The sequence below is a fragment of the Mytilus californianus genome, unplaced genomic scaffold, assembly GCF_021869535.1.
Source record: "Mytilus californianus isolate M0D057914Y unplaced genomic scaffold, xbMytCali1.0.p SCAF_6, whole genome shotgun sequence".
Lineage (NCBI taxonomy): Eukaryota > Metazoa > Mollusca > Bivalvia > Mytilida > Mytilidae > Mytilus > Mytilus californianus.
This window is the reverse complement of record NW_026262712.1, coordinates 13,791,616-13,863,704: the sequence shown is the minus strand read 5'-3', so window position 1 is coordinate 13,863,704 and position 72,089 is coordinate 13,791,616. Positions and strand designations below refer to the sequence as shown.

General features: G+C 33.2%; 3 long non-coding RNA genes across 5 annotated transcripts; all 3 read right to left on the bottom strand.

Moving 5' to 3' along the window:
* Positions 1-5,373: 5,373 nt before the first annotated feature.
* Positions 5,374-12,233, bottom strand: LOC127706952 (uncharacterized). Its single transcript, XR_007984669.1, has 4 exons — positions 12,098-12,233; positions 10,061-10,205; positions 7,847-8,069; positions 5,374-5,887 (listed from the first exon to the last, which is right to left on the bottom strand). It is a non-coding gene; the product is annotated as an uncharacterized LOC127706952 (long non-coding RNA).
* Positions 12,234-36,732: 24,499 nt separating this feature from the next.
* Positions 36,733-66,524, bottom strand: LOC127704406 (uncharacterized). Of its 3 annotated transcripts, none has more exons than XR_007983263.1 (4): positions 66,504-66,524; positions 38,439-38,590; positions 37,732-37,957; positions 36,733-36,857 (listed from the first exon to the last, which is right to left on the bottom strand). It is a non-coding gene; the product is annotated as an uncharacterized LOC127704406 (long non-coding RNA). The 3 variants fall into 3 exon arrangements; XR_007983265.1 differs by lacking the exon at positions 66,504-66,524 and adding an exon at positions 54,014-54,034; XR_007983262.1 differs by lacking the exon at positions 66,504-66,524 and adding an exon at positions 41,275-41,350.
* LOC127704408 (uncharacterized) lies at positions 49,459-50,586 on the bottom strand. The gene is made up of 2 exons (XR_007983267.1): positions 50,468-50,586; positions 49,459-49,593 (listed from the first exon to the last, which is right to left on the bottom strand). It is a non-coding gene; the product is annotated as an uncharacterized LOC127704408 (long non-coding RNA).
* Positions 66,525-72,089: the final 5,565 nt, after the last annotated feature.

The window sequence follows — 72,089 nt, the reverse complement described above, 5'->3', positions numbered from 1 at the left end:
TGAGCATGCAGCAACAGAGAAATTATGTGGTAAACCAGTCAATAAAGGCCATTATACAGGATTCATAAAAATGTTGAAAATATATAAACATACATCATGGGAAGTCAAAGTTTGTACTATTTCTACATTTAAATGCATATACCATTTGACATACAATGTACATGCATTATTGTTTATTTGCTGAAGACCGCCTTCGGGTGCAGGATTCTCTCGCTCTGTTGAAGACCCATTGGTGGCTTGGGAAGTTTTCTGCTCTTTGGTCGGGTTGTTGTCTCTATGACACATTCTCCGTTTCCATTCTCAATTTTATTGTGGATCTGCATAATGTAGGATCCTTATGTCACTAATTTAGCAAAAACAAACAATATGGAACACAACATACACGTATCATTCTATTTTGATATATTAATGTTTAAAGTATATCAAACAATACAAAAAACTGGTATCTCAAATCTCCCAATTAAAGAAATAAGATACCAGTTTTTTTTTAAGTTTAATATGATATGTCGACTGAAATATCTGACAATTGTACTAAAAAATATATACCTCATTGAGTGGACCTAGATATATGCAATGTCCTCTTAAATGTAAGAAGTGTTAAAAAGTTCTTTTTTTTTACCTGTTTACTTTAAAAATCCACCATAGTCCAAAGAACGATGATGTTATACACTACAATTCGCCCTTTGATAGGCCTTTAACAGTTAGCAATGTCTATACTGGAAAGTCAGCTAAACAAGGCCTTTTCATGATACAATATGAGGCATTTGAAAACAAACAAGTGGCTTGAAATCTCATTGGAATAGCTTCACTCTGTGGAATTTAAGGATAATCCAGGTACTACATTGTTTATATTGGGAAAAAAGCATTGTAGGAAATTTAGAGATTCTGCCAGCTATATGAATAAGCAGTTACGTCTGTTACAAAGACGTATAAATGTATATATTATATATAAAGACATTTCTTTGAATCAATTTTGGCAGCAAACATTTACTAGTAAATCCCAAATTTACATCTAATATTCAAGTATACTCTTTTGGAGAATTTAACATCTGAGATATTACTGATGCACATATCTCTATGGCAAAGGTGTTTGTCTCGCCTTGACGAAGTCAAAAAGCGAGACATGGGTATGCTGTTTCAGGCGTCGGCGTCAACAATGTACTAGTTTGTGATTATGTCTAGTTTAAAGTAAACTGCTACTGATAAGTCAATGATATTTAGTATGCAGTTGTATTAGCATTGGTTCATCTTATTTCCATGGAGATTATTTGAACCTACCCCCTCAGTCATGGTCTATTGACTTTAAAACTTCCGCTTAATTTACATGTATTAGTTTGTGATTAGATCAGTCTAAGATGAACCATTAATGTTAAGTCAATGCTATTTGGTATGCAATCGTATATGTATTTGCAAGTCTTATTTCCATGGAGATTATATAGCCCCATCCCCTCATTATGGTTCATTGACTTTGAAACTTTTACATAGTTTACAAGTTAATGTTTGTGTTTAGGTTTGTTTAAAGGGATCGACGTATGATAAGTTTCAACATTTGCATTATCGAAATAACAAAAAGGCAAGACATATCTCTGTGTTAACAGTTAATTAAGACTTAAAATTGTGTTACTTTATATCTATAAATGAGAAATGTCTACCGTTCATTTCTTCCTAGAAATATGATTGGTAGAGAAAAAGTAGTAATTTTCCCTCTATATCTTAACAAAAGAAGCTAAAAAAATTTTTTTTTCTGGAGTTAATAATTATTTTTAAAAGGCACATAGCATACATGACGCATGTTTTACGCATTCTTATAAGGTACGTCAATTGCTGTGCCCGCATTCGCTTTAATAAGTGTTACTTTGGCTCAATAGAGTGCAACTATTTCCGTGAATTTTCCAACAGAAAACAGAAAACACTTCCCTAGCTATAACGTCGTAGCACCTGATCTTACCCACAACTTCAGTTGCACAAATCATAAACTAAGCTTACCAATATGCAACGTGCCCTCTTTCAAAAATTTTATAAAAAATGTAATATATGACATTTACAATTTTGTTGTTAAAACTTATTAGGATAATTTTGGAGAAGATTAGTATGATTATTCACAGATTTGAACACGTTTAAACTATTATTATAATTGTTGCCTTTATTTGGACAACAATAATTTTTAGATAAATTGAATCAATGAATAAATACCTTTGCCAGTATTTTCGTAAAATAATAACTAAACTATTTATGGAATAGAAATTATATTATTATTTGATCATTACAATAAATATGTTCTTAATGGTTTTCTGTAAATGTGTTTGTATGTCAAGTATTTACCTATAGGTATCCGTGATGCTCAGTTCCAATTCAAATCACAATCATGTTTACAATGGGAAATACCCTATTTATCAGCCAAATCACACAATAACGTTGCGTGCAAGAAAACAGGTCTCTAAAGTTCAAGGTTAATCATGTTAATCATTGTCAATACGTACATAAATATTACATAATATATAAAGCAAGCACGGTTTCAGTCGTCTTGACCCCAATTTAGCAATATAAAGCATGTAAATAGAAGTAACTAAAGAAATGTAGGATAAATAACAAGCTAGAAAACAAAGATGTTATTCGAATGCCACTTGTTAGCGGAATTTCGTAACGCAAAATCGACAACAGTCAAATTTGCCGGGAACGACGTTACGTTCACACAAAGGTATTACCGCGTTATTTAACGTTTTTATCAATGCTCTGCAACTTCGAAATTGTTTCTGCCTTTCACATATGGCTGTTTCACACTAACTGCCCTTTTCAAACCAATATCAAAGCTTTGTGGTATCAAATGTGATTTGGCCTGAATAACTTACCATAGACGTCATTAATTTTTGTTTTATTAATTGTGTTCCCTAGTCGTAAGACTGCATATAAACTCACCAGGATGACTGGTTATTTAAACCAACAGAGTTGATTGACAGCATCTATATATTTTTTAATTAACTGAATCAATTTGTGGTTTACATAAATTATAAATATCCTTTTTTTCCCTGTTTACAATAAAGAAATATATTAGGTTCAACAGTGTCACAGTTGAATGTTAAAGCATAAGTACACAAAGTCTGTCCCCTCTAACTTGAAATAAAGTATACAACATATATACTTATGTCTGCCACATTTATTGACTTACATCTAGAAATTGACAACGAGGGTTTGTTGATTGTTTCATTTCTATGAAGCAAAACTCCAAAGGCACTTGTATATAGAGTATATATCTACCAGTTGTGGCGATATTCAAGAGCTTGCATTTCCTATCATATTATATTTCTGCTCACAAGGAACATATAAAACCAAACGTTCTAAGTGTTGAAGTTGAAGTCATCTCTTCGTAATTTTAAGGACGCAATCACGAGTTGGTTGACCGTTATCAAATATCTGTTTCACAGTTGACAATGGATATGTTCCAATTGTCGTCACCCCAATCCCGTCCACTTTCTTAAGTTTTCTATATTGTGTTTTGAAGACTGTTTTATGTCTTTTGGTCGTTTTCCGCCTTTGACCATGGCATTGACAGTTCGTTTTTGACTTATGAGTTTGATTATTGCTTGGCTGTCTTCCGCCTCTCTTGAATTAAAACTCAAAATTATCATAATATCGAGTGAAATTTTTACTATTTTTTGGTGTAAAAAATTTAAAAACAAAATTACCGAACTCCAACAGTGTGTAGCATCCTCACCAAATATACCAAATCTGAAGTTAGGTAAGGTCAACTTCTTCTTATTTTCATCTATTTAGGGCTGATTATGATCAATTGGCTTTCTCTCTCTTCAATTCGTTAGAATTGAATAAGGGGTGCCTGCTCAAAGAAGCATATGACGAGTTCAAACTTGTAAAAACAGATTTATCCTTCGACTATTCATTTGACGTTTTCGTATAACAAAGTTATATCATATATAAGCTTGAACAACACTGTATTTCGAAATAAACAAAGTTATGTAAATAAAGCGGTTAAATTGTACCGCAAATAGATTTGTACTGTACGGGGAATAGAATAGATACTTTTTGCTTTATTGTTTTTTTGCTTCGGGGGTACCTATATTCGGTGGTGATGCTACACAGTGTCGAAGGTTAAATAAAAGGGGGAGTCCATATAAACTGACAAAAACATAAGACATGTAAATGACGGCACTCATGTCTGTTTTATTTATTGAAGTTTTCTTATGGATTTTGCAAATTCAAAAATACCACTTTTACATTAGATTTTACCGACAGCTCAAACATTGTAATTTGTAACGTGAAAACATGGAAGAAGAATATCAGTTACTTGGTCTATGTTGGGCAATAAAAAACCAAAATAACTTTTTGTATGCTCCGGAAAAAGATAAGAGCAGAAAGGGCGATTATTTAAAAACACAAAACAAGAAGAACCATCCACTGCCATTCACCAAAATTCGTTACTTTATTGTACCCAGAAATGAATAGAAAAGGAGAAGCTGCATTTTAACAATTTAACGCAATTCAATTTGAGATGGACCTTTAACAACAGCAGCAAACTACGTCCTTCGAGTATTACTTTAGATGGAAAATATCTACGTTTTCGATTCTTTAACTCATAACGCAATAGGTGAATTAGCATTTTACAGAAACTTTTCAAACACATCCTTTATCAATCAACTATTTTCCATGACAGATAACTTATTGATATGCAACGAACTCAACGGCTATGCAATCTTAATGGTGTCACTAAGCATCACTGATAGACAAAAGCTGTATATAATTAGTTACACAGTTTGCTAGTGACCTTATATATATATCGTATTAGGTCACTAGCACACTGTGTAACGAATTTATCTTACCGACTATCTTAACACGTGGTATTTAGGCTAGTGGCCTCTCAAAGTGATCAAGTCTTCAATGTTATGAACCTGCTTCCATTGGTCTACACCAAAACAAATGCCAACAATAAGAACTTGTTAGCTTTTAACATTGTTAATGTGTTTTCTGCATTTATTTTCGATCGTTCATTATGTCACTAGCACATTTTGTAACATTTTGTCATGTCGGGGCCTTTTATAGCTGAGTATAGAGTATGGTTTTTGGTCACTATTGAAGGCCATACGGTGACATATAGTTGGTTAAATTCGCTTCATTTTGGACTCTGTTGGATAGTTGTCTCATTTGCAATCATACCACATCTCCTTATTTTACATTAGCTGTTCTATCTTTAAAAAAAGTTCCTATTTAAGAAAAATGTTTGTTCTCTGTGGCTTTAAGTCATTAACTTCTGAAAATTTCTAGTATGCCTTTAACAAAATACAACAAAGAACAAAAAAGGGATGAACTCCGAAGCCCCATTAAACGAGGTGCACAAACAACAAAACCAAACAAACAACCAAACAAGTGTTTAATTTTATTAGTTCTTCCACAATTAGAAACTATAATTTACTTGTACTTTATTTGATAAAGACACCGTCAACAAATATCAACGTTTTGGTTAATACTCTTTAAATTTTATTAGTATAAAAATAATAAAAAAAAGACATTGTATGATTGCCAGAGAGGTAACCATCCACCATAGAGGAAATGATAATCAACTTTGAAAAAAAAGGTAAGCAGGCTTTAGATTCTGAAACGCGAAAATAAAAAGGCAAATTTCACATTTATGTGTAAAAGAATTGTTGAAAATGAATTTGAATTTAGGAAGTGTAGCTTCCGTTAAAACGGACAAATGACGTGTTAAGCATTTTTGAAAAACAAACACAAATTTTGTTCAAAGTCAGAACTGAAAATTGTCAATTTGGAATCAGACTTTTAAGTCAATGTCACTGTAATAACGGGTGGAACGTTGTCACATTTTGCTTCTAATAGTTTCTCATATCTCTCATTCCACGTTCTGCTAACGTACGGAATTCTGCAAAAGAAATACAAAACGAGTAAATATAAGCCGTAAGTATAGAGGATTTTTTACAATGTCGACTATAGAGTAGTGAAAATATTAATCAACCTATGGTTGCCTATAGTCGTAATTTAACCTTTGGCTAAGACATAGTATTGTTTTCACTTACATAACTTGTGATTTTTGACTTGTGTAATTATTGGTATGTTAAAAAAAAAAAGAAACACCAAACACAATCCAACACTGCTCTGAAGAAACGTTACAATGGTGAACCATGGTTGATAAAGATTTTAATTAACTGTAGCCTATCGTATTTTTATTTTCTATTTCCTTATTTTTATTAATACTATCAATATAATGGCTTTGGAGATGTCATTTTTTCGGAAAAGGAAACATTTGGTAAACACAAGGAGTCAGAACATGAACTAAACAAATTAATACTTCTCTTGCAGTATCTATTAAATGAACTAATTACTTGGGCTGGGGACAATTTAGACTGATATATCTTTTGGCGTTTCTTCTGTTACCGGAGAGAGTGATTCTAAATACAAAATCACTTTGTTTCCTGCGAGACTCGAACCCGGGACCTCTGTGTTACAAGGCAGCGCTATAACTGATTGAGCTAAAGAAGTACTTTCCTAGCTCAACCGCTTACGGCTGGCTAAGTATCTACTACATGTTCTAAGGAAAGCAATCCCGTCACTCTTTGACTTATGGTTTCTGATTGCATCCTGGGTATCTTCATTGTTTCAATGATTTACAAATGACAACACTGTATGTCAGACTTTAATTGACTTTTGTCTAAACAACTAACTAATTTTACCCTTTCAAAATTTAATGCATTCTAAGTAATGTTTTCAAAAACGTATACCAAAGCATCGTGATCGGTAAACAATGTCATAAACAATGGTTACCAACCAATGGCGTTATGTTATATTTATTTTGGGGTACGGACATTGAAATTAATTACCCACAATCTTTTCGATTTGAATCGATAAATTTAAGAGATGCCATCTTATTTTATATTAACACCAAATTCTCAATAGGCTTATAACTTAATTAACGGCGCTGGTAAAAAGCAAAAGTACGATCTTATTCATTATGCATGATCAATTAGCGACAGAATTCAATGACAGTTTCAAGGAAGGAGACGTAGATTGAGTACGCCCCTCCATTGTCTGGAAGATATATCATTATCTAACATAAAATCGTCCAAAACAGTATTCGCCTTGTACGTTCGGCAGTATTTCTTAAGCTTAAATCCTTGATCCGCCCCTGGACTTAAATAGATCAACATTCTGTAAATTTCATCTTCGAAAAGTTTACAGACATATTATTAAGGACATATTGAATGCTTTTGACAGAACTGCTGACGTCTTTGCATAATGCCTTACAATGCCACTGTACAAGAAACAAGTGAATTTGAAGTGTTTACTTAAAAATTTGTATAACACATATCTCAATGATCAAGAAATAGAGCAAATATTGTCATGCTTCCAATATGCTAGATTTTTAACTCGAAAAGTTGATATTACAAAAACCTCAAAGACATCATAACACAATACACGTTTTCATTTTTGCAAGATGTCAGTATGAGTAGATCTTCATATCATGAAACTTGATTTAGTGCACCCCTCGATTAAGAAATGATGTAAAAATCCTAGACGTAACATGGAAGTAATATCAATGATATATATTCATTTAACAATAATACACTACTGTCCCAACTTAGGTGAGGATTTTGCGCTTACAAACATTTAAACCCACCATACTCTTTATGTGTCTGTCTAAAATCAGGAGCCTGTTATCCAATGGCTGTCGTTGGTTGCTGCCTCCAATTATTGTTTTTCGTTTATTGCTTGATTGATAATCAGGGCTTTGGTTATCTTTTATGATTCTTTTACACATTTTGTCATGCCAGTGCTTTTAAAGTTTACTATTTTTTATTTTATATAAGGATATCATCAAACTTACCTCCAATTTCTAGCTCTTCATTTCCGTTTGTGTCAATTTGAGGTATGGCTAAGGTGAATATTTGTCTCCATCGATTCTTGCTGTAGTCCAGTCCAGGTATGTTTGCATTTGCATAAAATGTGGCAAATTCATTGCCATCAATGTGGCCATCCCTATTTGTATCAATCCATCTAAAAGCCATGGCAAAGGCATCTCTCTTTACAGTGTCTCTCTTTTGTACCATCTGTTTTGAAAATTTGTATCATTTACTATTTGATTGTGTTAACAGATAATGTTATGAATATATGAATAGGATATAAATTGCGTGAGGATGTAAGATCGGAACAAACTAATAGGTTTATTAATTGAAAAAATCATTTTAATAACAAGTATATTGACAAATTCAATGGTATTAATCGATTTTACATTAAACATGACTTTGGAGGATTTAACTTTGAACGCTATAGGATTAAGGAGAGTCGATACAGTTTAAAATTTAATTCTTCCTTTTTTCATAACACGAAACATACTGTAGGCGTGATGAGGCTACAAGACAAACAAGGCAGATTTTGTTATCATTATAATTTGTTTTGAGAAAATATTTTTTCGTCAACTTTAAATTTTTTAAGAATATTTCTTCGGTAATGATATAATCAATTTTTTTTCATTTTTATCGTTTTTTATAAATAAATGCGTATAGAAGAAATTAAATCAAATGCCAGCATCTTTGCATATACAAAATACATGCCAAAAAATTGTATATTTGTTAGCAATTCTATATGGTTCTTGTATTGACACTTTTAAGAAATTTCATACATGATTTGGCTCTCACTGTGCATTTGAAATACTAAGTAAATGCATTAACATATTAGTCACCTTGCTTATTTTTGGGAAAATTCTAAAAAGGCAACTTAAAATGGGATTCCGTAATTTTCAGAAAATTCACTTCAACGCTCGGTAAAGTTCAACTTGTCCCCCGCGGATTTCGAAGTGTAGTGCAAATGTGGGCAACGCCTCTGCTGAAAAAAAAATGGCGTTGGTTCATATGAAGCAGCAGAACATTGCTTATACTAGCTATTCGATGGATAATTTTGTTAAGTTGTCTCATTTCAAGTCCAATGATTGACTTCTGTTTTTTACGACAATATCATACACAAAACTGTTTACAAAGGGGCGTCGATTGTTTGTGTTGTCAGTTAGATCCCATGCAAATGTAAATGCTCCTCTCCAACCCAAATATTTTTTAACTCTCATCATTGATGCTCGTTCAATAGAATATCATTTATCATCAGTTTTCAAACGACAGCAATTAACCCAGACAAATGTTACTGCTACATGATCAGTAGATGTCGTTATGTTTTAAGTATATCAATTTGATCTAGATGGGCGTTGTTTAAGCAGCTTCGTAAATAAAGTATGCTCTATTTGTAAAGATCGGTAAATTGTTCAACTTATTTTTCTATTCGTTATCTCAAAATACATGTTTTAACTAGACAAATGTGAGACCTAAATCCTTGCTTACCTGGTGATATTAGTTTATTTTATGTTTGTTATATATGGGATGTAACTCTAAACGCGATAATTTACGTTTAATGCTATCTAGACATGTTGAAGGAGTAGTCACAATAGCATTGACTTAAAACTTTGATTTTCAAATTGACAATATGAGTCGACATTTGGGGAATCATATTTTCAGAGTTTAAATAAAAGAAGCATATTCCCAAGAATTTTTTGATAAACCTTTAGTTGATAAAATTACCAGTTTAAGATAATCTTAAAATTGTCAGGAAATTAATTGAAGCTACCAAAATTTTTAATTTTTAAGCCTAATTGTTTTCGAAACAAGCACTGCATTTTATTTAATCTTATGATTTTTAAAATATCTCATATTAATCTACAACATACATTATCTCAAAAACATAAAAATAACAATAAAACTGCATCGACTTCCCTTCAAGTAATCATTTCTGGTAAAACATTTCAAGTGTAAATTTAAGGGAAAAACATTAGTCTTGGAAACGTAGTATTTATCATACATTGACATTGCAGCTGTTTTTGAAAATTATTCGTTAGTCCATAATGGACTTTAATGATATGATGAAACTATTCGATTTACTTCTATCTTCGTTAAAACTATCTGTTTATGAATCCAATTTGTTTTTCAATTTCTGCTAAATTGATCGTTTCATTATTTGGCTTGCCAGCAATATTTAATCCAGTATATATACTACTTACCGATGTAGTTTTGGCAATCGCCTCATAAATGGCGGATCCTTCCTTAAATTTGAATTTAAAAGGAGAAGCAAAACTTGCAGCCACAAGGCAACATAATAATATCAGGGTTTTCATCTTCCGAAAATTGGAATTCAATTAATGGATGCTGGAAAAAGAAAAAAGAAATGTTTTTGAAACTAATAATCCTTAATACATTATTTTTCATATGTTATGAAAATTAAAATTAGAGGGTTTTTTTTAACTATTGATCCTTGTTGTACTTTATCGAAAAAATTCTAATATGATTACAGTTAGCACAAAACGTGTTTCCATCGTGTAACCTCTATCAGAAGCGCAAGAGACCAACATTTGCAATATTCCGCTTGAGCCATACTGCATGGTTAGATTAAAAGTTTTGATAAATTGCAAACTTGATAACTTCATCGAATGATTGCTATGATGAAATAAAATGTTAATTGAAAAATGACTGCTTAACGTTCAGCGGCAAATTGTATATGCATATACAGCACGATAATATGTTAATGATATATAAATACACCCTGCTTTGTACTAGGCAGACACGCTGTGTGTTGAAGCTTGGTGACGAAATAGCAAAAGCTAGTTCTGGAGACCTTAGTTTGACACAGCTCGGCAACGAATATTTGACCTCCAGCACTGAAACCCCCAAGGGTGACTGGGGAATAGAAATATGGTCACCATTGGTTTTCCTCCGAAAGGCAGTAAAACCCTTGCTAAAGGGGGCGTCCGTTTGGCTGTGCGGGATGTACAAATTTGCAGCCACGTCCAGTCAGAATGGGGACGTTAAATCCAATGCCTTGTGTAAAGAGAGTGCCACATTCTTTGCACGTTAGGCACCCTTGATACAACTCTTTTGAGGGGTCCGTAGGTGACCTGTTGCAAGGCTAAATTTCTGTCCCTATCCAATTTACCCTCATTTCCCGTGGCAGTCTACATTTCTCCGACATTAATCCCGGAAGCCCCTGTTACAGAACCTACCTGTTGTATTTATTGTTAATGTGTTCTCGTCCAGAATATGCATGATATATTTGCCACTGGACATTAAGCAACCAACAATCAATCAATCAATCCAGCACTGAATACGAGCACCCTCCAAGAATACTATTGAGGCGAATGAAAATAATATTTGAAGAATGTTACAAGACTAATTCGGTATACTTCGGTAATCATCGGCAAATTTCTGAAATCAATCTTTCGTTTATCTCGATACGGTTAACGTATGTGTCAGACTTATATCACAGTGCTGCAGACTAAATACCGCTATTATCAGATGTAATGTTTCAAACAATCAATATTTCTGGCATCATTATCGCCTTAGAATATTTCCGTTACTGCAGGGATTATATTTTTAATTTTTTTAATATTTGTTATTCCTTTTCCAACAAGGACCCGGCAAAGTAGATCATCTTCTTTCAATAAAAAATAGAAAGAAATTAAACTAATGCCTGTTTTATAATGCTATCGTATTTTGCGATTTATTACATTTAGATTAAAAAGGTTTGCAGCTTTCATCATGGCACACTATTGACGATGTTTTGTGGGTTTAATACTTGGTGTTTATTCAAATCATAATATTTTGCATTATTAAATCTACTTTCAAGGTCGAAACTGGTATGCAGAAATAAAAACAATTCGACTGTTGTATAGTAAGCAACTTGTGCAATCCTGCCATGCATCAATTCATTGAATTTTCCCCTAACCACAAAGTTCTTGTAAAATTCATGAATTATGCGTTCAGATTTATTGAAATAATATTAGCATTGAGTAAATGTAGGAAATAGTGTTCAAACTTATTTGCAAGTAAAGGTTAGTAACAAAGCACTGAAGGGTCAAACTACTTTAAATTTTTTAGTATAGTTCATTTGTAAAAAAATGAATTATGAAGATAAAATTATAAAATTATAAAATTCAGAATACATGTATATATCTAAGAAATTACAGGTAACATTCTTTTATTAGCACGTACCGTCAACATTTCCTTTTAAAATAAAGTACACACTTTTATCATAAAAACCTTACCTTTTTCTGAATAAACCGCTGATCTATTCAACTCTAATGTAGCAAATTAAACGCTCTCAATGAAGGAGTAAGTAAAATTGTCGACTAAGAACCAATCATATTACTTCGGCAATTTTCGTTAAAACGTCGGGAACAGTCGAATATGTACGATATATATTTGTACATAATCAAATTGACACTTTATTGATTTAAAACATCGAAAACGCTTTTCTGAGATAACCTACGTTAAGAATGCTAAAAAAAAATTGAAAGCGGATGATGTATAATTACTTGAGGAGCTAAATGACCAAAAGGAACCTAAAAAATAGCAAAACTATTTTAAATCAAATTTGCTTGAAGAAGTTTGCACTTTACTTTATTAATAACTTCTTAATTCATCAATGAAAATTTGAAGAAAATGTCTCTTTTAAATCAGGTCCATGGTGTAACACACTGACTATGTGGTTATTGATACCATCGACAACTAACAGTCCACCTGCAGGCGGCGGTTTTGACCAAGTTCTAGTATATAAATAAACCATTGATAGATATTAAGCTTCCAGAACGCTTTTTTTTTCTAGATTTACCGTCAGGAATATGCTAAATACCCCCCTCCCCCAAAAAAAAACCAAACAAAAAAAAAAAAACCCAAAAAAAACCCAAAAAAACCCAAAACAATGAAATTCGAATATATATGCATGTAAATACTCGAGGAGCTAAACGCATAAAAGAAAAGAACTTCAAAGAATAATGATTTTTGTAAGGCCAAATTGGAACCTTAGTTAAAAATAATTTCTAAATTCATCAACAGAATAACAATATATGTACAACCTCTTATAGTATCAACTTGAAAGGATACGTTTAAATTACAAAGAATAAGTACTTCCGTCAAAACACTTCATTAAACGTGAAACTCTGAACCGTCACTTTAAGTGTTAGATGACAAGTTCAAGTATACACAATTGAATTTGTTTCCATTTCAAAGAGACACTTCATGACCGCGATTCTAACAGTCTGGACACAGTTTCAATTGATTTGTACTTTTGGTTGAAAATTTCAATTTACAAACATTATCTCAAATAACTAGAAATGACAGTAATATTCCAAAGTGTAATAACATAGACAGACCAGGGGAGATATGACAGAAGGGACAGTTCCGTAATTTTGCGTTCCCCCTTTCATTTTGTTTTTGACTACAGAGGAAAAACATTAACATGATACAAGGATTTAATAGACGAAAAAAAGTGTTATTCCTCAATTATTGTCAAAGAACCATTTCTAACAAAAATGTTTTGATCATTACTAGTATTAAAAAAGTCTTTAAAGGAATATGAATATTTTCTTATTACTTTTTCAACAATAATCAATTGCAAACAGTTCGAAATACTGCTGTGTAAATAAGTTGTCACTAGGGCATAAATAAAGGCAACAGTAGTATACCGGTGTTCAAAAGTCATAAATCGATTGAGAGAAAACAAATCCGGGTTACAAACTAAAACCCAGGGAAACACATCAACTATAAGAGGAAAACAATGGAACAATAGGAACACTTAAGTGCAACAAAAACAAACGCCAACATACATAGAAACGAACTATTTGATAACAACTGCCATATTCCTGACTTGGAAAAGGACATTTAAAGAAAAAATGGTGGGTTGAACCTGGTTTTATGGCTAGCCAAACCTCCCGCTTTTATGACAATGTTAAAAAATATCGTTAAAATGACAAAACTACGTGACAGAAATACAGCACAAACACACGCAAGAACACTAATAACAGAGAAACGCACAAACAAATAATATCATAGTCGACACAACATGCAAACCGCAGAACAACAACGAACATCTTCCATCAACGATAGACACCACAGGACATCGAAAACAGTGACGCACTTACGTAACGAATATGCAATCTCGAACTTTATACAATTATTTTCACAATACCAGTCCAAACAATTTTAATGACAATGATGGTATTGAAAGGCAATTTTATAATAATTTGGACTACAAACGATAAGACATAACACATTATCCAACCGAAACCATAACAGAAACATCAAAAATAAATACATGAATGTTGGATGTACAAAATACCGAGACACGTCGTATAGCAATGCAAACTCACACTCGGTATAACAGTCATATTCGGGAATAGGTCGCGTTTGGTACTTAGCAGACAGACGACATAGATGTTAACCACAATCTGAGACGTGGTAAAAATGTCATTAGTTAGTTTAGACACAGACACATCGTATAGATGATGTCCATAAAATTTACGGAGTGTCATTTTTAATCTTTCCTTCTCATAACTCTGTTGGAGCAGTTTCTGCGTAAGGAGCACACTCCTGTATATGAAGTCAGTATAGTGTGAACATGCACTAGCATAACGTATCAATTGAGATATATAAACACCATACGACGGAGCAGAGGGTATGTTACTGCTGAGAAATGGGAAATTGATAATTGAGAAGTTGAAATCATCCCGTTTGTCATAGATTTTAGTGTGAAGTCGTCCATCTGTGTCAATATTGAGGAAAAGATCAAGGTATGAAGCAGTCCTTCTTGTATCAGTAGTATCCTTAATTTCAAGTTCACTGGGAAATATGAGATGCAAGTACTGACTGAAATATGGGTTATTCAGTGATAGGACATCATCAATATATCTGAAAGTCAAATTAAAGAATTTTGCAAGGTGCTTTTTTCTTTTTGTCTTTTAGAAGGTTCTGAATGAATTCTGCTTCATACGAGTACAAAAACAAATCGGCCAGAAGGGGTGCACAATTAGTACCCATTGGAATACTGACTGTCTGTTGAAATATCAATCCTCCAAACTCAACAAATATTGTCGATTAAAAAGTCCAGCATTTTGATAATATCATCTTCACTGTATGTTCTGATATTATCAGTGTGGTTCTTCACAAAATAAGAATTATTATAACCCAAAACAAGAAATTTATATCTACGATTCCTATTTTTATAGAAAAAGCTGTGTTTAATGAGATGGTGAAGTCGATCTTTCAATTGAGCATGGGGAATAGTAGTGTAAAGCGTAGAAAAATCAAAGGTTTTAATGTTGCTGCAAAATTGCAAAGATTGTGATCTAAGATTTAGCAGTAGATCTTTAGAATTTTTGAGAATCCACATCTGATTGACACCACTGGTTGAATATATCTCATCACAATATTTTTGAAGGCCATCTTTTACTGTAGAAAGAATAGTAGTCAACACTTTAGAAAGATTAAAGCTTTGAATACATTAACTTTAAAGTTAAGGTGAAAAGATAGATGATTCGATTTGTTACACTGCGTTAGAGAATTTCAATAGGAAGTTAATTATCTAAAAAAAAAATATGGCAAAAATACCGAACTCCAAGGTAAATTAAAAAAGGGGAATGTCAAAATCAAACGTTATCAACCACCGAAAGAATAAAAAAAAAAACTCAAATTCCTGACTTGAAGAAAATGATGGGTTAAACCTGGTTTTTGGATGTGTTTTAGCTTTTGATTTTGCCATTTGATAAAGGACTTTCCGTTTGAAATTTTCCTTGAAGTTCGGTATTTTTGTTATTTTACTTTTTTTATAGCTAGCTGAACCTCCCACTTGTATGACAGTTGTTTATAGATCCGTTTTATTGACAAAATTGGGTGAGAAATCCAAATAGACATTTAGATCATTCTGTTTTATATTTCACCCTTTTACCATTCGTTCATACGGAAACGTAAAAAAATTGCTATTGACAATTTTTGATTAATACATATTCTTTCAAACAATGTGGAAAAAAGCCCTATACATCATCTTTAAATTAACATTACCTTTAAAGAAAAGCACAGTCTATTAACTGAAAAAAAATATTTTAAATCATTGTGTATGCTATACCGTACAACCAAAAGGATAAAAAATGAATGCTTCAGTAAATGAATTATTCCTTTAATTGCTCGAATAAAGGGAGACAACACTGTATGACATAATCTAATATATAATAATGTTCCCCTACAACGTTTTCTACTTAATAAAAACGATCATATTGATGCCATTAGATATCTTGTAAAAATTGTGTTGCTCAATCCCATTTGTTTAGTTTAGTGTTTTGTATGGTATCTATTTGACCTGTGTTTTTTTTCATATTTTTTTGAAATCTGATTGCCTAAATGCATCTTTACTTCATAAATGAGGTTAATCAAATATTTGTAATATTTGCGTAAAATTGCATTTTATATATTTGTAGGTATTGATATTAAATACAACCAATAAAATAGCACTTCATTTATAACCATTTATTTTATATTTATGTAAGTTATGCTCAATTTTGTAATTTTGCATGTTGACCTTAAGAGCAAGGAATTACAGAAGGCAAATAATTTAGGATTTATTTCCAACTGGAATATATAATATTAATAAAATTATTACAGGCTAATTGCTTCATTCAAATGCATATATTGTGTTTGAACAGAAACTATAAATTAAAAAAAAAATATAAATAAATATAAATATATGTAAAGATAGACTGGCTGGTTTGAAAAAAAAACCAATATTCTATCAAGATCAAATTCAATTTCGTTTTGGACATTTGCGGAAATAGAGTTTAAGTTATCCTTGGCACATGTACTGTGGCGCTCTCGTTCAACAGAATTTCTTTAGACGGCAGTATAAAAAATAGGCGGAAGATACAAAGGGGACAATTCTAGCTCATAAGGGGAGGGAAACTAACAACGCCATGGCAAAAATGAAAGACGATGAAAAGACACACAAGTTCACAAAATACTTCATATAGAACTATAGAGGTTGCATCACAAACCCCACCTAAATGTGATGAAATTAGGTGCTCCGTAAGGGTGAGCCGATCCTGTTCCGCTAATAAAACCCGTCGTGTTGCTCAAGGTTAGTACAAATTTGGCGATAAGTCTGGATTCAGTACAAATTAGTGTTAAATCATATGATTAAACATCCGATTGACACGAGTTTTTCTTTGAGCTTATTATTATCGTCTTATTTAATGTTGTTTATTGGTCCGTTATGCTCCAGGAATTCTATTACTAAAGTGTGCGGAATCGACTACCAATGGTGGAATATAATATGCTAAATGTGCATATTGTACATCTGTATCGCTTTTGTATCTCGTACATTTAAATCACATAATTTTCAAACAAACAAATGTTTATATGAATACTGAAACCTTACTAGATGCCGGGTAAGCCTATATTAATTTCAGTACACCCTCCACCTAAATATTGTGTCGATGAACTTTTTTTTTTTTTGGCAGTTCAGTGTTTCTGTTGTTCCGTTGTTGTCCTCTTATAGTTGATGTGTTTCCCTCGATTTTGGTTTGTGACCCGGATTTGTTTTCGCTTAATTGATTTATGACTATTGAACAGCTGTATACTATTGTTGCCTTTATTTACACAAAGCTTTCCAGTATAGACAGGTTTTTCCGATTATCTGCCTTAGTTTGTGACGCGACTCCTAGGCGTCATCGAAGTACGATCGCCATTACAACCGTGAACAAATATAAACAAGATATAGATCTTTATGCCCTGACCGCATATAATTAAATGTAAACACAAGAATGTGAAGTCATTAAAATTATATGTGCTATAAATAATAAAGTAATTAGATAAGGATTCTAAGTGTATTGCAGGCCAGGTGTCGTGTCCTTAAAATATAACTGTATTTGATATGGTACACGCGGGACATAATAAATTTTATAAGAATACTAATCCCAGGTCACATGTCGATTATAATCATTTTGGTAATGATAATACTAATAATTATAACGCATACATAAATAAAAAAAAAAATCGTCTTGACCGGTCGAATGTGATATATACCGGTATCAGAAAAACCAGGGTGCAATTTTATCTAAAGCCTATAATGAGACAGTCCTAAAATTTAACAATCCACTATTCAGACGGTCCTACAGAGACGAGAGTTTTGTGCTTTTTGCTTGACTCACGTATAATGCTCAAAATTGAGTTACATTTTCGTATTACTTTGGTGTCCGCATGAATTGCGCTATATGCTATCGATGCGTCGGGCCATATGTAGATATAACTTTGCGATTAGAATATGGGCTTAAGAAGTTTTGAACTTTCACGGCCCATGTATTCCTATAGTTATTATGTGTTCGATTCCAATTTCTTTTGCAGAAAATTACTCGACATACAACTACTATAGTATGTATAGTATATAACATCATGATCCAGCCCGTGCTTAATATAAATGAATGCCATTAGACCACCAAAGACGGTGACTCCAACATGTAAATTCAAAGCGATGATTAGTTATGTTTTAGAAGCGTCATTTAGTGTTTTGCCAACTCCCTTCCCAACCACTCCAAAACAGAGGTCTCGTAGATTTTTATCCTTAATCCGTATTTGACTCTTCTATAAGTCTCCGATGTATATATAATACAGTGAAATACAGTATTACAATATAACATTAGGGGTGTATATCGGACCGTCAGACTACTGAACTGTCGGAATTTCGGGTTGACGGATTATAGCTACGCTTTCGTAGGTTCTAGTAAACTATTTGATTACCAAGAGTTAGACCTTTGAAAAATCCTTTCTAATGTATAAAATTTTAGAATTCATGCACAGAATAATCTACTGAGGAAAGATCAAATCAACAGAAGTAACTGTTTACGTCTTATAAAGAAAATAAAGTGAATATATACTATAAGCACACAGACCTACATATATATATATAAAAATTTTTTCAGCAAGAACTGCACCCAGGAATAAAATATTTCACAAGCCTTACTTTTCGAAATATTAAAGCGCCGTCCCAAATAACCAAATATCAAACTAAGAGTTAACCTCATCAGTACGATCGAGAAACAGCTGATCTGCAATATCTTAGTTGAAAATTAAATTGTGTAGTAATTCCACTTAAGTAAAGAAAACTTAGCTACATTAGTAAACAATAAGGCGTCACTGTCATTCATAATATTTCTTAAACGGCTGACGAGGTTCCCCCCTTTTATTTAATTTTGAACTCCTTACTCCTCTGTTAACAATATGTTTGTCTGAGTTAATATTGTCGGAATGTCTGTCCATTTTGCAGCATAAAGATACTATAGAAGTCGTCATGAGTGAAAAAAGTTCGTCTCTTCACACTGGGTTGATTTGCTTGCAATTATAACTACATGTAGCCTCGGGGCAGGTTTCATTGTTATTAGCTTCATTTATGGTTAATCCAGACATTTTACCGCTTCCACTACAAAAGTTTGGGGGCACGCGCCCACCCCCTTTTTTTCAAAATCCCGGATCCGCATCTGATGTCGCGTTGTATCTTCTATACAAAAAGAGGCAGATGCATTGTAGTCATCGGATTAAATTTAATAGATTAATTTAAGTTTTTAACAGTCGTTTTACAACGTGTAAACATTCGTCGGCCAGTGTTATTTTACTTTCATAACAAGTTTTATTTAAAAAAAAAAAAGATTGTGTGCAGTGGCGCATCATCCAAAAAAAAAATGTCCGGACCATACAAAAACCTGTTTATGCAAAGTTTTTTTTATGTTTATACGGCTTTGATCCACTCAGGTTTGTTGGCTCGTCTGAAGGCATCACATAAGACGTATATGGAATCAAACGAGGGCAGTCATTGTGCAACTCGTTGTATAATTCGCATATTGATTTTTTCCACACCTGAAGTTTTTTTACGATTATTTGTACAACTATTAACTGCACAAGAAATGCTTCCATGTTTTTTTATAACTTTCGGCAGCATCCATAGTAAAATTAATCAGAAAATGAAAGAAATACAAATGTAAACAGAAAATCGATAATGTTTTGCGTTATTTTTCACGGTTGAAATGGCGGATCGGTCACGTGAGATGTTAATGGATGAGCCCATGTTTTCTAGGTCAATTACAGATAAACCCGTCTATACGTTTGATGCCTTATTCCTTGTCTCATCTTCTGACACTAATGAGTTGTTGGTATGTTTTCTTATTGCCAATTGTTTGAAATATTTTTTTTTTCTTTTTTTATCAAGCCTGCGACATTTATGTCGCGAAATCGAGACATAGCGATCCTAGATTCCGTCGTTGGCGTCGTTGGCGTCAACATTTAGGTTCAGTCTGTGGTTAAAGTTTTTTTTTAAGACATCAATGATTTTGTAAAACCTACATGGAATTTTATGAAATTTGGACAGAAACTTGTTTATGACCAAAAGACAGTATCCAGAGCAAAGTTTTTGAAAATATTTAGTAGTCTAACTAATGAAATGTGAGTTGTAAGTTGATAGAACATGGGGGATAAAAAAATGTCATATACAGGACTAACCAGTGATAAAAAATGCAATGAATGGCTGTGCAGAGGTATTGCTGCGTAGCTGAGATGTACCCGTTAGGGGTTTAGTATCATACCATCATAAAATATATGAGAAGAACATAACCCGTGTCATGCCAACAATTGGTTTTAGAATAATAGTGTTTATTTCCGATGCGAAGACCCTATGAGTGAATCAATATTAATACCAAAATATGCAATCCTTAATGACCTGACAACAGTATCGTAACTATATCCTTTCCGAAAAAGTCTGTTTAAAGGTTTGGTTAGCTTTTGAGGTGAATGCCGACATTTTTGTGCTTTGTAAAGAATATTACCATAAAATATTGGATGTGAAATACCTGAACGTATAAGATGTCTGCATGTTGATTTATATTTACGAATGATGTCCTTGTACCGATGATACAATTTAGTAAATGTTTTGACTAGTTTGTGTAATAATTTTTCAGTAATACAGAGGTTTTTTTCGTTGAAATCAAATACGTTGTTACATACACGAGCGAATCGAACAAGTTGAGATATATAAACACCATAAGATGGTGACAAGGGAACGTCACCATCTAAAATGGATAGTTAACAGTAGGAAATGAAAAATCATCTCTTTTATCATAAATTTTGGTATTAAGCTTCCCGTTAAAGATATAGATATCAAGATCCAGGAAAGGGCAGTGTTCATTGTTAGTATTAGCTTTGTTTAAAGTCAGTTCGTCAGGATAAATCTCTTTAGTGTAGATACTGAAGTCGTCATTATTGAGAGCTAATATATCATCTAAATATCTAAAATTGTTGAATCAGATGTTGTTTTGATGGGTCTTTGCTGATTTTAGTCATAAATTGTAACTCATAACAATACAGAAACAGGTCCGCAATAAGTGGTGCACAGTTAGTCCCCATGGGAATTCCGATAACCTGACGATATACGGAATCTCCATAGCGAACAAAAATGTTATCTAGTAAAAATTCAAGGGCAGTTATAGTATCAAAGCAGGTCCAATTGACATAGTTCTTTTGTTTGTTGTTACTAAAAAATGACCTAAAAGAGTTTGAACATATATATTCGCATTCCGACTTTCTAAATGCCCATTTAATCAGGTGTGTGAATTTTTTCTTAATAAGATTATGATGAAAAGTGGTATATAGGGTAGAAAAATCAAAACTTTGAAGAGATTCGAAATCACCAATAAGCATGCATTTTATCAAGTACTTCCAACGAATTTTTGACACTCCAAAAGTAATTAATTCCACTATTTTCAAAGGCCTTATTTGAACAATTTATTACCAGGTTTTTGATTGTACCAAGTGTACTAGTAAGTAACATAGATAGTTTAGTAGTGGAACAATGGCTTGAAGACGAAATAAATCTATATTTATAAGGAGTTGTGTGCAGCTTCGGAAGCCAGTACATAGTTGGAACTTTCATTGTATTTGGTTCTGCTTGTAAAGAGACCCTACCAAGTTTAGATAACCTGTCTGTATTTAAGTGGCTGGTGGTGCGATAACAGAGACAAAATGCCTGACTGAAAACGAATTATTTCAGCAGAGAAACTGACAAATATAAAAGAAATATAAGATTTAATACCGAAAAAATGAAATAATATAGTATGCCCTTAGGAAATCATCTCAGCTACTTTTGAAACAATTTTAGCTAATTTTGAAAAAAATTCTCCGTCGAATTCCCAGAATCCTGATCTGTTGTAAAGCGTTTAGTTTTGCGCGAACTATGGATGCTTGCGAAACACTGGATGACAGGAAATTCGACTTGACTTGTCCTATCAACTGTAGTCCAACTAATGAAATGTGGTTTGTAAATTGATAGAACTTGGGGTATGAATATTGTCATTTAAAAGACAGACCGGTGATAAAAAAAAACTGCAACGAATGGCCATTGCTCAGATTATAAAAAATAATATGAGCTGAATATAACCCCAAGTTGTAAGAATTTTTAAAAGGGGATATATGGAAGCCTTCAAGTCGCATGTGAGAAAAAAAATATATATCTATATATAGATATATACAAAATATGATGCACAACTCTTCACATGGCTGAATATTCTAAGAAACAGGTTAATCCGATTCAGATAATTGTCACCATAGATTAGGCTTAAAGTTAAAATTCATTGTTTTTTCTGCTAAACGATATTGTATAGAGATATGTCCAAGTGTATCGCGAAAAAACAGCAACTATTCGAATGGCTGAATACTTCATAACAAGAAAAGTTTGTTCACATGAAAGTTCAATTATGGTCACAAATTCACAGTTAAAGTACATTTGTTGCTTGGAAAAAAGAACATACATTCAAGTTCGATTATGTCCACATATCTATAATGACTCAGAAATTACTAGACAATATCAAAGATTTTTGTGCTTTCCGAATCGTATCCTTGGAAATCTGAATATAACGGCAATAACTGTCTAATGTCCATCGACCAAGTGTTTGATAAGGTGGTCGTAAATATTAACAGATCCTGCCGAAGTACTAGCACCAATTCTAAAGGAATAACCATTGTATAAGCTAGAGTTGTACCCACACTTATCTAGTACATGTTTTACACTTCTGATGAAAAGTCTCTGTCTAAAGCGCTACCATTCCCTTTGACAAACAATGGATCTGAATAGCAAAAAGATACTTCTCTACCCTTCCTGATTGCGATATACTTTTTGATAGCGGAGAAAGGACAAATGGTATTATCAGATTTGTAAAGCTGTATACTGACACCTTTGTGAAAGGATCTGTCTTAGAGGTTTTAAGGTGTAGAATAGCATACGAATCAAGAATCTCAATATCTGTTACACTTAAATTTACAATAGAATCAAAATGTTTTGAAACTGTAAATTCGCCACATCTATAAGGAAATTCAAAAAAATGCTACTGTACAAGCCGTTTCTAGCATACAATCAAGAACACCTGTATCGTTTTAAAAGACCTAATAAATTCAAAAATATCATTTATCAACATCTTAAAAAGCACAATTATCCTATTAAATATTTAACAGTTCAAACTTTAGAAGTAAATAAGCAGCCTGGTGAATCTCATTCAAAGTTTGTACGATCACGGAAAATAATTGAATTAAATTGGATTAAAAAATTACAGACAGTCTACCCTCTCGGTCTTAATGATAATATCATGGGAATAGGTAATATATGAAGAACTGATTCTGTTTACATTTTGGATATAGTTTCTAAAACTGTTCGTAAGAACCGTTCTCATGGGCGTAGAAAAAATCGCAATCAAAGAAAATTTCGGACCAACCATACAAATATTTCGGACCTAATTTCTATTTCAAAAAACAACGGCAGACATTATCTATTAACCATGCTCTGTTCTTTACCTATAAATAAATTAAATAAAATTTTAGAGGATTGCAACACAATTTCATATTGCAATCCTAAGTATATCATCGTTCAAATTATAATATCATATTGTTATTCTAAACTGATTCCCAAAATTGATCGCCCTGAAGATCATAAAAAACATTTTATTAAAATAAAGTATGTCAATAAAGTTTTTGATTTTGTAAATATTGCCGGTATTTTTAACGACCATTCTGTTAAAGAACAAATTCCTGGATATTTTAATAATACTGAACTCCCTCTTATTTGTTATATTTACAAGAAATCTACCCGAAAATTTGTGTTTAATTATAGCCAAATCTGTAAAGATGTAAATATCAGTGAAAATACACCTACGTCATGTAATTGAAGTAATTCCGAATACACTTATGGCCCCATTTCCCATGTTATAACAGGAGACCTTAACATCGTTCGCGACCGAGAGTTAAAATCATTCCTCAGTAAAGGACTTAAATATCGCCCCCGTCAATTATTAATTGGAATGAGTGTCGTAATATCATCCACGACTCACTTCGTGCTTACTGTTTGAAATGGATAAAACGGGAAAAAGCTGACAAAAAATCTTTGGACTCTTTTTTTAATTCAGTAATGAAGATAGTTGATATACGTATACAACATTTTAAAGAACATTTTACTATTAACAACAACCGTAAAAATCCTATTTCTCGTATCAAACATAAACTAAAAGAACTAGCCAAGGAATTCGTTTTTGTCCCGGCTGATAAAGCTGCTAATGATATCATTATAGTTTGACGTAAATTTTACATTGAGGTTCTGCAAAAGGAAATCACGAATTCACCAACATTCCAACTGACTTCATTTTCAGAAAACGATATCTGTAACAAACATAAACTATTAGCTACTTCTTTACAAGCAGAACCAAATACAATGAAAGTCCCAACTATGTACTGGCTTCCGAAGCTACACAAATCACCTTACAAATATAGATTTATTTCGTCTTCAAGTCATTGTTCCACTACTAAATTGTCTATTCTACTTACTAGTACACTTGGTACAATAAAAAACCTGATAATAAATTGTTCAAATAAGGCCTTTGAAAATAGTGGAATTAACTACTTTTGGAGTGTCAAAAACTCGTTGGAAGTACTTGATATATTGCATGCATATATTGGTGATTTTGAATCTGTTCAAAGTTTTGATTTTTCTACCCTATATACCACTTTGCCTCATATTCTTATTAAGAAAAAATTTACACACCTAATTAAATGGGCATTTAAAAAGTCGGAATGCGAATACATATGTTCAAACTCTTTTAGGTCATTTTTTAGTAACAAAATATATCTGATATATCTCGGACTTCTCTTGAACTGACTTTTACTGTGCGTACTGTTGTACGTTTGTTTTTTCTACATTGGCTAGAGGTATAGGGGGAGGATTGAGATCTCAAAAAACATGTTTAACCCCGCCGCATTTTTGCGCCTGTCCCAAGTCAGGAGCCTCTGGCCTTTGTTAGTCGTGTATCATTTTTAATTTTAGTTTCTTGTGTATAATTTGGAGTTTAGTATGACGTCCATTATCACTGAACTAGTATACATATTTGTTTAGGGGCCAGCTGAAGGACGCCTCCGGGTGCGGGAGTTTCTCGCTGCATTGAAGACCCATTGGTGGCCTTCGGCTGTTGTCTGCTCTATGGTCGGGTTGTTGTGGCTTTGACATATTCCCCATTTCCATTCTCAATTTTAACCAGTAAAGGTAGAAAAAACACCTGCTCTAATAGAATTGCAAATTCCCCCAAGTACCTGACAAGTAATAGGAAGGCGCGGTTTTGGATTATGCTTTCCTTGTATACGTTTGACAGCGCGCATTATCATATTGAGTCTATGGAGTGTTGATTCATTTGTATTGTCAAACGGATGTAAGTAGTAAATTATATTTCAATCAATCAAACCAAGTTACATAAATACCTAAAAAACGCGATACGTGAACATGATTCGTGATTGACATCATGCAATTTCACTCAGACCGATGCTAGCGGTCGTTTAAACTTAGAGAAGTTTTCTCCATGTTGAAGTAGTCTCTATGACTTGAGATGAAGGACGGCAACAAAAGGATGTTGTAGTATTGTTTCATGATTTGGAATATCATATCCTTTCTAAAATTTACTCATTTGTTTGAAATCGATATCGCTATCGTAATATAATTTTTTAAGATAAGACGTTGTTAAGTTTGAATGACTGACTTGTTTGTCCTTGTTATGTTTCGTAAACAATAAAAAAAAAACACCATCTTATAAAATTGTGCCTGTACTCCGATGATTTCAATCTTACTTCTTCAGTGAGTCTCGTTGCAGTTGTAAACATTCAATATTAAGCTTGTTTATATAAACATGATAGCATAGAAAGAAGAAGAAGAAGAAGAAGAGAAAGAAAAAAGAAAAAAAACTTATACTTGTCTGAAATTGAAAATAGACTAAAAACCCGTCCATTCCTATTCTCTCAATAACATAATAGTTTTAAATAAGATGTACATACACACTAAAATCGACAAATATCCTTTAGGGACACATGAAACTTACTTAAGCATTTAGAACCAAAAACATAAGAAATTAAGGCAGAGGAGCCGATAACCGAAAAGCATCAAAAAACGTTAAGTATAGGGAGACTATAGTGATAATTTATAAGCCAAGAAACTTAGTACTACTAAGGGCCTTCTGTATGCATGGTATAGAACGTGATGCTGCTGAGTGACAATAATTAGGTGATTATCATGATCTCTAAAGTATCGTGCAAAGTTTACTAAATACAACCTGATGCAACATCGGTTTCATATCGTAAATGGTATACAGAATCTGAAATTCTACAAGCACCTGCTAAATCATGTGATCACAGTAAAAATGCAAATGATAAAATAAATTGATATAGTTAATTAGAAACAAAATACACATTCAAAACCAACCAATGCATATAAGCGAATTTCATGGAACTCAACGAACTCTTGTTAAAATAATTAATTGTTTGTTTATTCTGCCTTTGACTCCATGTTCTATAAATGTAGAAAACATAAGTATTTCCTAATAATAAAATCATGTGAATATGTGTAGACATCAATTAGGAAGCAATAAATCAAGTTCCGCAATCAGATGAATGATAATGTACAGAGTGAAAATAAATGTGAAGTAATTTTGGATTTGTTTATGAATAAACTGTAAACTTATAACATGTATAAGCTGTTCACTTGTATGGATAAGATGTGAAATCGATTATTAACCAGCGTATGCGAAATTATCTAATATTATACAACAATTTTTCAGACCAATGAGATTCATGTAGAAAACAATTTTAAATATTATATGACCTTTCTGGAAGATAAATGTAGACAAACTTCACAAGACACTTCCAAACTATTAGTATTACCAGTGCAATCATATCTGCAAACCATTATTCACTCCACAAGTACCACGAGTAGAAAAACCAAAAAAAACTGAGACCAACATGACCAGCTCAAATAACAAATCAGTGGAAATTATGATGTACTTCCTGTGCATACTATATAAATATTCTAGTTCTTAGGCTATATGAAACTAAGCATTTATTTCTACATTGTAAATGACTACATAATTGCAAAGCATCTGATATAACACATCAACTATTTGATCAGTTATCCTTTTCCTCAGTGCTAAGTTACGTACAATTCTACATGTACAGCTGTGAATAAATGTAACTATAAAATAGTAATCTATCACATCTGTACCAGTTTCAACATAATCTAAAGTAGAATAATTATAATCAAATTCCATAAAAAGATAAGACATTGATTGTGACTCTGTACATCTGCATACCTCCTTGTTGGAATTACAGATGCATAAACATGAGAAGTTGCTTAAAAAGCTGTTTACACAATGATCAATTAACTCCCCGGTCAAATTTAACTTTAAAACACGAAGTGCAGTTGCAGCTTTTGCGTATAACAACTCTTTAATAGTCAACGTCTATGAAGTCGGATATCCTTTTTTCCTGGCAAAATAATTTCTAAATCACTTCCAATAAGTAACGTAATAGCTGCCTAAACGGATTCGTAATCTTTCATTAACAAAGCAGCTAAATCAACGTCCCCGCCTTCAATGATTTGCTTTTTAAGCGCTGGTGAAATGATATCCAAGAAAGGCACAGACGATGAGAGCACTCAGTTAATTGTAGCTGTAGAGGTGTTAAGGGAGGGAGTTATCCCGCAATCGCTTTCACTAGCAGAAACACCGTACCATTTGTATGATATAAACATATGATCATCTGCTGTGTGCACTTGAGGAAACCTGTTTCTTCGTGTATCTTGTAGATTCCCAGAAAACATCACTGATAAAGGAGTATTAGAATTTTCCCTGTTAGTGCTGTAAGATTTCATAGAATTCCTTAGTGCCATCACAACTTTTATGTGGAAGTTAATTAGGCGAATGATTGGTCACATTTTGTAAATTTGACGAGCCTTCCTGGTCTTCATTCAATATTTTCTTCAGATTCGGAAACTGATTTGAGATTATCAAAATAAATTTGTTTTAACACTGTTTTACTTAATTTTGAAGTAATATTCACTCCAATATTTGTAAGGTTTTCCTTGAATGTTTTACTGACCAAGACGAATAGTCACTTTCTTGTCTGTTGCTTGCAAATGAATACAGAGAATACCGACTTGATGACTTCTTTTTTCTCCGAGAAGCCATTGTATATAGTAATCCGTAAAAAATTCAAATGTGAAATACTAAACTTTAGATATATATAAAAAGCAATTATTTTTGGTTAGACAAGACTTCTAACAAACTGAATGACACAAGCAGACTGAGCGTTATCTATCAAATAATTTTTAATAGTAATTATTTTTATGGCTATGATCTGACCTTTAAGCTATAAATTCCTGACGACGAGACACAGAAACAAAAACAAACACACGAAAGTCGTTATAGATCATTAAGAGAAGACATCTCAATCGAGCAAAAAAAATGCAGCTGTCGAAACAATTATAAACCAAATTACATGCTATATATACAAATATTTTAAAATTAATTTGCATGTTAATACATTTAATCCAATCGTATTTTATCTTTTTAAATATAGGTTTATTTGACAATGGTGATATGTTTACAACAGACTTAGTTTTGTAAATGAACTTTAAAGTGTAAGGTTATTTTAAAAAGAAATAAGTCGTCTTTGTTGTTGTTAATGGACTTTCCACTTTTATAATTTACCTTGGAATTCGGTATATTCGTTAATACTTTTTTAGAACTTCTCATAGCAGTAATATTATTATTTTCCTATTTTCATACTGGATGGCTTCCAGGCACTATAAAATTTTGCAGATGAAAACATTTTGCTGTATATTCATTTTGATAGTTATCTCTGCATAAAAAAATATTGAACTGCAAAATCATCTGAAGCTCGTTTTATAATAAAAAATCATCAAAGATATCAGGCTTTTAATTCAATATGCCAATTTTCGTCTACACAAGACTCGTTAGTGGCGCTCCATTCAAAAAGTTCGAAAGCCAAAATCTGTTGCAAAGTTAAAGAGCATTTAAAACATCTATGCCTGGTGTAGAAAAGCCTTGGTGTTTTGAAAATATTACCGGTTATTGAACAGTTAATTTATAGAACGCCAACATTGGCATCGACCAGTGACTGTAAAAACTCATTAAAGATATCAGGCTTATTATCATGTACATTAGAAGTGCGTTTCGTAAGATTTAACTCATCAGTTGCACTCGAATAAACAGTTAGAAGAAAACTTTGGAAGACCCATTGGTGGCCTTCGGCTGTTGTCTGCTCTATGGTAGGGTTGTTGTCTCTTTGACACATTCCCCATTTCCATTCTCAATTTTATTTCAGTAACACAATGGAACAAAATTTAAAATATTGCTCAACTATGGATGGGGGTACACAATAAAGGTATACTGCCCTTTCCTCGATCTTGATATCTATATCATTAACGGAAAGCTTAATACTAAAATATATGATAAAAGAGATGATTTTTCATTTCCTATCGTTAATTATCCATTTTTAGATGGTGACGTTCCCTTGTCACCATCTTACGGTGTTTATATATCTCAACTTGTACGATTCGCTCGTGTATGTAACAATGTTTTAGATTTTAACGAGAGAAATGTATGTATTACTGAAAAATTATTACACCAGGGTTTTCGATATCACAAACTAGTCAAAACATTTACTAAATTTTATCATCGGTATAAGGACATCATTCGTAAATATAGCTCAACATGCAGACTTCTTATACGTTCAGGTATTTCACATCCAATTTTTTATGGAAATATTCTTTATAAAGCACAAAAATGTCAGTATTCACCTCTGAAACTAACAAAACCTTTAAATAGACTTATTAAGAAGGGATATAGTTACGATACTGTTGTCAGGTCATTAAAGATTGCATATTTTGGCGTTGATATTGATTCACTTATAGGGTCTTTGCATCTGCACTAAACACATTTATTTAAAAACCAGTTGTTGGCATGACACGGGTTATGTTCTTCTCATATATGTTATGATGGTATGATACTAAACCCCTAACGGGAAGGATTGTGCCTGATATTCATATGATGAAGACATAATCTTTCAATCAGTTTAATTGAAGTCTGGAGCTGGCATGTCAGTTAACTGCTAGTAGTCTGTTGTTATTTATGTATTATTGTCATTTTGTTTATTTTCTTTGGTTACATCTTCTGACATCAGACTCGGACTTCTCTTGAACTGAATTTTAATGTGCGTATTGTTATGCGTTTACTTTTCTACATTGGCTAGAGGTATAGGGGGAGGGTTGAGATCTCATAAACATGTTTAACCCCGCCGCATTTTTGCGCCTGTCCCAAGTCAGGAGCCTCTAGCCTTTGTTGGTCTTGTGTTGTTTTTAATTTTAGTTTCTTGTGTACAATTTGGAGTTTAGTATGGCGTTCATTATCACTGAACTAGTATATATATTTGTTTAGGGGCCAGCTGAAGGACGCCTCCGGGTGCGGGAATTTCTCGCTGCATTGAAGACCTGTTGGTGGCCTTCTGCTGTTGTCTGTTCTGTGGTCGGGTTGTTGTCTCTTTGACACATTCCCCATTTCCATTCTCAATTTTATTTTTATAAACAGTAGTATACCGCTGTTCAAAAGTCATAAATCGATTTAAATGAAACGAATCCGGGTCACAAACCAAAACCGAGGGAAACACATCAACTATAAGAGGTAAACAACGGAACAACATAAACACTGAACTGCTACAAAAACAAACGCCAACATACATAGAAACGGACTATTTGATAACAACTGCCATATTCCTGACTTTGTACAGGACATTTTAAGAACAAATGGTGGGTTGAACCTGGTTTTATGGCTAGCCAAACCTCCCGCCTATATGGCAATGTTAACAATACCGCTAAAATGACAACATTACGTGACAGGAATACATTACAACTAAACGCAAGAACACTCAGGACAGAGACATACATAAATAAATAATATAATAGTACATTACAACATGTAAACTACAGAACAACAACGGACACCTCTCATTTATACCACGATAGAATTATGAACTGTGCGTGTTTAGAATGATTAATACATGACCAAGTATTATCAAACATTTTGACATTGCTTGATTAACTATTTTCGTGTGTTTTGTGGCTTTATTCGGGCTCTTTTTGAAATAATTCAGGAATCCACGACACACTCATTAATGTACATGTTTGAACACTTAATCAAATCATTACTTTACTCAAATTTTAATTCATTTAGTTGTGGTTTTATCTTAAGGTCAAAGAGACTACTTGTATTACTTGTCGCATCGAATAGTATTTTGTGTCTTGTAATTGGGCTTTGGGAACCTGTTGTTCAGTGGTTGTTGTTTGTTGATGTGGTTCATAAGTGTTTCTCGTTTCTCTTTTTTTATATAGATTAGACCGTTGGTTTTCCTGTTTGAATTGTTTTACACTAGTCATGTTGGGGCCGCTTTATAGCTTGCTGTTCGGTGTGAGCCAAGGCTCCGCGTTGAAGGCCGTACTTTGACCTATAATTGTTTACTTTTTACACATTGTGACTTGGATGGAGAGTTTTCTCATTGGCACTCATACCACATGTTCTTATTTCTATTTGGTTTCATTTTCTTTTTTTTTTCTTCATATGTTTGTTCGTTGTTATATTGATATCATAAAAAATAAAGAAATATCGTACGATTGCCAATGAAACAACTATTCATAAGAATTTAAATTACATGGAAGTAAGGAATTAATAATGAGAAAAACCCATACCGTATATTCAGCTATAAAAGCTAAGAAAATTTAAAAAAAAAAACAAACCAGCAAACTAACGGCCTAATTTATAACAATTCAATTTATAGAATATTGATATCACAATCAGGAAGCAACGACAACCGCACAGGCTACTGACTTGGGACAGACAGATAAAGGATGTGGCGGAGTTAAACATGTTCGTGAGCACTTAACCCTCGCCTAACATGGTACAATAGTGTAACAACACAACATAAGAAAAATGAAAAAAATCAGTTGTAAATGGCTGAACATTTTAGATCGGTACGAAGCACACAAAAAGACATCTATTCATATCAAAGGTAAGGATTTTGTTAAATTCAAAAAATATAAAATCACCAATAAGCAAGGAGATTAACCAATTGAGATACTTCAGAGAATATTCCTCTTAGTTAAGTTACGAATAGTATCAATTAACCTTACTGTATTAGGTTTCATTCAATTAAAAAAAATGTAGAAGACAGATAAATGCTTACAAATTTGATTTGCAATTTTGCAATACATTTTGTGTAATATCAAAACATTTTCCGCACTCTACACTACTAATTTCCTTGCTCAATTGATAGATCAACTGTTAATCGAACAGTCCTTTTTGCTAGGTCACGGTGAATCTTACTTTGTGAAGAGTCACACTGATTCCAACCGCAAATTATCCAAAAACAATATCATCAAAATGCAAGACGTAGCGATATTTGTTGAGTTTGGTTGAATGGCATTCAACTTACCGTCGGTTTTCCAATGGGTGCTAACTGTGCAACCCTACTGTCCAAATTGTCTCTGTACTTTCTGAAGCAAAATTCATACAAACTAATAACAAAAATAAAAATATGAAGTATATTGCAAAGTTCTACTATTTCACATTCAGATAAATTGATGATGTCCTGTCACCTCATAGTCAAATTTCAGTGAGTGTTTGAATCTGAAACTCTGAAACGTTTCCTCGATATTGACACAAATGGACTGATTCAATCTCCCATTTTAGCAATAATAGAATTAACGGTACCAATTTTACTACAGCAGATGCGCATTTCTACAATTTATGTCACTTCAGTGATGCTTGATATTTGAAAGTCCAAAATCTTTAACATTGTTAAACAAAAGTCGAAGAACTGACCAAATCAAATTTTACCAAAAGTAAAACCAAACCCAGACAAGGAATCAGAGCTATGCACGAGTAACATACCATTTCTCAATCAATACCTTGTGCTCGGGTATGTTCACTCTATACGGAATTCACCAAAATGTGTTTGTTCCTTACACCAAAACTGCGCCGACAGATTAATGACGCAAGTTTTTGCTGTGTTACATCTTCAAATATCAGAATAGTCGTGTGATTTGTAATTTTACCGACCATGTTTCCTATTCCAGATTATGACATATTGACTTATTGTGGATTCGCCTGGGGGGTGATGCATGCATAGAAGAAGACCCTCACCCTGTCAACAAATTAGATCTCATTGATTTTGGAGTTTATGCTGTTCTCTAAGTTTTTGTTTTATACCTTGATTTTCATCTGCGTAATCGATTTATGATTTTTGAACGTCGGTAAAAAAACTGTTGCCTAAATTTTTTTACAAAATATATTGACCTATTGGCTATACTATCGGACAAACGAACCTAATAATGATAACGTAACGTTGACCAATAAAACATAGAATGTTGTCAATGTGAGATTGGCCCTATCTGATGGACATGTACATCTTATAATACCAAGAATACTCAACAGACTGGATTCAACACGTATATTACCTAACAAACGATTCGATTTATGAAAATTTAACGTTGAACAATAAACAATGAAAATGAGCTTAATGTCAGATGAACCCTTCCAGACGGAAATATACACCTTACAATCGTTCAAAACACAAAATATAGCTTATTGTATCTTAGAAACGGACATAATCACGAAAACTTAACATTGACAAGTGATCATAAGAATGAACTAAAGGAAAAAGAACCCTATCAGCACACATTCATACCTAAATATTATTATATATACCGTAGAATAGTTAAGCTATGGCTTATATTATTAAATAAACGGAACTCCTCACGAAAGGGTTGATCAATAAACCACAAAAATGAGGTTAAAGTCAAATCAGATGGACATGAAGACCCTACAAATGTAGTTGACCTAATGCCTTTACTATCTGATATAAAAGTATATGCAAATAGGTCATATGAATGAAGGATTAAACCATCACAAGGTACAAGGAGTAAGCGATAAACTATTATCACCCCCAACACTGCACCCCATAACTCGAAGCTGAGTCTTTATCAGGCTAGCAAGTGTGTATTTTGTTCTTTGTCTTTGTTTTCCTTCTTATTTGTTCTCGCACTGTGTTGATATATATCATTTAGATAAATATCATATCATAATATCTCATCTTTTATATATGGTTTTTGAATATTCAATGATCGTTTTTTTTTAATTAATTTGATTTACCAAGTTTATTTCGTCTTCAAACTTTTTTGATTCTAGGTCATGAAATGTGAATATTTTGAAGATGTACTAAGTTATAAGTCTGGTACCTTTCATGATAATCTCGAGTCATTTTATCATGAGCATTATATTATATTACTCAGTCTTTAGTTTTCTATAATGTGTTTTGTGTACTATTGTTTGTCTGTTTGTCTTTTTCTTTTTTGTCCATGGCGTTGTCAGTTTATTTTCGACTTATAAGTTTGAATGTCCCTCTGGTATCTTTCGCCTCTCTTTCATAATGTCACAGTACCCAAATTGCACCCATTTAGTAAAAATAGCAGTGGAAATCTTACATGTTTTCTTAGAGACTAAACAATTTATACTTTTATAATTTGACATTATGCACGTCTTTCAACAGATGTAAATATATTCGAATATACACAAAACGTTCTCAGTATGTATCAACAGATGAAGTGTTCACTGAAAAAGTAAAATCCACGGAAACGTCGCCATGCGACGTCTACAAAAAGTAAACTTTTAAAAACGAGCAGTTAAAATATGTTACCGACATTCATTTCTTTAAAAATGAATAGCAAGCATGGACTATTGTCAAATTGTTTTAAATATTTGACAAAATAAAACAAAACATCAGTTATTCGATTGTTACGGATGTGAATCTAAGCATAGATGCCATTTGGGTACCCCTTATTACAGAATCATGGGTCGTTTGGAGGTCGGTTCAAACCCATTTTTCGATGATTTAATTTGATTCAAATTAAATTGGTGGAACTATATAGTAAATAAGGATACATGTACAAAACAAACACAGAATGGAAAATTTTGTCTGGGTCATAAATAACGTAGGTAAAAAAACTGTCAAAATATGTGCAATTTGGGTACCCTCGCGTTAACTGTGTATGATAACTGATTTATGCCTTCTTATCTGGGTGTGATCAATATGCCATTTTTCATAAAATGATCTGTACCAAGTCAGGAATATGGCAGTTGTTATCAAATAGTTCGTTTCTATGTATGTTGACGTTTGTTTTTGTTGCACTTCAGTGTTTCTGTTGTTCCGTTGTTTTCCTCTAATAGTTGATGTGTTTCCTTCGGTTTTAGTTTGTATCCCGGATTTTTTCTCTCAATCGATTTATGACTTTTGAACAGCGGTATACTACTGTTGCCTTTATTGAATAGATTATGATCGCTCGGTTGTTCATTTAAGTCAAACACATTAGATACGAAGAATATTTTTTGAAACCTGATTAGTAGTATACTAATTTATATACTTCAATGCTTAAATGACAATTTCTCTGTTTTAAAATCTGAATACGATTCTATAAATATGTAACAATCTGCATGTTTGTATACTAGATAAAAATCGTTACATTTTTTTTGCGATACACTCAGGAGTAAACGTCTAAAAACCGTTTTGTGTAAACGTTTTGTTGATGTGAGGGATTCAACGAGGAACAAAAATACTTTTATCACACCATTCGTCAAGAGATACCATTAAATTTGCAATTTACTGATGATATATGTTTTTGTTTGAGTCAAAAGTAAAATAACAAAAATACCGACCTCCATGGGAAAATCAAATGGGAAAGTCCATTATAAAATGGCAAAATCAAAAGCTCAAACTCATCTAACGAATGGAAAACAACTGTCATATTTCTGACTTGGTACAGGCATTTCCTTATGTAGAAAATGGTGGATTAAACCAAGTTTTGTAGCTAGCCAAACCTCTCACTTGTATGACAGTCGCATTGAATTCCGTTATATTGACAACAATGTGTGAGCAAAACAAACAGACATAAAATGTAAAAACGTCAAAAATTGGGGTACAACAGTCAACATTGTAATCTTAATCACTTTAAAAACAAATCACTGTTTCAACAAAGAAACCAAAAATGGTATATAGACAAAGTACATAAGCAAAAATGAAAGACAAGAATTATTGTCTCTTAATTTCACAGCAATGGTAAAAGTTCGAATTTAAATAAGGGTGTCACGAAAGTAAAACTATTTTCTTGAGCAAAATAAAATCTATATTTGATACAGTTAAATAAACAAACGAATATAGCACATAATTACTATTTTTTTCTCAGTATTCGCAATAAAAATGAGTAATAGAATAGCAGTTTCATAGTAACTAAATGTATATAAAATCCATACAGACAGAAACCTATTGATGATCGTCATGTTTGCTTTTTTATTCCGTAAGGACATATGTATTATTCGATATCTTTCATTGAAATGAAAAAAAGGTCATCTTATCATTTTTACAATTTATAAGACAAAAAGACAAAAATATACACGAGACTTTAAATGATTATTTATTTTTTCAAATCTGCAGACGGTGTACTAGTTAAAGTTGAAGGCAGTGCTCAGTTGATGAAACCTTTTCTCTATTTTCCCATTCCCCTATTTGCTAATGTACGAAATTCTGAAATAAAAATTAATCTGTTTGAAAAAAAGTTTGATTTTAATTCATTTGCCTATTAAAAAACTAAACAAAACAACTAAAAGCTGTACATATATATTTCGAATTAGTAGATTGTAAACTCCTTTGCCATGATGCCGTCCTCTTTTCCCGATTATAATATTCCCGACAAGATTTATCAAGTTTTACTTCCCATGAGCAGTATGACGAATGCAGGAACAGCTTACCCTTCAAGAATAGAAAGGTTCTTCAATAGTTTTGATTGGGTGTTCATTATTATTGTTATGTCATGAGTATTTCTTTTGGCCATGATGTTGTCTTTTTTTTACTTTGATTGCCCCCTCGGTATCATTTTCTCTCTTCTTTCAATATGCCAACGCAATATGTCGTTCAGATATATACAAAACTACTGAATGATGGTACAGTACATACTAGATATTTAGTTCACATCAATACACAAAACAATTATCGTCTTTAATAACACGGTTTTCTTTAAGCTGCATTTTTTGTCTTCATTTCTTTTTGTTAACAAAGTTTGTTAATTTTCCAAGCTATAAATGTAATATTGTAATTTGGCTACACTTTTATTGGATTTGTAGTTTTTAGGTATTTGTCAAACTTGGCTTTCAAAGATTTGGGTTTAAGCGTTCCTGTGTAAATCCAGATAAGCGCTTCGGAGTCACGAAAGTTATACAGTGTAATTCAAACGACAAATATGACCACAAAGACAAGCGAATAGACTGCAGAAAAGGCGATTACATTTTTTTTTGTATTCGTTTTTATTTTAAAAGAATAATGCTTTCTGAAGTAAAGATTTTGACTCCTGAATCAAGATACCCCCTTTTATAGCCTGAGATAAACAAGGCAATACACATACCTCCAATTTCCAATTGATTATTTCCATTTGTGTCAATGAGAGTCATTGCTTGGTTGAACATAGTTGACCACTCGGATTTGCTGTATATGAGACCAGGAATATTAGCATTAGCATAAAAAGTAGAAAATTCGTCGTTACTGATGTGACCATTGTGGTTAGCGTCAATCCACCGAAAAGCCAGTTGCACGGAATCAGTTCTTTTTTCAGTTGTTCTCTTATTCACCATCTGGAATGCAAAATTTGAATTAAGAAAAACTCCGTATATTTATATATTTTAGTCTGCATAGCATTGTGTTTTGAATACCATCATCAGTGCAAGAGTAAACGTCCGCAAAACCCAAGAAAACCAAATAAGGCATGAAAAGAAAAACGCGATCAACTATAAGGCATTTTGAAATAGTATTTGTCCTTTGATCTCCAATATAGTTTTACCGTTAAAGCTCATATTTAGAATAAATGCCGTGGGTGAATTCGACTTATCTTTCAATTTTATTAATATTAATTGATACTTTTGACTAAAACGAAAATGATATCTGCATTACAACAAGATATTTTTAAAAAGCACTTCATGACTGGTTGTTGCGTTTACTATATTAATTGTTTTTTTTTTAAATTAAGTAATTTTGACACTATTGCCATACTTTTCTTAACTGCAAGTACCTACCTACCCCTAGAAAAGAATGTCATTGTATTTGACTTGTACGTACAGAAGTAGTTTTTTTAATGGCTTCGGCAACACTTGGTGTGGATTCTCTTCTTTTGACATCTGGAAACATCCCTGGGAAGGCCAAGCTTACACTCACAACGCAGCACAGAACGATCAATGACTTCATTTTTTTTTAAATATCTTAGTTAATTTCTGTAAAAAGGTAAGACTAGTTAACCATTTCCATAAATTACAGCATGACAGACATTTAATAGTTAGAACTAATTTTATTTGAATATAACTGGCAAAAGTTAATAAAACAATGAATAAAACCATATTATCGAATGTTGGTAGTTGTTTATAGCTTGTTCAAAGTTTGGAAATAAATTACTTTCATATCATTAGAATACAGTTCAGCCTTGGGGAAACGATAAACAATAAATCACGACAAGGAGGCAATCAAAAAATCTGTTTCGAAGTTTTGACAACGACGAGATATTCCTCTGTTCGCTTCATATCTTTTCTGAAACTCGCCGGTGTTATCATGGAATCGACCCACCTGCCACGTATCATGTGTTCAAGTTACAGATCCATCGTGAGCGATTGAAATGGGATAGAAAGGTTACTTTTGAGTTCGACTTATCGACAGCTTATTTTCTAGATGTATGTATAAATAAGCTAAGCGTCAAGGTAGAAAGTCATTATACTAGGAGAACTAAAATAAGGTTAATGTTATAAATTAAAAAACATTTACTTGTGATACAGAACCGCTTCATTCTCAAGTGTCATCATCTAAAAGAGGGACGAAAGATACCAGACGGACAGTCAAACTCATAGATCGAAAACAAACTGACAACGCCATGGCCAAAAATTAAAAGACAAACAGACTAATAATAGTACAGATGACACAACATAGAAAACTAAATACGAAGCAACACAAACCCCACCAAAAACTTGGGGCGATCTCAGTAAACAATGGGGTCATGTAAAGACCGATAAGTTAAAATTCCTTCCAACAAGTTCATGAAGTAAAACGTTACTTATATTTAGGAATGTGATAGGGTAAATACATTAAATGTAAATAAGCAAACTTTGAATTAATAGGAATTACACAGTTCTAAAATTGTTCCCCGAATCTTGTGATAACGATAAGCTGTCTATTTCCTTCTCATGAAGAATAATCTAATCCCTGTTATAATCCCTGTTATAATCCCTGTTCGACTCAGGGGTAATATCATAATGTATACAGAGACAACCACACTTAGGAATATCGCAATATTCACTAGATTAGTGTGAATATATTCTTATAGTTTGACAATAAAACGATTGCTTTATGCTTATCGCTATAACCTAACGACTACAAATGAATTAGTAAAGAATTGCTAAGGTTACTCATGTTCAAATAAACGGCTTCGATTAGGTAATTGTGTTTCTTTCTCTGCATGCAGAACGCAAAAGTAAAAACATTGTAAACTTCGAAATATCACAAATATAACAGCCGTTCTTGTGAAATGTTACCTTGTAACCCATCAGACTAGTTACGAGGCTATAAGTCAGAGGTGTAGCATACATTTCCTACGATTGACGTGAATTACATAAAATGTAGTAGATTTGTTCGGGACATTTGCAAGCCACTAGACAAGACTGAATCATAAACGGATGTTGAACGCACAGTGGAAATTCAGGTTCATTACCTGTCAATGTCAAATGAATTAACCATGTTTGGTTTTTCACCCTTTAAGTCGACTGCATTGTCCATGTTGTCATACAATGTTGTTTGCCTAAGGTTATTTATGGCAATAAACAAATGTTACCGAATTATTTGAAAGAATGTCAAAAATAGTGTTTATTTCTCTTTTAAAAAAATAATAATAAAAAGTCAAGCTTGTGTTGAAGCTACAGATAGTACAATATATTGAAAACATTATGAAGTTAAAACACATGATTATCTTAACTTAATGGGAACTAAATCAATAAATTTAAAAATAAAGTCTTAGGAGAATGTAAACATTTAAAATTGAGAATGGAAATGGGGAATGTGTCAAAGAGACAACAACCCGACCATAAAGCAGACAACAGCCGAAGACCACCAATGGGTCCCCAACGCAGCGAGAAACTCCCGCACCCGGAGGCGTCCCTCAGCCGGCCCCCAACAAATATGTACACCAGCCCAGCGACAACGGACGCCACACCTAACTCCAAACTATACACAAGAAAACTAAAAATGACACAAGACCAACAAAGGCCAGAGGCCCCCGACCCGGGACAGGCGCAAAAATGCAGCGGGGCCAAACATGCCTCCTGAGACCCTAACCCCCCCCCCCCACACCCCAAGCCAATGTAGAAAAAACAAACGCACAACAGTACGCACGGCAAAACTCAGTCTAAGAGAAGTCCGAGTCCGATGCCAGAATAGGAAACAAAAGAAAATAAACAAAATGACAACAACACATAAATAACAACAGAATATCTTTTATGAGTTATCACATTAAAAACTTCAATAAAAGAAAAGAAAAGTGGGAGTACGGAACTTATTTTTCTTGAAAATAGAAATGAATTGCATTTCTGTATTGCAACTTGCGAATTGTAGTATGAATTTATACCTATTTGAGATCCTAAATTGTCCCCATGATTTATAATCCTGCAAACTACTGAAACGGCAAATGAGAAGTATGTCATGCATTTGTTCGACGAAACGAAAAAATAAACGGAAAACCATAGTCTTAGGAGGGGTAAATATTGACAACCGAAATGAATGGAATTTTGGCCTAGTTTAGGAAAAAGAGAGCACATAAAAGGGTAAAGAATCTTAATTTTTCACATGGTGACAAAAGAACATACAAACTAAGCAGCAACAAAAAGAAAGTATATAAAATAATTTGTTAAGTAATGCTTACCCTTGATTTCTGAATCCGTTATGAGTGACAGAGGTGCGACTATCTAGGTTTTATACAAAGTGACATGATTATCAAGTTCATCAAATCTTTTAGTTAAATGTTAATGACTAGAATTATGAATGTAAAAAATGGACAATAATAGTTCTTAAACTGCGGAAATAATCAAAATTACAAGATAAATTCCAATAATAAATAATAATTTATATTATGTATTCAAATTTAAACAGGTAATTTCAATCAGATAAAGATAATGACTTATAATACCATTTGTGGTTTATGACGAAATTGGTTTCTATTTGTTTACAATGTCGCATCAAAACTTTGTTTAAGGTTACTGTGATACAACCCGCGTATCAGGTTTTTCCTTAAAAAAAACCCGATTTCGTGTCATGGGATATTTCATTACATTATTTGGTAATTGTGCTTCTTCCCTCACGCACATAATTCAGGAACAAGACATATGACTTGTTGAAAAGGAGTTAGAGTAATGTATTTTGGTAGGGAGTCAAAATTTCCTATGGAGAGTTACCTGCGAAGCTGGTGTGCTTGTCACCTAGGTATTGGCATAGCGTTGATATGATTTAGCAAACAGGTTCATCTCTTGGCTCGAATAAAATATAATGTAATAAGACCCGATTGGTTATTCGGCAAATGCTTAGCCTCCATGCGCAATTATGTTCATGTTAATGACAGAAAAATATACAAATGTCATATTAACCATAATAAACCAAACCTATTGTATTTATTTAACATCAAATCAAAAACGTAAGAAATATAAAGAGGATTGATCTGGATAAAAGGCAAAAATTATATGAGTGGCGCTGGAAAAAAGAGGATTTAAAATGAAGGGTCAGAATTTTACCTTTCGAAAGACATTTACGGATCCCTAAAAAGTTGTTCCATCAACCAATGGTAACAGTTTAAAACCATTCTAAATTTGATGTGATAGAACTGATATTCTCGGTTAATGATACTACTAAAGTTTGAACAATATGCTTAAATTCCGATCAGTATTAAATAAGCATTTAAGTCAGTAAGAATGTTTGATACATGTTTATTTTTGACTTAATCTTACAGGTAGTTTGGTCTCCCCTTTTATTTTAATTTATCTGACAAGTAGCTAGATCCGTTTTGGTCATATAGCTCTTCACTTGTATGCTCTCATACATTTTGGCTTTCAAATGTTTAGGTTTGAGTATTTTTGGTGAAAGTTATTTCAGAAAATCGCTTCCGACGCACGGAATTAATCAATTTTGTTTGCATTTACTAGCACTGGGTCGTTGTCTATGCTGATGGAGTGCTAGTCCCATAGAGTACCCTTAGCTCACCAGTCAGTGCCTAGGTACTGATATGATTTATAACAAACTTTTCGCAAATTTCCATTAATAAATTAAGAAATTATTAAGAAACTAAGGTTCCAACTCATTCAGACAAAGTAGACTTTACATAAATTTGGAAATTTTTTTGTCCCTTTTAATGGTATAGTTCTTTATGTGTTTAAGTCTTATACATACTTGGCTTTCAAATGCTTGGGTTTGAGCGTTCCCGATGAAGATAAATCAATAAACGCGCTTCGGAAACACAAATCAATGAAGAGTTATTTTCATTTACACTATTTAAACCTGAAATTTATTTAATAATAAATATCTAAACACATTGTAAGCAAATTGTCTTTGTTAATCAAATGAACGGTAACAATGTTACCAAATGCGCATTCCGACAACTAATGTCTCTTCAGTGATGCTCCAAGTCTAAATATTTAAAATTCTTTTTCAGAAATCGCTGATACAACCAAAAATGACAATAAAAATATAGCCAATGTTAAACGTTCAAGGCAGTACTAAAAAGAAAGATGTTCTTTCCTCATTTCTTCGTTCCAGAAGATAAAAAAAATTACAGTATTCTGAAAGGAAACAAAAAGACAATCATATTATTGACCGTTTCATAAATTTAGCGATTAATATACTTGACATTGTATTTAGATAATGCATATTTAAAGATTTTTCTTGTCGTATAACACACCGAGGAGTGTCAAGATTGATCAAAAAATCTTTTGGAAATATTGACGCCCCGAGGTGTGTTATACGACTAGAAAAAACCTAATAATATGCATTATCTGACTTATAAACCGTCAAAAAATATCATTTTCTGCTAAGATTTTCAGGATTTGAATCCTATTTTAGCGACCCCATTAAAGTGAGATATTCTTTTCTGATACGTTCAGGTTTTAATACGCCCTACGGCTCAGGTATAAAGTAAAAATAAACAAACTCACTAATTAATCTAAATTTAAACTTTAGAAATCATTATCCAGTTACAATAAAAATATAACTGTAACTGCATGAAACAAGACACAAATGAATTATTACTGTGTATGAAAAATACAAGTTTCTGTGTAAGTAATTTATATTATCAACTTAATTTATGAGAGGAGACAAGGCCCGATTTGGTGGTGTAACATCTTACAAAGTCTATCCAAATAATTTTGCAAAGAATTCCGCTCAAGCCGGTGTTAGGCATGTTAGGGGCCGTCATAAACTTGCAGTGAGGTAAGAGAACTTTATTATTTATTTTTGCACCGTGTTGAAGGCTTTGTGACTTTGAGAGTAAGAACAGCAATAAAAGCGCTGTTCCTTCGTTGTTTGTGTGTTTTTTGCTGTACTAATGCACAGCAAATGTGTCATGGATGAATACCCATATCCTTTGTTTTTCTATAATGCTATGTTTTTTTTTCTTTTTTTCATGATATCATATTATTTTTTCAACATTTATGCATGATCAAGTATTATCAAAAATTTTGACATTGCTTGATTGAGAAAAGAGAAGCGAAAGATACCAGAGGGACATTCAAACTCATGAGTCGAAAATAAACTGATAACGCCATGGCTAAACAAGAAAAAGACCAACAGACAAATAATAGTACACAAAACACAACATAGAAAACTAAAGACTGAGCAACACGAATCCAACCAAAAACTGGGGGTGATCTCAGGTGCTCCGGAAGGGTAAGTAGATCCTGCCCCACATGTGGCACTCGTCGTGTTGCTCAGGTTAGTACAAACCCGGTAATAAGTCTAATTCGGTAGGTCACATTCGGGAAAAGGGGGACGGGATTGTAGTTACGACATTAGGAACATATCCGGTATCATCTGTGAAACGGATATTCTATTTTCGTGTGTTTTGTGGCATTATTCGGTCTCTTTTTGTAATAATTCAGGAAACCATGACAAACTCATTAATGTACATGTTTGAACACTTAATTAAATCCATACTTTACTCAAGTTTTAATTCATTTAGTAATGCCTTTATTGTGGACTTATATAAAGGTCAAAGAGACTACTTGTATTACTTGTCGCATCGAATAGTATTTTGTGTCATATCATTGGGCTTTGGTTTCATTTTTTTTTTTTTCTTCTTATGGTTGTTCGTTGTTATATTGCTATCATAAAAATAAAGAAAAAATCGTAAGATTGCCATTAAAACAACTATCCATAACAATTTAAATTACATGGAAGTAAGGAATTATAGGTCACCGTACGGCCTACAATAATGAGAAAACCCCATACCGTATAGTCAGCTATAAAAGACACCGAGAAGAAAATTTGAAAAAAATTAAACCAGAAAACTAACGGCCTAGTTTATAACAATTCAATTTATGGAATACTAATATCACAAACAGAAAGCAACGACAGCCTTACAGGCTACCGACTTTGGACAGACAGATAAAGAATGTGGCGGAGTTAAACATGTTCGTGATCACTCAACCCTCCTCTAACATGGAACAATAGTGTAACAGCACTACATAAGAAAACTGTAAAAATCAGTTGTAAATGGCTCAACTCTTTAGATCTGTACGCAGCACACACAAAAAATATCAAAGGTAAGGGTTGGATTTTCTTCAATTCAAAAAATATAAAATCACCAATAAACAAGGAGATCAACCAATTGAGGTATTTCAGAGAATATTCCTCTTAGTTAAGTTACGAATTGTATCAATTAACTTTACTGTATTATGTATCATTTAATTAAGAAATTGAGAAGACAGATAAATACTTAAAAACTTGTTTTGCAATTTTGCAATAATATCAAAACTTTTGATTTTCCGCACTCTACACTACTTATGTCCTTGCTCAATTGATAAATCAACTTATCTGTTCATCGAAAAGGTCCTTTTTGGTAGGTCATGGTGAATCGTCCTTTTTGTTAGCTCATGGTGAATCTTACTTTGTGAAGAGTCACACTGATTCCAACCGCAAATTATCCAAAAACAATGTCATCAAAATGCAAGACGTAGCGATATTTGTTGAGTTTGGTTGATTGGCATTCAACTTACCGTTTTCCAATGGGTGCTAACTGTGCAATCCTACTGTCCAAATTGTCTCTGTACTTTCTGAAGCAAAATTCATACAAACTAATAACAAAAACAAAACTTTGTAGTATGTTTCAGATAAATTGATGATGTCCTGTCACCTTAGAGTCAAATTTCAGTGAGTGTTTGAATCTGAAACTCTGAAACGTTTCCCCGATATTTACACAAATGGACTAATTCAATCTCCCATGTAAGCAGTAATAGAATTAACGGTACCAATTTTACTGCAGCAGATGCGCATTTCTACAATTTATGTCACTTCAGTGATGCTTGATATTTGAAAGTCCAAAATCTTTAACATTGTTAAACAAAAGTCGAAGAGATGACCAAACCACATTTTACCAAAAGTAAAACCAAACCCGGACAGGGATTCAGAGCTATGCATGAGTAACATACCCTCTGTTCCATCGTATGGCGTTTGTATTTCTCAAGTAATACGTTGCGCTCGTGTATGTTCACTCTATACGGAATGTTTGCTCCTTACACCAAAACTGCGCGGACAGATTAATGACGCAAGTTTTTGCTGTGTTACATCTTCAAATATCAGAATAGTCGTGTGATTTGTAATTTTACCGACCATGTTTCCTATTCCAGACTATGACATTTTGACTTATTGTGGATTCGCCTGGGGGGTGATGCATCCATAGAAGGTGACGCTCACCCTGTCAACAAATTAGGTTTCATTGATTTTGGAGTTTATGCTGTTCTCACAGTTTTTGTTTTATACCTTGATTTTCATCTGCGTAATCGATTTATAATTTTTGAACATCGGCAAAAAACTGTTGCCTCAATTCATTTACAAAATATATTGATCTATTGGCTATACTATCGGACAAACGAACCTAATAATGTTAACGTAACATTGACCAATAAAACATGGAAATGTTGTCAATGTGAGATTGGCCCTATCAGATGGACATGAAGACCCCACAAATTTAGTTGACCTAGTGCCTTTATTATCCGATATAAAAGTTAATGCAAAGAGGTCATATGAATGAAGGACTAAAACATCACAAGGTACAAGGAGTAAGCGATAAACTATTATCACCCCCAACACTGCACCCCATAACTCGAAGCTGAGTCTATATCAGGCTAGCAAGTGTGTATTCTTTTCTTTGTCCTTGTTTTCCTTCTTATTTGTTCTCCCACTGTGTTGATATATATCATTTAGATACATATGGTTTTTGAATATTCAATGATCGTTTTTTTTTAATTAACTTGATTTACCAAGTTTATTTCGTCTTCAAACTTTTTTGATTCTAGGTCATGAAATGTGAATATTTTAAAGTTATAAGTCTGGTACCTTTCATGATAATCTCTAGTCACTTTATCATAAGCATTATATTATATTGCTCAGTCTTTTGTTTTCTATAATGTTTTTTGTGTCCTATTGTTTGTCTGTTGGTCTTTTTCTTTTTTATCCATGGCGTTGTCAGTTTATTTTCGACTTATGAGTTTGACTGTCATCTGGTATCTTTCGCCTCTCTTTTATAATGTCACAGTACCCAAATTGCACTCATTTAGTAAAAATAGCAGTGGAAATCCTGCATGTTTTCTTAGAGACTAAACAATTTATACTTTCATGATTTGACATTATGCACGTCTTCCGACAGATGTAAATATATTTGAATATACACAAAACGTTCACAGTATGTATCAACAGATGAAGTGTTCACTGAAAAAAGTAAAATCCACGGAAACGTTGCCATGCGACGTCTACAAAGTAAATCTAAGCATAGATGTAATTTGGGTACTCCATATTACAGAATCATGGATCGTTTGGAGGTCGGTTCAAACCCATTTTTCGATGATTTAATATGGATTCAAATTAAATTGATGGAACTATATAGTAAATAAGGATACATGTACAAAACAAACACAGAATGGGAAATTTTGTCTGGGTCATAAATAAACGTAGGTAAGAAAACTGTCAAAATAGGTGCAATTTGGGTACCTTCGCGTTAACTGTGTATAATAACTGATGTGTGCCTTCTTATCTGGGTATGACCAATCTTGAATAGATTATGATCTCTCGGCTGTTTATTTAAGTCAAACACATTTTAAACGAAGAATATTTTTAGATTGGTAGTATATTATAAGTTATCTACTTTCATATCCGTCTATATGGATATTTTAACACCCTGAAGTATTCAAGTACACCCTGAGGCGCAGCCGAAGGGTGTACAGGGTACTGAAGGGTGTTAATTTATCCATATCTACGGATATGAACGTAGATAACGAATTAGTCTAAATCTGGCGATATTATGAGAAATTCGACCACAAAGTTTAACGTGAAAGCAACGTTTTTTTTTTCATTTTTTAAATATCTTTTATTGAAATTTGGGAATTTGACATATTTTCAACGGGGTGTAGGGTACTATCTTTGGTAGAACCCTGCAGGTAGACAAATATAAGACGTGTTTAAACTAGAGACAGAGAAACTGAAATGGGTCGAGTTTGGCGCGCAATGTTGTGCGAGTTACATCATAAACGGTGTGACGTCAACGTGGGTCATTTGCATAGCTAGGTCAGTAGTACCATTCATTGACAATGTGGCTGCATAGTGATGCATTTACTAAAATGAGTGCAAATAATCGATATAATAAGATAAAATCGTTACTGGATTAAGTATTTAATTATACAGACATCATGGAAAATCTATAGAATTCGATATTTCATAAGGAACAACCATGGAACTAAGGAAAACGCGCGTGAAATTCCCCGATGTAATGGGTAGCAACGTCCCGGGATATGGGTTAGCAACACCCAGGGGCTATGGGTTTTGTAACAACGTGCGTTAACCAATCAAACTCCTAGAAATATACTAAACCGAGGATAATAATTTATATACTTCAATGCTTAATTGACAATTTCTCTGTTTTAAAATCTGAATACGATTCTATAAATATGTAATAATCTGCATGTTTGTATACATTTTAAAGTAAACGTATAGAAAGCGTTTTGTGTAAATTTTTTGTTGATGTTAGGGATTCAGTGAGGAACAAAAATACTTTTATCACACCATTCGTCAAGAGACACCATTAAATTTGCAATTTACTGATGATATATGTTTTTGTTTGAGTCAAAAGTATAATAACATAAATACCGAACTCCAAGGGAAATGGCAAAATCAAAAGCTCAAACACATCTAACGAATGGAAAGCAACTGTCATATTCCTGACTTGGTACAGGCATTTCCTTATGTAGAAAATGGTGGATTAAATCATGTTTTGTAGCTAGCAAAACCTCTCACTTGTATGACAGTCGCATTGAATTCCATTATATTGACAACAATGTGTGAGCAAAACAAACAGACATAATATGTAAAAACGTCAAAAATTGGGGTACAACAGTCAACATTGTAATCTTAATCACTTTAAAAACAAATCACTGTTTCAACAAAGAAACCAAAAATGGTATATAGACAAAGTACATAAGCAAAAATGAAAGACAAGAATTATTGTCTCTTAATTTCACAGCAATGGTAAAAGTTCGAATTTAAATGAGGGTGTCACGAAAGTAAAACTATTTTCTTGAGCAAAATAAAATCTATATTTGATACAGTTAAATAACCAAACGAATATAGCACATAATTACTATTTTTTTCTCAGTATTCGCAATAAAAATGAGTAATAGAATAGCAGTTTCATAGTAACTAAATGTATATAAAATCAATACAGACAGAAACCTATTGATGATCGTCATGTTTGCTTTTTTATTCCGTAAGGACATATGTATTATTCGATATCTTTCATTGAAATGAAAAAAAGGTCATCTTATCATTTTTACAATTTATAAGACAAAAAGAAAAAAACATACACGAGACTTTTAATGATTATTTTTTTTTTTCAAATCTGCAGACGGTGTACTAGTTAAAGTTGAAGGCAGTGCTCAGTTGATGAAATCTTTTCTCTATTTTCCCATTCCCATATTTGCTAATGTACGAAATTCTGAAATAAAAATTAATCTGTTTGAAAAAAAGTTTGATTTTAATTCATTTGCCTATTAAAAAACTAAACAAAACAACTAAAAGCTGTACATATATATTTCGAATTAGTAGATTGTAAACTCCTTTGCCATGATGCCGTTCTCTTTTCCCGATTATAATATTCCCGATAAGATTTATCAAGTTTTACTTGCCATGAGCAGCATGAAGAATGCAGGAACAGCTTACCCTTCAAGACTAGAAAGGTTCTTCAATAGTTTTGAATGGGTGTTCATTGTTATTGTTATGTCATGAGTATTTCTTTTGGCCATGATGTTGTCTTTTTTTTACTTTGATTGCCCCCTTGGTATCATTTTCTCTCTTCTTTCAATATGCCAACGCAATATGCCGTTCAGATATATACAAATCTACTGAATGATGGTACAGTACATACTAGATATTTAGTTCACTGCAATACACAAAACAATTATCGTCTTTAATAACACGGTTTTCTTTAAGCTGCATTTTTTTGTCTTCATTTCTTTTTGTTAACAAAGTTTGTTAATTATCCAAGCTATAACTGTAATATTGTAATTTGGCTACACTTTTATCGGATTTGTAGTTATTAGGTATTTGTCAAACTTGGCTTTCAAAGATTTGGGTTTAAGCGTTCCTGTGTAAATCCAGAAAAGCGCTTCGGAGTCACGAAAGTTATAAAGTGTAATCCAAACGACAAATATGACCACAAAGACAAGCGAATAGACTTCAGAATAGGCGATTACATTTTTTTTGTATTCGTTTTTATTTTAAAAGAATAATGCTTTCTGAAGTAAAGATTTTGACTCCTGAATCAAGATACCCCATGTTATAGCCTGCGATAAACAAGGCAATACACATACCTCCAATTTCCAATTGATTATTTCCATTTGTGTCAATGAGAGTCATTGCTTGGTTGAACATAGTTGACCACTCGGATTTGCTGTATATGAGACCAGGAATATTAGCATTAGCATAAAAAGTAGAACAATTGTTGTTACTGATGTGACCATTGCGGTTAGCGTCTATCCACCGAAAAGCCAGTTGCACGGAATCAGTTCTTTTTTCAGTTGTTCTCTTATTCACCATCTGGAATGCAAAATTTGAATTAAGAAAAACTCCGTATATTTATATATTTTAGTCTGCATAGCATTGTGTTTTGAATAACCATCATCAGTTCAAGAGCAAACGACCGCAAAACTAAAGAAAAACAAATAAGGCATGAAAAGAAAAACGCGATCAACTATAAGGCATTTTGAAATAGTGTTTGTCCTTTTATCTCCAATATAGTTTTACCGTTAAAGCTCATATTTAGAATATATGCCGTGGGTGAATTCGACTTATCTTTCAATTTCATTAATATTAATTGATACTTTTGACTAAAACGAAAATGATATCTGCATTACAACAAGATATTTTTAAAAAGCACTTCATGACTGGTTGTTGCGTTTACTAAATTAATTTGTTTTTTTGAAATTAAGTAATTTTGACACTATTGCCATACTTTTCTTAACTGCAAGTACCTACCTACCCCTAGAAAAGAATGTCATTGTATTTGACTTGTACGTACAGAAGTAGTTTTTTTTAATGGCTTCGGCAACACTTGGTGTGGTTTCTCTTCTTTTGACATCTGGAAACATCCCTGGGAAGGCCAAGCTTACACTCACAACGCAGCACAGAACGATCAATGACTTCATTTTTTTTTTTAAATATCTTAGTTAATTTCTGTAAAAAGATAAGACTAGTTAACCATTTCCATAAATTACGGCATGACAGATATTTAATAGTTAGAACTAATTTTATTTGAATAAAACTGGCAAAATTTAATAAAACAATGAATAAAACCATATTATCGAATGTTGGTAGTTGTTTATAGCGTGTTCAAAGTTTGGAAATACATTACTTTCATATCATTAGAATACAGTTCAGCCTTGGGGAAACGATAAACAATAAATAACGATAAGCAGGCAATCAAAAAACCTGTTTCGAAGTTTTGACAACGACGAGATATTCCTCTGTTCGCTTCATATCTTTTCTGAAACTCGCCGGTGTAATCATGGAATCGACCCACCTGCCACGTATCATGTGTTCAAGTTACAGATCCATCGTGAGCGATTGAAATGGGATAGAAAGGTTACTTTTGAGTTCGACTTATCGACAGCTTATTTTCTAGATGTATGTATAAATAAGCTTAGCGTCAAGGTAGAAAGTCATTTTACTAGGAAAACTAAAATAAGGTTAATGTTATAAATTTAAAACATTTACTTGTGATACAGAACCGCTTCATTCTCAAGTGTCATCATCCAAAAGAGAGACGAAAGATACCAGACGGACAGTCAAACTCATAGATCGAAAACAAACTGACAACGCCATTGCCAAAAATTAAAAGAGAAACAGACAAATAATAGTACAGATGACACAACATGGAAACTAAAGACGAAGCAATACGAACCCCACCAAAAACTGGGGGCGATCTCAGTAAACAATTGGGTCATGTAAAAACCGATAAGTTAAAATTCCTTCCAACAAGTTCATGAAGTAAAACGTTACTTATATTTAGGAATGTGATAGGGTAAATACATTAAATGTAAATAAGCAAACTTTGAATTAATAGGAATTACACAGTTCTAAAATTGTGCCCCGAATCTTGTGATAACGATAAGCTGTCTATTTCCTTCTCAAGAAGAATAATCTAATCCCTGTTATAATCCCTGTTATAATCCCTGTTCGACTCAGGGGTAATATCATAATGTATATAGAGACAACCACACTTAGGAATATCGCAATATTCACTAGATTAGTGTGAATATATTCTTATAGTTTGACAATAAAACGATTGCTTTATGCTTATCGCTATAACCTAGCGACTACAAATGAATTAGTAAAGAATTGCTAAGGTTATCTCATGTTCAAATAAACGGCTTCGATTAGGTAATTGTGTTTCTTTCTCCGCTTGCAGAACGCAAAAGTAAAAATACTGTAAACTTCGAAATATCACAAATATAACAGCCGTTCTTGTGAAATGTTACATTGTAACCCATCAGACTAGTTACGAGGCTATAAGTCAGAGGTGTAGCACACCTTTCCTACGATTGACGTGAATTACATAAAATGTAGTAGATTTGTTGTGGACATTTGCAAGCCACTAGACCAGACTGAATCATGGACGGATGTTGAACGCACAGTGGAAATTCAGGTTCATTACCTGTCAATGTCAAATGAATTAACCATGTTAGGTATTTCACCCTTTAAGTCGACTGCATTGTCCATGTTGTCATACAATGTTGTTTGCCTAAGGTTATTTATGAATGAACAAATGTTACCGAATTATTTGAAAGAATGTCAAAAATAGTGTTTATTTCTCTTTTAAAAAAATAATAATAAAAAGTCAAGCTTGTGTTGAAGCTACAGATAGTTCAATATATTGAAAACATTATGAAGTTAAAACACATGATTATCTTAACTTAATGGGAACTAAATCAATAAATTTAAAAATAAAGTCTTAGGAGAATGTAAACATTATAAATTGAGAATGGAAATGGGGAATGTGTCAAAGAGACAACAACCCGACCATAGAGCAGACAACAGCCGAAGGCCACCAATGGGTCCCCAACGCAGCGAGAAACTCCCGCACCCGGAGGCGTCCCTCAGCCGGCCCCCCAACAAATATGTACACCAGCCCAGCGACAACGGACGCCACACCAAAATCCAAACTATACACAAGAAACTAAAATTAAAAATGACACAAGACCAACAAAGGCCAGAGGCCCCCGACCCGGGACAGGCGCCAAAATGCGGCGGGGCCAAACATGCCTCCTGAGACCCTAACCCTCCCCCACACACCCAGCCAATGTAGAAAAAACAAACGCACAACAGTACGCACAGCAAACCTCAGTCTAAGAGAAGTCCGAGTCCGATGCCAGAATAGGAAACAAAAGAAAATAAACAAAATGACAACAACACATAAATAACAACATACTATCTTTTATGAGTTATCACATTAAAAACTTCAATAAAAGAAAAGAAAAGTTGGAGTACGGAACTTATTTTTCTTGAAAATGGAAATAAATTGCATTTCTGTATTGCAACTTGCGAATTATAGTATGAATTTATACCTATTTGAGATCCTAAACTGTCCCCATGATTTATAATCCTGCAAACTACTGAAACGGCAAATGAGAAGTATGTCATGCATTTGTTCGACGAAACCAAAAAATAAACGGAAAACCATATTCTGAGGAGGGGTAAATATTGACAACCGAAATGAATGGAATTTTGGCCTAGTTAAGGAAAAAGAGAGCACATAAAAGGGTAAAGAATCTTAATTTTTCACATGGTGACAAAAGAACATACAAACTAAGCAGCAACAAAAAGAAAGTGTATCAAATAATTTGTTAAGTAATGCTTACCTTTGATTTCTGAATCCGTTATGAGTGACAGAGGTGAGACTATCTAGGTTTTATACAAAGTGACATGATTATCAAGTTCATCAAATCTTTTAGTTAAATGTTAATGACTAGAATAATGAAGGTAAAAAATGGACAATAATAGTTCTTAAACTGCGGAAATAATCAAAATTACAAGATAAATTCCAATAATAAATAATAATTTATATTATGTTTTCAAATTTAAACAGGTAATTTCAATCAGATAAAAATAATGACTTTGTTTAAGGTTACTGTGATACAACCCGCGTATCAGGTTTTTCCTTAAAAAAAAACCCGATTTCATGTCATGGGATATTTCATTACATTATTTGGTAATTGTGCTTCTTCCCTCACGCACATAATTCAGGAACAAGACATATGACTTGTTGAAAAGGAGTTAGAGTAATGTATTTTGGTAGGTAGTCAAACTTTCCTATGGAGAGTTACCTGCAAAGCTGGTGTGCTTGTCATCTAGGTAGTGGCATAGCGTTGATATGATTTAGCAAACAGTTTCATCTCTTGGCTCGAATAAAATATAATGTTATAAGACCCGATTGGTTATTCGGCAAATGCTTAGCCTCCATGCGCAATTATGTTCGTGTTAAAGACAGAAGAATATACAAGTGTCATATACACCATATTAAACCAAACCTATTGTATTTATTTAACATCAAATCAAAAACGTAAGAAATATAAAGAGGATTGATCTGGATAAAGGGCAAAAATTATATGAGTGGCGCTGGAAAAAAGAGGATTTAAAATGAAGGGTCAGAATTTTACCTTTCGAAAGACATTTACGGATCCCTAAAAAGTTGTTCCATCAACCAATGGTAACAGTTTAAAACCATTCTAAATTTGATGTGATAGAACTGATATTCTCGGTTGATGATACTACCCAAGTTTGAACAATATGCTTGAATTCTGATCAGTATGAAATAAGCATTTAAATCAGTAAGAATGTTTGATACATGTTTATTTTTTACTTAATCTTACAGGTAGTTTGGTCTCCCCTTTTATTTTACTTTATCTGACAAGTAGCTAGATCCGTTTTGGTCATATAGCTCTTCACTTGTATGCTCTCATACATTTTGGCTTTCAAATGTTTAGGTTTGAGTATTTTTGGTTAAGGTTATTTCAGAAAATCGCTCCCGACGGACGGAATTAATCAATTTTGTTTGCATCATTTACTAGCACTGGGTCGTTGTCTATGCTGATGGAGTGCTAGTCCCATAGAGTACCCTTAGCTCACCAGTCAGTGCCTAGGTACTGATATGATTTATAACAAATGTTTCGCAAATTTCCATTAATAAATTAATAAAATTATTAAGAAACTAAGGTTCCAACTCATTCAGACAAAGTTGACTTTACATAAATTTGGCAATTTTTTTTGTCCCTTTTAATGGTATAGTTCTTTATGTGTTTAAGTCTTATACATACTTGGCTTTCAAATGCTTGGGTTTGAGCGTTCCCGATGAAGATAAATCAATAATAGCGCTTCAGAAACACAAATCACTAAAGAGTTATTTTCATTTACACTATTTAAACCTGAAATTTATTTAATAATAAATATCTACACACATTGTAAGCAAATTGTCTTTGTTAATCAAATGAACGGTACCAATGTTACCAAATGCGCATTCCGACAACTAATGTCTCTTCAGTGATGCTCAAAGTCTAAATATTTAAAATTCTTTTTCAGAAATCTCTGATACAACCAAAAATGACAATAAAAATATAGCCAATGTTAAACGTTCAAGGCAGTACTAAAGGCAGTCCTTTCCTCATTTCTTCGTTCCAGAAGATAAAAAAAAATTACAGTATTCTGAAACGAAACAAAAAGACAATCATATTATTGACCGTTTCATAAATTTAGCGATTAATATACTTGACATTGTATTTAGATAATGCATATTTAAAGATTTTTCTTGTCGTATAACACACCGAGGAGTGTCAAGATTGATCAAAAAATCTTTTGGAAATATTGACGCCCCGAGGTGTGTTATACGACTAGAAAAAACCTAATAATATGCATTATCTGACTTATAAACCGTCAAAAAATATCATTTTCTGCTAGGATTTTCAGGATTTGAATCCTATTTTAGCGACCCCATTAAAGTGAGATATTCTTTTCTGATGCGTTCAGGTTTTAATACGCCCTACGGCTCAGGTATAAAGTAAAAATAAACAAACTCACTAATTAATCTGAATTTAAACTTTAGAAATCATTATCCAGTTACAACAAAAATATAACTGTAACTGCATGAAACAAGACACAAATGAATTATTACTGTGTATGAAAAATACAAGTTTCTGTGTAAGTAATTTATATTATCAACTTAATTTATGAGAGGGGACAAGGCCCGATTTGGTGGTGTAACATCTTACAAAGTCTATCCAAATAATTTTGCAAAAAATTCCGCTCAAGCCGGTGTTAGGCATGTTAGGGGCATTCATAAACTTGCAGTGAGGTAAGAGACTTTTATTATTTATTTTTGCACCGTGTTGAAGGCTTTGTGACTTTGAGAGTAAGAACAGCAATAAAAGCGCTATTCCTTCGTTGTTTGTGTGTTTTTTGCTGTACTAATGCACAGCAAATGTGTCATGGATGAATACCCATATCCTTTGTTTTTCTATAATGCTATGTTTTTTTTCTTTTTTTCATGATATCATATTATTTTTTCAACATTTATACATGACCAAGTATTATCAAAAATTTTGACATTGCTTGATTGAGAAAAGAGAAGCGAAAGATACCAGAGGGACATTCAAACTCATGAGTCGAAAATAAATTGATAACGCCATGGCTAAACAAGAAAAAGACCAACAGACAAATAATAGTACACAAAACACAACATAGAAAACTAAAGACTGAGCAACACGAACCCAACCAAAAACTGGGGGTGATCTCAGGTGCTCCGGAAGGGTAAGCAGATCCTGCCCCACATGTGGCACTCGTCGTGTTGCTCAGGTTAGTACAAACCCGGTAATAAGTCTAATTCGGTAGGTCACATTCGGGAAAAGGGGGACGGGATTGTAGTTACGACATTAGGAACATATCCGGTATCATCTGTGAAACGGATATTCTATTTTCGTGTGTTTTGTGGCATTATTCGGTCTCTTTTTGTAATGATTCAGGAAACCATGACAAACTCATTAATGTACATGTTTGAACACTTAATTAAATCCATACTTTACTCAAGTTTTAATTCATTTAGTAATGCCTTTATTGTGGACTTATATAAAGGTCAAAGAGACTACTTGTATTACTTGTCGCATCGAATAGTATTTTGTGTCATATCATTGGGCTTTGGTTTCATTTTCTTTTTTTTTTTTTCTTCTTATGTGTGTTTGTTGTTATATTGCTATCATAAAAATAAAGAAAAAATCGTAAGAATGCCATTAAAACAACTATCCATAACAATTTAAATTACATGGAAGTAAGGAATTATAGGTCACCGTACGGCCTACAATAATGAGAAAAACCCATACCGTATAGTCAGCTATAAAAGACACCGAGAAGAAAATTTGAAAAAAATTAAACCAGAAAACTAACGGCCTAGTTTATAACAATTCAATTTATGGAATACTAATATCACAAACAGAAAGCAACGACAGCCTTACAGGCTACCGACTTGGGACAGACAGATAAAGAATGTGGCGGAGTTAAACATGTTCGTGATCACTTATGTATCATTTAATTAAGAAATTGAGAAGACAGATAAATACTTACAAACTTATTTTGCAATAATATCAAAACTTTTGATTTTCCGCACTCTACACTACTAATGTCCTTGCTCAATTGATAAATCAACTTATATGTTCATCGAAAAGGTCCTTTTTGGTAGGTCATGGTGAATTGTCCTTTTTGGTAGCTCATGGTGAATCTTACTTTGTGAAGAGTCACACTGATTCCAACCGCAAATTATCCAAAAACAATATCATCAAAATGCAAGACGTAGCGATATTTGTTGAGTTTGGTTGATTGGCATTCAACTTACCGTTTTCCAATGGGTGCTAACTGTGCAACCCTACTGTCCAAATTGTCTCTGTACTTTCTGAAGCAAAATTCATACAAACTAATAACAAAAACAAAACTTTGTAGTATGTTGCAAAGTTCTACTATTTCACATTCAGATAAATTGATGATGTCCTGTCACCTTATAGTCAAATTTCAGTGAGTGTTTGAATCTGAAACTCTGAAACGTTTCCCCGATATTTACACAAATGGACTAATTCAATCTCCCATTTTAGCAGTAATAGAATTAACGGTACCAATTTTACTGCAGCAGATGCGCATTTCTACAATTTATGTCACTTCAGTGATGCTTGATATTTGAAAGTCCAAAATCTTTAACATTGTTAAACAAAAGTCGAAGAGCTGACCAAACCAAATTTTACCAAAAGTAAAACCAAACCCGGACAAGGAATCAGAGCTATGCATGAGTAACATACCCTCTGTTCCATCGTATGGCGTTTGTATTTCTCAAGTAATACGTTGCGCTCGTGTATGTTCACTCTATACGGAATTCACCAAAATGTGTTTGTTCCTTACACCAAAAACTGCGCCGACAGATTAATGACGCAAGTTTTTGCTGTGTTACATCTTCAAATATCAGAATAGTCGTGTGATTTGTAATTTTACCGACCATGTTTCCTATTCCAGACTATGACATTTTGACTTATTGTGGATTCGCCTGGGGGGTGATGCATGCATAGAAGGTGACGCTCACCCTGTCAACGAATTAGGTTTCATTGATTTTGGAGTTTATGCTGTTCTCACAGTTTTTGTTTTATACCTTGATTTTCATCTGCGTAATCGATTTATAATTTTTGAACATCGGTAAAAAACTGTTGCCTAAATTCATTTACAAAATATATTGATCTATTGGCTATACTATCGGACAAACGAACCTAATAATGTTAACGTAACGTTGTCCAATAAAACATGGAAATGTTGTCAATGTGAGATTGGCCCTATCAGATGGACATGAAGACCCCACAAATTTAGTTGACCTAGTGCCTTTACTATCCGATATAAAAGTTAATGCAAAGAGGTCATATGAATGAAGGACTAAAACATCACAAGGTACAAGGAGTAAGCGATAAACTATTATCACCCCCAACACTGCACCCCATAACTCGAAGCTGAGTCTATATCAGGCTAGCAAGTGTGTATTCCGTTCTTTGTCCTTGTTTTCCTTCTTATTTGTTTTCCCACTGTGTTGATATATATCATTTAGGTACATATGGTTTTTTTAATATTCAATGATCGTTTTTTTTTAATAAACTTGATTTACCAAGTTTATTTCGTCTTCAAACTTTTTTGGTTCTAGGTCATGAAATGTGAATATTTTGAAGTTATAAGTCTGGTACCTTTCATGATAATCTCTAGTCACTTTATCATAAGCATTATATTATATTGCTCAGTCTTTTGTTTTCTATAATGTTTTTTGTGTACTATTGTTTGTCTGTTGGTCTTTTTCTTTTTTATCCATGGCGTTGTCAGTTTATTTTCGACTTATGAGTTTGACTGTCATCTGGTATCTTTCGCCTCTCTTTTATAATGTCACAGTACCCAAATTGCACTCATTTAGTAAAAATAGCAGTGGAAATCCTGCATGTTTTCTTAGAGACTAAACAATTTATACTTTCATGATTTGACATTATGCACGTCTTCCGACAGATGTAAATATATTTGAATATACACAAAACGTTCACAGTATGTATCAACAGATGAAGTGTTCACTGAAAAAGTAAAATCCACGGAAACGTCGCCATGCGACGTCTACAAAGTAAATCTAAGCATAGATGCAATTTGGGTACTCCATATTACAGAATCATGGATCGTTTGGAGGTCGGTTCAAACCCATTTTTCGATGATTTAATATGGATTCAAATTAAATTAATGGAACTATATAGTAAATAAGAATACATGTACAAAACAAACACAGAATGGAAAATTTTGTCTGGGTCATAAATAAATGTAGGTAAGAAAACTGTCAAAATAGGTGCAATTTGGGTACCTTCGCGTTAACTGTGTATAATAACTGATGTGTGCCTTCTTATCTGGGTATGATCAATCTTGAATAGATTATGATCGCTCGGCTGTTTATTTAAGTCAAACACATTTTAAACGAAGAATATTTTTAGAAACCTGATTGGTAGTATATTATAAGTTATCTACTTTCATATCCGTCTATATGGATATTTTAACACCCTGAAGTATTCAAGTTCACCCTGAGGCGCAGCCGAAGGGTGTACAGGGTACTGAAGGGTGTTAAATTATCCATATCTACGGATATGAACGAAGATAACGAATTTATCCCCGGTCTTAGTCTAAATCTGGCGATATTTAGAGAAATTCGACCACAAAGTTTAACGTGAAAGCAACGTTTTTTTTTCATTTTTTAAATATCTTTTATTGAAATTTGGGAATTTGACATATTTTTAACGGGGTGTAGGGTACTACCTTTGGTAGAACCCTGCAGGTAGACAAATATAAGACGTGTTTAAACAAGAGACAGAGAAACTGAAATGGGTCGAATTTGGCGCGCAATGTTGTGCGAGTTACATCATAAACGGTGTGACGTCAACGTGGGTCATTTGCATAGCTAGGTCAGTAGTACCATTCATTGACAATGTGGCTGCATAGTGATGCATTTACTAAAATAATCGATATAATAAGATAAAATCGTTACTGGATTAAGTATTTAATTATACAGACATCATGGAAAATCTACAGAATTCGATATTTCATAAGGAACAACCATGGAACTAAGGAAAACGCGCGTGAAATTCCCCGATGTAATGGGTAGCAACGTCCGGGGATATGATTTAGCAACACCCAGGGGCTATGGGTTTTGTAACAACGTGCGTTAAGCAATCAAAATCCTAGAAATATACTAAGCCGAGGATAATAATTTATATACTTCAATGCTTAATTGACAATTTCTCTGTTTTAAAATCTGAATACGATTCTATAAATATGTAATAATCTGCATGTTTGTATACATTTTAGAGTAAACGTATAGAAAGCGTTTTGAGTAAATTTTTCGTTGATGTTAGGGATTCAGTGAGGAACAAAAATACTTTTATCACACCATTCGTCAAGAGACACCATTAAATTTGCAATTTACTGATGATATATGTTTTTGTTTGAGTCAAAAGTATAATAACATAAATACCGAACTCCAAGGGAAAATCAAAATGGAAAGTCCATTATAAAATGGCAAAATCAAAAGCTCAAACACATCTAACGAATGGAAAGCAACTGTCATATTCCTGACTTGGTACAGGCATTTCCTTATGTAGAAAATGGTGGATTAAACCATGTTTTGTAGCTAGCAAAACCTCTCACTTGTATGACAGTCGCATTGAATTCCATTATATTGACAACAATGTGTGAGCAAAACAAACAGACATAATATGTAAAAACGTCAAAAATTGGGGTACAACAGTCAACATTGTAATCTTAATCACTTTAAAAACAAATCACTGTTTCAACAAAGAAACCAAAAATGGTATATAGACAAAGTACATAAGCAAAAATGAAAGACAAGAATTATTGTCTCTTAATTTCACAGCAATGGTAAAAGTTCGTATTTAAATGAGGGCGTCACGAACGTAAAACTATTTTCTTGAGCAAAATAAAATCTATATTTGATACAGTTAAATAAACAAACGAATATAGCACATAATTACTATTTTTTTCTCAGTATTCGCAATAAAAATGAGTAATAGAATAGCAGTTTCATAGTAACTAAATGTATATAAAATCCATAGACAGAAACCTATTGATGATCGTCATGTTTGCTTTTTTATTCCGTAAGGACATATGTATTATTCGATATCTTTCATTGAAATGAAAAAAAGGTCATCTTATCATTTTTACAATTTATAAGACAAAAAGAAAAAAACATACACGAGACTTTTAATGATTTTTTTTTCAAATCTGCAGACGGTGTACTAGTTAAAGTTGAAGGTAGTGCTCAGTTGATGAAACCTTTTCTCTATTTTCCCATTCCCATATTTGCTAATGTACGAAATTCTGAAATAAAAATTAATCTGTTTGAAAAAAGTTTGATTTTAATTCATTTGCCTATTAAAAAACTAAACAAAACAACTAAAAGCTGTACATATATATTTCGAATTAGTAGATTGTAAACTCCTTTGCCATGATGCCGTTCTCTTTTCCCGATTATAATATTCCCGATAAGATTTATCAAGTTTTACTTGCCATGAGCAGCATGACGAATGCAGGAACAGCTTACCCTTCAAGACTAGAAAGGTTCTTCAATAGTTTTGAATGGGTGTTCATTGTTATTGTTATGTCATGAGTATTTCTTTTGGCCATGATGTTGTCTTTTTTTTACTTTGATTGCCCCCTTGGTATCATTTTCTCTCTTCTTTCAATATGCCAACGCAATATGCCGTTCAGATATATACAAATCTACTGAATGATGGTACAGTACATACTAGATATTTAGTTCACTGCAATACACAAAACAATTATTGTCTTTAATAACACGGTTTTCTTTAAGCTGCATTTTTTGTCTTCATTTCTTTTTGTTAACAAAGTTTGTTAATTATCCAAGCTATAACTGTAATATTGTAATTTGGCTACACTTTTATTGGATTTGTAGTTTTTAGGTATTTGTCAAACTTGGCTTTCAAAGATTTGGGTTTAAGCGTTCCTGTGTAAATCCAGAAAAGCGCTTCGGAGTCACGAAAGTTATAAAGTGTAATCTAAACGACAAATATGACCACAAAGACAAGCGAATAGACTGCAGAAAAGGCGATTACATTTTTTTTGTATTCGTTTTTATTTTAAAAGAATAATGCTTTCTGAAGTAAAGATTTTGACTCCTGAATCAACCCCTTTTATAGCCTGAGATAAACAAGGCAATACACATACCTCCAATTTCCAATTGATTATTTCCATTTGTGTCAATGAGAGTCATTGCTTGGTTGAACATAGTTGACCACTCGGATTTGCTGTATATGAGACCAGGAATATTAGCATTAGCATAAAAAGTAGAAAATTCGTTGTTACTGATGTGACCATTGCGGTTAGCGTCTATCCACCGAAAAGCCAGTTGCACGGAATCAGTTCTTTTTTCAGTTGTTCTCTTATTCACCATCTGGAATGCAAAATTTGAATTAAGAAAAACTCCGTATATTTATATATTTTAGTCTGCATAGCATTGTGTTTTGAATAACCATCATCAGTTCAAGAGCAAACGTCCGCAAAACCAAAGAAAAACAAATAAGGCATGAAAAGAAAAACGCGATCAACTATAAGGCATTTTGAAATAATATTTGTCCTTTGATCTCCAATATAGTTTTACCGTTAAAGCTCATATTTAGAATAAATGCCGTGGGTGAATTCGACTTATCTTTCAATTTTATTAATATTCATTGATACTTTTGACTAAAACGAAAATGATATCTGCATTACAACAAGATATTTTTAAAAAGCACTTCATGACTGGTTGTTACGTTTACTAAATTAATTGTTTTTTTTTAAATTAAGTAATTTTGACACTATTGCCATACTTTTCTTAACTGCAAGTACCTACCTACCCCTAGAAAAGAATGTCATTGTATTTGACTTGTACGTACAGAAGTAGTCTTTTTAATGGCTTCGGCAACACTTGGTGTGGTTTCTCTTCTTTTGACATCTGGAAACATCCCTGGGAAGGCCAAGCTTACACTCACAACGCAGCACAGAACGATCAATGACTTCATTTTTTTTTTTAATATCTTAGTTAATTTCTGTAAAAAGATAAGACTAGTTAACCATTTCCATAAATTACAGCATGGCAGACATTTAATAGTTAGAACTAATTTTATTTGAATAAAACAGGCAAAATTTAATAAAACAATGAATAAAACCATATTATCGAATGTTGGTAGTTGTTTATAGCTTGTTCAAAGTTTGGAAATAAATTACTTTCATATCATTAGAATACAGTTCAGCCTTAAGGGAAACGATAAACAATAAATAACGACAAGGAGGCAATCAAAAAACCTGTTTCGAAGTTTTGACAACGACGAGATATTCCTCTGTTCGCTTCATATCTTTTCTGAAACTCGCCGGTGTAATCATGGAATCGACCCACCTGCCACGTATCATGTGTTCAAGTTACAGATCAATCGTCAGCGATTGAAATGGGATAGAAAGGTTACTTTTGAGTTCGACTATCGACATCTTATTTTCTAGATGTATGTATAAATAAGCTAAGCGTCAAGGAAGAAAGTCATTTTACTAGGAAAACTAAAATAAGGTTAATGTTATAAATTTAAAACATGTACTTGTGATACAGAACCGCTTCATTCTCAAGTGTCATCATCTAAAAGAGGGACGAAAGATACCAGACGGACAGTCAAACTCATAGATCGAAAACAAACTGACAACGCCATGGCCAAAAATTAAAAGACAAACAGACAAATAATAGTACAGATGACAAAACATAGAAATCTAAAGACGAAGCAACACGAACCCCACCAAAAACTGGGGGCGATCTCAGTAAACAATGGGGTCATGTAAAGACCGATAAGTTAAAATTCCTTCCAACAAGTTCATGAAGTAAAACGTTACTTATATTTAGGAATGTGATAGGGTAAATACATTAAATGTAAATAAGCAAACTTTGAATTAATAGGAATTACACAGTTCTAAAATTGTGCCCCGAATCATGTGATAACGATAAGCTGTCTATTTCCTTCTCAAGACGAATAATCTAATCCCTGTTATAATCCCTGTTATAATCCCTGTTTGACTCAGGGGTAATATCATAATGTATATAGAGACAACCACACTTAGGAATATCGCAATATTCACTAGATTAGTGTGAATATATTTTTATAGTTTGACAATAAAACGATTGCTTTATGCTTATCGCTATTATAACCTAACGACTACAAATGAATTAGTAAAGAATTGCTAAGGTTATCTCATGTTCAAATAAACGGATTCGATTAGGTAATTGTGTTTCTTTCTCTGCATGCAGAACGCAAACGTAAAAATACTGTAAACTTTGAAATATCACAAATATAACAGCTGTTCTTGTGAAATGTTACCTTGTAACCCATCAGACTAGTTACGAGGCTTTAAGTCAGAGTAGTAGCACACATTTCCTACGATTGACGTGAATTACATAAAATGTAATAGTAGTAGATTTGTTCTGGACATTTGCAAGCCACTAGACCAGACTGAATCATAGACGGATGTTGAACGCACAGTGGAAATTCAGGTTCATTACCTGTCAATGTCAAATGAACTAACCATGTTTGGTATGTCACCCTTTAAGTCGACTGCATTGTCCATGTTGTCATACAATGTTGTTTGCCTAAGGTTTTTTATGGCAATGAACAAATGTTACCGAATTATTTGAAAGAATGTCAAAAATAGTGTTTATTTCTCTTTTAAAAAAATAATAATAAAAAGTCAAGCTTGTGTTGAAGCTACAGATAGTACAATATATATTGAAAACATTATGAAGTTAAAACACATGATTATCTTAACTTAATGGGAACTAAATCAATAAATTTAAAAATAAAGTCTTAGGAGAATGTAAACATTTAAAATTGAGAATGGAAATGGGGAATGTGTCAAAGAGACAACAACCCGACCATAGAGCAGACAACAGCCGAAAGCCACCAATGGGTCCCCAACGCAGCGAGAAACTCCCGCACCCGGAGGCGTCCCTCAGCCGGCCCCCAACAAATATGTACACCAGCCCAGCGACAACGGACGCCACACCAAACTCCAAACTATACACAAGAAACTAAAATTAAAAATGACACAAGACCAACAAAGGCCAGAGGCCCCCGACCCGGGACAGCCGCCAAAATGCGGCGGGGCCAAACATGCCTCCTGAGACCCTAACCCTCCCCCCACACACCTAGCCAATGTAGAAAAAACAAACGCACAACAGTACGCACAGCAAAACTCAGTCTAAGAGAGGTCCGAGTCCGATGCCAGAATAGGAAACAAAAGAAAATAAACAAAATGACAACAACACATAAATAACAACAGACTATCTTTTACGAGTTATCACATTAAAAACTTCAATAAAAGAAAAGAAAAGTTGAAGTACGGAACTTATTTTTCTTGAAAACGGAAATGAATTGCATTTCTGTATTGCAACTTGCGAATTATAGTATGAATTTATACCTTTTTTAGATCCTAAACTGTCCCCATGATTTATAATCCTGCAAACTACTGAAACGGCAAATGAGAAGTATGTCATGCATTTGTTCGACGAAACAAAAAAATAAACGGAAAACCATATTCTTAGGAGGGGTAAATATTGACAACCGAAATGAATGGAATTTTGGCCTAGTTTAGGGAAAAGAGAGCACACAAAAGGGTAAAGAATCTTAATTTTTCACATGGTGACAAAAGAACATACAAACTAAGCAGCAACAAAAAGAAAGTGTATCAAATAATTTGTTAAGTAATGCTTACCTTTGATTTCTGAATCCGTTATGAGTGACAGAGGTGAGACTATCTAGGTTTTATACAAAGTGACATGATTATCAAGTTCATCAAACCTTTTGGTTAAATGTTAATGACTAGAATTATGAATGTAAAAAATGGACAATAATAGTTCTTAAACTGCGGAAATAATCAAAATTACAAGATAAATTCCAATAATACATAATAATTTATATTATGTTTTCAAATTTAAACAGGTAATTTCAATCAGATAAAGATAATGACTTATAATACCATCTGTGGTTTATGACGAAATTGGTTTCTATTTGTTTACAATGTCGCACCAAAACTTTGTTTAAGGTTACTGTGATACAACCCGCGTATCAGGTTTTTCCTTTAAAAAAAACCCGATTTCATGTCATGGGATATTTCATTACATTATTTGGTAATTGTGCTTCTTCCCTCACGCACATAATTCAGGAACAAGACATATGACTTGTTGAAAAGGAGTTAGAGTAATGTATTTTGGTAGGGAGTCAAAATTTCCTATGGAGAGTTACCTGCGAAGCTGGTGTGCTTGTCACCTAGGTAGTGGCATAGCGTTGATATGATTTAGCAAACAGTTTCATCTCTTGGCTCGAATAAAATATAATGTAATAAGACCCGATTGGTTATTCGGCAAACGCTTAGCCTCCATGCGCAATTATGTTCGTGTTAATGACAGAAGAATGTACAAGTGTCATATTAACCATAATAAACCAAACCTATTGTATTTATTTAACATCAAATCAAAAACGTAAGAAATATAAAGAGGATTGATCTGGATAAAGGGCAAAAATTAAATGAGTTGCGCTGGAAAAAAGAGGATTTATAATGAAGGGTCAGAATTTTACCTTTCGAAAGACATTTACGGATCCCTAAAAAGTTTATCCATCAACCAATGGTAACAGTTTAAAACCATTCTAAATTTGATGTGATAGAACTGATATTCTCGGTTAATGATACTACCCAAGTTTGAACAATATGCTTAAATTCTGATCAGTATGAAATAAGCATTTAAGTCAGTAAGAATGTTTGATACATGTTTATTTTTGACTTAATCTTACAGGTAGATTGGTCTCCCCTTTTATTTTAATTTATCTGACAAGTAGCTAGATCCGTTTTGGTCATATAGCTCTTCACTTGTATGCTCTCATACATTTTGGCTTTCAAATGTTTAGGTTTGAGTATTTTTAGTGAAGGTTATTTCAGAAAATCGCTTCCGACGCACGGAATTAATCAATTTTGTTTGCATTTACTAGCACTGGGTCGTTGTCTATGCTGATGGAGTGCTAGTCTCATAGAGTACCCTTAGCTCACCAGTTAGTGCCTAGGTACTGATATGATTTATAACAAACTTTTCGCAAATTTCCATTAATAAATTAAGAAATTATTAAGAAACTAAGGTTCCAACTCATTCAGACAAAGTTGACTTTACATAAATTTGGCAATTTTTTTGTCCCTTTTAATGGTATAGTTCTTTATGTGTTTAAGTCTTATGCATACTTGGCTTTCAAATGCTTGGGTTTGAGCGTTCCCGATGAAGATAAATCAATAAACGCGCTTCGGAAACACAAATCAATAAAGAGTTATTTTCATTAACACTATTTAAACCTGAAATTTATTTAATAATAAATATCTACACACATTGTAAGCAAATTGTCTTTGTTAATCAAATGAACGGTAACAATGTTACCAAATGCGCATTCCGACAACTAATGTCTCTTCAGTGAGGCTCCAAGTCTAAATATTTAAAATTCTTTTTCAGAAATCGCTGATACAACCAAAAATGACAATAAAAATATAGCCAATGTTAAACGTTCAAGGCAGTTCTAAAAAGAAAGATGTTCTTTCCTCATTTCTTCGTTCCAGAAGATAAAAAAAATTACAGTATTCTGAAACGAAACAAAAAGACAATCATATTATTGACCGTTTCATAAATTTAGCGATTAATATACTTGACATTGTATTTAGATAATGCATATTTAAAGATTTTTCTTGTCGTATAACACACCGAGGAGTGTCAAGATTGATCAAAAAATCTTTGGGAAATATTGACGCCCCGAGGTGTGTTATACGACTAGAAAAAACCTAATAATATGCATTATCTGACTTATAAACCGTCAAAAAATATCATTTTCTGCTAGGATTTTCAGGATTTGAATCCTATTTTAGCGACCCCATTAAAGTGAGATATTCTTTTCTGATACGTTCAGGTTTTAATACGCCCTACGGCTCAGGTATAAAGTAAAAATAAACAAACTCACTAATTAATCTAAATTTAAACTTTAGAAATCATTATCCAGTTACAATAAAAATATAACTGTAACTGCATGAAACAAGACACAAATGAATTATTACTGTGTATGAAAAATACAAGTTTCTGTGTAAGTAATTTATATTATCAACTTAATTTATGAGAGGGGACAAGGCCCGATTTGGTGGTGTAACATCTTACAAAGTCTATCCAAATAATTTTGCAAAGAATTCCGCTCAAGCCGGTGTTAGGCATGTTAGGGGCCGTCATAAACTTGCAGTGAGGTAAGAGACTTTTATTATTTATTTTTGCACCGTGTTGAAGGCTTTGTGACTTTGAGAGTAAGAACAGCAATAAAAGCGCTGTTCCTTCGTTGTTTGTGTGTTTTTTGCTGTACTAATGCACAGCAAATGTGTCATGGATGAATACCCATATCCTTTGTTTTTCTATAATGCTATGTTTTTTTTCTTTTTTTCATGATATCATATTATTTTTTCAACATTTATACATGACCAAGTATTATCAAAAATTTTGACATTGCTTGATTGAGAAAAGAGAAGCGAAAGATACCAGAGGGACATTCAAACTCATGAGTCGAAAATAAACTGATAACGCCATGGCTAAACAAGAAAAAGACCAACAGACAAATAATAGTACACAAAACACAACATAGAAAACTAAAGACTGAGCAACACGAACCCAACCAAAAACTGGGGGTGATCTCAGGTGCTCCGGAAGGGTAAGTAGATCCTGCCCCACATGTGGCACTCGTCGTGTTGCTCAGGTTAGTACAAACCCGGTAATAAGTCTAATTCGGTAGGTCACATTCGGGAAAAGGGGGACGGGATTGTAGTTACGACATTAGGAACATATCCGGTATCATCTGTGAAACGGATATTCTATTTCCGTGTGTTTTGTGGCATTATTCGGTCTCTTTTTGTAATGATTCAGGAAACCATGACAAACTCATTAATGTACATGTTTGAACACTTAATTAAATCCATACTTTACTCAAGTTTTAATATATTTAGTAATGCCTTTATTGTGGACTTATATAAAGGTCAAAGAGACTACTTGTATTACTTGTCGCATCGAATAGTATTTTGTGTCATATCATTGGGCTTTGGTTTCATTTTCTTTTTTTTTCTTCTTATGTGTGTTCGTTGTTATATTGCTATCATAAAAATAAAGAAAAAATCGTAAGATTGCCATTAAAACAACTATCCATAACAATTTAAATTACATGGAAGTAAGGAATTAAAGGTCACCGTACGGTCTACAATAATGAGAAAAACCCATACCGTATAGTCAGCTATAAAAGACACCGAGAAGAAAATTTGAAAAAAATTAAACCATAAAACTAACGGCCTAGTTTATAACAATTCAATTTATGGAATACATGTACTAATATCACAAACAGAAAGCAACGACAGCCTTACAGGCTACCGACTTGGGACAGACAGATAAAGAATGTGGCGGAGTTAAACATGTTCGTGATCACTCAACCCTCCTCTAACATGGAACAATAGTGTAACAGCACTACATAAGAAAACTGTAAAAATCAGTTGTAAATGGCTCAACTCTTTAGGTCTGTACGCAGCACACACAAAAAATATCAAAGGTGAGGGTTGGATTTTCTTCAATTCAAAAAATATAAAATCACCAATAAACAAGGAGATCAACCAATTGAGATACTTCAGAGAATATTCCTCTTAGTTAAGTTACGAATTGTATCAATTAACTTTACTGTATTATGTATCATTTAATTAAGAAATTGAGAAGACAGATAAATACTTAAAAACTTGTTTTGCAATTTTGCAATAATATCAAAACTTTTGATTTTCCGCACTCTACACTACTAATGTCCTTGCTCAATTGATAAATCAACTTATCTGTTCATCGAAAAGGTCCTTTTTGGTAGGTCATGGTGAATCGTCCTTTTTGGTAGCTCATGGTGAATCTTACTTTGTGAAGAGTCACACTGATTCCAACCGCAAATTATCCTAAAACAATGTCATCAAAATGCAAGACGTAGCGATATTTGCTGAGTTTGGTTGATTGGCATTCAACTTACCGTTTTCCAATGGGTGCTAACTGTGCAACCCTACTGTCCAAATTGTCTCTATACTTTCTGAAACAAATTCATACAAACTAATAACAAAAACAAAACTTTGTAGTATGTTTCAGATAAATTGATGATGTCCTGTCACCTTAGAGTCAAATTTCAGTGAGTGTTTGAATCTGAAACTCTGAAACGTTTCCCCGATATTTACACAAATGGACTAATTCAATCTCCCATTCAACAGTAATAGAATTAACGGTACCAATTTTACTGCAGCAGATGCGCATTTCTACAATTTATGTCACTTCAGTGATGCTTGATATTTGAAAGTCCAAAATCTTTAACATTGTTAAACAAAAGTCGAAGAGATGACCAAACCACATTTTACCAAAAGTAAAACCAAACCCGGACAGGGAATCAGAGCTATGCATGAGTAACATACCCTCTGTTCCATCGTATGGCGTTTGTATTTCTCAAGTAATACGTTGCGCTCGTGTATGTTCACTCTATACGGAATGTTTGCTCCTTACACCAAAACTGCGCCGACAGATTAATGACGCAAGTTTTTGCTGTGTTACATCTTCAAATATCAGAATAGTCGTGTGATTTGTAATTTTACCGACCATGTTTCCTATTCCAGATTATGACATTTTGACTTATTGTGGATTCGCCTGGGGGTGTGATGCATGCATAGAAGGTGACGCTCACCCTGTCAACAAATTAGGTTTCATTGATTTTGGAGTTTATGCTGTTCTCACAGTTTTTGTTTTATACCTTGATTTTCATCTGCGTAATCGATTTATAATTTTTGAACATTGGTAAAAAACTGTTGCCTAAATTCATTTACAAAATATATTGATCTATTGGCTATACTATCGGACAAACGAACCTAATAATGTTAACGTAACGTTGACCAATAAAACATGGAAATGTTGTCAATGTGAGATTGGCCCTATCAGATGGACATGAAGACCCCACAAATTTAGTTGACCTAGTGCCTTTATTATCCGATATAAAAGGTAATGCAAAGAGGTCATATGAATGAAGGACTAAAACATCACAAGGTACAAGGAGTAAGCGATAAACTATTATCACCCCCAACACTGCACCCCATAACTCGAAGCTGAGTCTATATCAGGCTAGCAAGTGTGTATTCTGTTCTTTGTCCTTGTTTTCCTTCTTATTTGTTCTCCCACTGTGTTGATATATATCATTTAGATACATATGGTTTTTGAATATTCAATGATCGTTTTTTTTT